The sequence below is a fragment of the Conger conger genome, chromosome 6 (genome assembly GCF_963514075.1).
Source record: "Conger conger chromosome 6, fConCon1.1, whole genome shotgun sequence".
Taxonomy (NCBI): Eukaryota; Metazoa; Chordata; class Actinopteri; order Anguilliformes; family Congridae; genus Conger; species Conger conger.
This window is the reverse complement of record NC_083765.1, coordinates 35893185-35965029: the sequence shown is the minus strand read 5'-3', so window position 1 is coordinate 35965029 and position 71845 is coordinate 35893185. Positions and strand designations below refer to the sequence as shown.

Genomic DNA, 71845 nt, shown 5'->3' with positions numbered 1-71845 from the left:
GCAGAGACAAGGCACAGAGTCACGCATATGCAACAAAGATAAAACGGAGCTTTTGAAGGACAAAGGAGCAAGACTGAGATGCAAGGACATAGACATGGAGTACAAAGCACTGTACAAATGTGGAGCACAGTCACAGGGCATAGGGATCTGGCACAGATGCAAGGCAAAACAAACAGAAAGGGACACAGCACAGCTCCTGGGGACAGACTGCAATCACGTGCAACAGCTGCAGTACAGCCTCGCAGAGCACAGACGGATCTGTCAGCAAACAAATGTAAAACAGCCAAAACAAGTGCATGAGGAGAGTAAGGTGTCAGCTTCTGTCGGTGGGAAACTCCGACAGACGGTCCACGTTTTCTGGCTGATTGACAGACGGATAGAAGGCTGAAACTAGCCCATCCCCTGTTCATTTATTTGCCCTTGTGAGTGCAGGAGGGAGTGTGGTAAACTTTGGCATGCTGTCCCCCCGCCCACACAGAAATGCCACCCCCACTTCCCCTCCCGGAGCTCGGGAAAAACAGCGGAGGCAGCTGTGGCTTCAAGTACACCTGTGTTTGTAATGACAGTCGGGCTTTTAACAATGTGGTCTATGATGGCAGATGGGGACATATGAAATGTTTTGGATGGGTCCACTGTCCCACATCGTGACCCTGGCCTGTCATGCCTTGACCGGTCCACCCTGTTACCCCACACCCTGCTGTATAAATCCTTGTCCACACTGTTACTCTGTCCTGTTTCCACACTGTACCACCCCTAAAACCATGGGCCCACTGCCTTCTCAACAGTATGAAATACTTCTGTTGCCATCTACATTTTGTAGGCAAAATAATTGGAAAATCAGTGCTCCAAAATATAACCCCACTCAGCTGGACAGCACATAGGCAGAATTTTTGGCAGACTATTTTTGGTACAATAAGAGGTGTGAAATGAGGTTGCTAGCTATCTGAGCCTGTTCATATGGGGGTGCCATATTTTTCCTGTTCCTTTCACCTTCAAGAAGCAGGGGGATCTTAATAGTCCCCTTCAGTGTTTCAGGCCCTATACCTCAAGCACAATCTGTGTAAAGCACACCCAGTCTGCCTTCAATTGAATTTAATTAAAAAACGTTATTCATCCCAGGTGGCAGTTAAGACGTAGGCATAGTACAGTATGCACACAACATGGACACAACATAGTCTAAGTGGAAATGCTGCATCATCAGTCAACAATTATTATTATTATTATTATTAGTCAACAACTATTCCTCTGTGCTGGCATCAATTCAGTGTTAAATGTTCTCTGATGAAGTAGCATACGTTTTACTCATATAGAGTTTTCGATCTCTGTTGGATTCAGACCTGTTAGATTTGAATTTGTCACATCCATGCCCCTTGTTTCCCCCATTGTCTATGTCAGTGGTCACCAACCCTGTTCCTGGAGATCTACCGTCCTATAATTAAAACCTTCAGGATCTCCGGGAACATGGTTGGTGACCCCTGTTCGGTGTGCTTTCTGTGCTCTTGCTCCGGTTCTTGTTTTCCCTTTCTCCCATTACCTGTCTCTTCCACGTCATATTTGTATATTTTTCATCACTGTTGCTTATTTGCCTGCCTGTGTCTGTCTACCTTTGCTAGTTTGTTTTGTTACCGTGTTACCATACTGTTGTATGTTCCATCCTCATTGTTCTAGCCTCTGCTTCCTGGTCCTGGTTATCTGTCTGTTCTTTGCCCTGCTTGTTTTGTGGCCAGCCTCCAGCCTGCTCCTCTGGACCTCATTCTCCGCCGACAACCATTCTCCGACCCCCTTCTTCGCCTTACTCCTGCTCCAGTGTTTCTGTTTGCCTGGCCCAGTTAGGCGCCTGCTCAATTAGCAATCATAACAATCTCCCACTCAGGGCCAAACTTCCTGAAAGTTTGGTTTTGAAAACAAAAACCGAAAGTGAACTGTCATCGTGCTCAAAAACACGCCATCCATACTTACCTCGCATGTGATTAGTATGGTAGTTAATGGGTTGCGATGGATGCCGGGACTGCTGGATTTTTAGACTTAATGTATTTGTATTTTCAGGAGTTTCAATGTGAGGCTACAAAAATTGGTAGGAAAGCTGAATGCATAATGCATTCATGAAGCACATAATACAATTTTGTCAAGGTGGGCTGCAATTTCAAGAAAGATAATTGTATGTGTTTTTTTTTTTTACCGCCAGGGGAGAGGGCACATCTCAACTTTGAATCAGGTACATTACATTACATATGACATCACTTAGCAGATACTCTCACCCAGGGCAAAGCATAAGTGCATTCTCCTGATTAATATCAGCCAAAGTGCCAGACTTAGCTAGCAACAATTCCAGACCAGCAAGTATAGATTCAATATCACACAAGTACTAGTGCAAGTTAACTTTGTAAACCGAGAAGAAAATACTCATTCTGAATACAGATTATATCCACCTTGTGCTGTAGGCTACCGCTCAAAGGCACTATTTGTATCACACTTTTCCAGCAGTGCAGCACAAGGTGCTTCACACAATACACAAAGAAGATAAGACAACTAAAACAAACCAACAGCCATCATCTGCCTCAGAAAATATAGGCTAAATTCACTGAGTATAATGTTGTCTCCTCGAAAATCCCTCATTGAGATCCGAAAAGAACACAAAAATCATCATCAAAATTGAAGCACTTTGGAGGCCGATGTTACAATCACTAGGAGTAGGGGAGACATATAAAATTAACTGGAACCACACAATGACAACCACAATTCTTACAGCTCAGAAGTCTTTCTCCAGATTAAGCCTACGGTTGCAGTGTGAGTGCACTGTTCTGAAATTAATAAGCTTTCCCGTTGCTTGTTGATATGCCCATCATTTGACGTAAACACCACGTGCAGAAATGAACTTGCATTAGGATTAGCATTATTATTAAAGGGCCACATACATATTGTTTGTGTTTTTAAGCTGTTTGTAAAATGATTTCCCACATGCCATAATGTATGTTTTTGCAGAAGTATTGGATGGCGTTGCTAACTGTTAACACAGAGAGCTGACCACAGGTGGGGGAGGGCTCTGGCTGCAGGGTTAGGACCTTTTTTTCTTTTTTTTGACATTTTGACATTAAAACTTTTTGTGGTTGTTGAAAGGAATTTAAGCGTGCTCACGTAGGCCACTTTCAGTAAATAATTGCGATACCCTATAAAATGAAAAGCATATGCACGTTAACAATTTCACGACACGGGGGGAGGGGGGTTGGGGGTAATTTGCTGCAGTTTCTGTAAAATCAGTAAAATTACCCCACAGTGCTCAATATTCTGCAGAAGCCACGACCTAAATCAGATGCTAATGTATACGTGAGAAACAACAGTGTTTAGCCTACTCCCTGCTCCTCTATTAAAGTGCAAACAGAGCAGAGTGAGAACGAGAAGGAGCACGCTGTGCTCCACACCTGACCTTTCCGGAGGAATGTCGACTATCAGCACAAGCGTCTGCCTTATGAGCCTGTTTCAGACAGCTTTTCATATCTGGAGAAATTGGAAAAATGCTGCCAGACGATTTCCGTCAATTGGGCGGACAACCACGCTTGTCATATCCGCAAATGGCCCACACCTCTCCAGGAGAATCAGCCCCGAGAATGCGCCGCACATACACGCTGATCTTTGCGTCGAGTGATCGGGCCGATATTACATTCTGATGACTGATGACTGATGCATCCATGGTTCATATAGATAATTGGATTTGTACAGAGGATCTGACCTGCTGTAAATGGACGCAAGTCAACAAGTGACACCTCAGATGGGCTGGCAGCTGCTGCAGTGAGTGGATGCAGCTTCTTGCCGCAGATTGGAGGTGTTTTTAGTGATCTGTATATAGGTGGGCCATTCCATGCTAACTCCAGCAGGTTGCACCACTGCACCTCTTGGTTTTTTCTCTTATTCTATGTGCTGGTAGAAAACTTCTGCTTTCTACCAAAAACTTCATGCTCCATTTCATTTCCAGGTAGAGCCATTTAAAGTTTGTCGGGTGTTACAATGAAAAACACGTCGTGGTGCAAAATGTGATATTTAGAGGTCCATAACTTTGTAAAGAAAAACGTTTTATGTCTGTAAATCTTGAATTCATATCTCACCTCAGAAACCATATTTGGCTGTAAATATGCACTTCTTTTCACCAGGGACCAAGTTTTGCCGGTCATTTCTCCAAAAGTAAACATACTTTTTGTGTCATCTTATTTGTGAATTTGTAAATGATTGATCAATTGAGAGCACTTTCCCGTAGTGTGAAGATAAACACGTTACTGATTACATTAACTGAGATATGATCCATGGAATATTCCATTTGGCTATTTCTGGCATATGTATACCCACCTGGAAACCAGTGATAGAAATTTCACACTACCCTCTTCTTCACATTTCCATTTCAAGGTTTTTCATTGTGACACCCGGTCTATCCATGATGTTTGTGTGCGTGTCATGCATCTGTGTTTGGAATGTCGTGTGTCTGCATGTATGATGTGTGTGCTGGGAGCATGAACATGTATGTGTGTGTGCTGGGAGTGTGAACATGTATCTGTGTGTACGGGAGTGTGAACATGTATGTGTGTGTCTGGGAGTGTGAACATGTATGTGTGTGTGTCTGGGAGTGTGAACATGTGTGTATGGGAGTGTGAACATGTATGTGTGCGTACGCAGGTGTGGATCAGTGCAGGTTTTTGATGGATGGACCCGGTGGGGGGAGCGAGCGGGCTTCACTGGTGTAATTTTGGGCTCAGTGTCCCTGGCGATTTCTTCCACTCCAGGGCAGATCTGGCTGGAGAGCGGTGGTGTAATTATCCTCAGTGTGTGTGTCAGACAGCTGGGGACTCCTTCAGACACCCAGGCTAATTCCTATCTGCTCTGCACATTTCACTGTGTCAGACCTGCCTATGCTCTCTTAAGCAGCCTGTTCTTCCAGCTCTGAAACCCCCGCCGCATTAACACTGCCACACAGGTTCAGTTAACACTGAAACCCCAGCCCCCTTAACAGTGCTCTCTTAACACTGAGAAACAACGGCGCGTTAACTTCTGTATTAACACTGTTCAACTTGCACAGAGCCACGGCCTTTTACCACTGAAATTCATGCTCTATTAGCACTGAGACATGTGGTCTTAACAGTGAAATACCTGCTCCATTATCACTGCTCAAGCTACACTGAGATATGCTCCATTAGCACTGAGACTCCAGCTCCATTAACATTGTTCTATTAACACCGAGACACATGCCACATTAACTGCTGCATTAACAATGTTCAATTTACAATGAGACCTGGTCTTTTGCCACTTAAATTCCTGCTCCATTTACACTGTTCCATTAACAGTGAGATGTGTGGTGTTAACGCTGAAACACTGCTACGTTCAGCGGCGTCGTGCCCATTCGAAATAAAGGGGCAAGTGTCCCCTCTGGTTTTTTAGTATTTGTCATTTGTAATAATGATTTCAAATTAGTCAAAAGCATTCTTCTAAATGTGGCTCAGGAGGTGGACCCCCAAACCCCCAATCCCAGTTCATCCATGTTGTTCGGTCTTTCCATGAGTCAGTTGGCATCAGATAATAAAACGGTGACAGTATTACCTCAGTTGGAGAGGGTTGTTGACACACAATGCATATTAGCGCCAGATAGAAATGAGAGGTGTATCTTTGTTGGTTCTGAACTTGTGGTGCACTTTGATGGAGTGCAGCCAGTCATTTGGCAAGCTAAAGTGAAGAGTATGACCAGTCACCATCTGCAAATGTGCGAACAAAAAAAAACTTAAGCTGAATGAAAAAGGGAATGAATGGAAAAATGAAAAAAAAAAAAAAAGATTTTGGCAAATGACTTTGGAAAATGTCATGACATGATGATAGCCACCAATCATAACAATGTGAAATTCATGTGAAATTTAACCTGATAAACCAAACTTTCTCATGGAAATGATCATTAAAATGATTTATGCAGGTTGACACCAGTAGATTGTTGACTGACTGCAATTTTTTTTTTCCTTGGGGCTGATTTTCTTTCTTAAAAAAAAAGTTTTCACATTAGCCTAAGCGTTTCTTTTCTTGTGCTTTGTTGTGGTTCTGTTAAGGGCCAATTTGGAAGACACATGGTATCTTATTTTTTTTTAAGTGATTTAACCGTGCCTTACATCGTTCCCTGTCTCTTCAGTTCCCTGCTGTCTGTCAATTTGTGATTCCTTTAACTTTCACTTCCTGAGTGTCAGCCATCACATCATTTCCTTTCCCCCAGGGGCTCCCGTGCTCACCCTGCCCCCACCGTGCTGTCAGCCCCTCTCCCCCTCTCCCCCTGCTCCTTCTCACTGCTAAATTGGTTGCCTTCAGAAGTTTTATGCAGTGGCCGGAAATATCACACCCAATAATAGCTTGACCTCCCGTAACCCTCTACAGGGAGACAGTGGTTAGAGCAGCCTTTTTTCTCTGTTCTTTTCTCTTTAAAACTGACATTATATTTTAAAAACACGGAGAGAGAGAGAGAGAGAGAGAGAGAGAGAGAGAGAGAGAGAGAGAGAGAGACGTTCTTTATATAATAAGGCCATTCTTATTCTTCTAATCTCCCATTAAAACCACTCACAATGTTGTGGTTAATTAGTTTGTCCACTACAAGTCATTAATGATCAGATAATTAAGCAATGTCATAATGGCATGGTGCCGGTACATAATCTTTTGCGCTTTGGAATTCTCTTCCGCCTTAATGACCCATCTGTCTTGAGCCTTGTTTTGTTTGTTTTGCATTATTTCATTTTTTGACAGGAGCCAGACTGTGATGACCTCTGACCTGGAAGCAGTAATAAGCTAGCTGGTGCTTGCCAGCAAGGCCCCGTATCCTCCCCGCTTGTTGTTATTAATCTGCTGTCGACTCCACCTTCTTCCTGCCATTACTCATCTGGAGTTTATTTATCTCCGCTTTAACGATGGTGCTAATTACAGCGCACTCGTATGCATGGGAAAGGTCAGTTTCCCCTGCTGCACTGGTGGCGTATCTAGCCTCGTCAGAACAACCTGGCCTCCATCACACTGGGGTCACCACCCTGTCTAAAGGCCGCTTTTCATTAAACGACATGGTGAAGGATGGAGGTATTCCTGCCATGCTGAAATGCAGTCTGGGCGGCCTGTAGCGTAGTGGTTAAGGTACAGGACTGGGACCCGCAAGGTCGGTGGTTCCATCCCTGATGTAGCCACAATAAGATCTGCACAGCCATTGGGCCCTTGAGCAAGGCCCTTAACCCTGCATTGCTGCAGGGGAGGATTGTCTCCTGCTTAGTCTAATCAACTGTAAGTCGCTCTGGATAAGAACGTCTGCCAAATGCCATTAATGTAATGTAATGTAGTGTCATTATAAAATAACCATGCATACATGTGTATATACAGTCCATGCATGGAACAGCTTGCCAGGTCCTGAAGCAGAGGTAGAGGCCCTCAGGGTTTTTTTTGTCCAAGTTCATCCTGAAGGTAATTATGGCAACCTGCTAAAAATTGCAGCTTAAATGTAGCTTGGCATCACTTTATGTCATTAATATAAGATATTAATGAAACTATAAGTACATTATTGTTCACACTTATTACTCCCATTATTGTTTGTTTCCAGTGCTATAGCAAACAGGTATTAATTATATGAATGCAACTGTAGAGAATTCTTGTCTTGATGAGTCAGCTGTAAATGGATGAATGACATCTGCATTAGGACAAGCTCTCAAATACATCATGTATTCATCATTTTAAAGAACATCTATTTAATAATTCTCCTATTATATAATAGTACAGCAAGAAGCGTATTATGTGTTTAATGTTTATATATATAAATAATATTTAGGTAGTGCTTGGGTAACGTATGCATGTACATTACTTAGTAGTTAACAAATACATTAACTAATGAAAAGTTAATTCCATGTATTTGTACATCAATTAATGCATGTTAACAAATACATTGGGCATTGGTTAATGCTAATTCATAGACCCTTATTGTAAAGTGTGACCAATATTTATTTAAAATAGTATAATATCTCTAGTATTTAAACTAAAATAAATATTTTTGTGTTTCTTATGCTCTGTCTCTCTCGCTCTCTCTCTCTCTCTCTCTCTCTCTTTCCCTCTACCCCCCTCTGTCACTCAGATGACTCACAGCTTTATAAAGACACTGTGCGTGTGGCATGGACACCAGTCTATGTTGTACAAGTCTTGCCTTTAACCATGGACAGTCAATAGCAGTCAGCGTGACCGGGAGAGCGCTTAACCGCCCCAGTTTTCAGAAAAACAGCTTTCTCTCCTCTCCGCTATCGATCCCGCTCCGGGGTAATCTGGGCCGATCGGTTTGTATGTGCCACCGAGACGAGGGAGAACATTCTTTTAATTGCTCTCCATCCATCCAGAGGAAAAAAACACACTTAAAGTGAGCTTAAAGAATCATCCCTTATGGATGCTCCCAGTACCCCCTGTCTGTGCAGTGAGCAGAAAATAAATGTTAAAAACAACTGGGGGGGAGTGGTGGGGGTGGCTGTAGGTGACCAACATGACAACTTCCTTAATGGGTGGTCAGAATAAAAGGAGCTTGCAGTCAATATTTTATTTGTATTTATGTTGTTCTCATGTCAGCGCAGGTGCCAACTCAAATGGTGTGCAGCTCCCAGGTTGCCAAATAACAAGCACCCTAGCACCTGGGGTCAGTTGCATTGATACAGTCTGAAGAATATGCTTAAGTCTGACAGTAGCTCATACATAAGTGCCAGCCATCTTACGTTGGGCTAACTTGAGCATACTTGTTTAGCCACATTTGTTTTATGAATTATAGCCAAAATGAGACATGGACTAAAAAACTGATTCACTTGTCCATCCATCCATCCATTATCTTAACCCGCTTATCCTGAACAGGGTCGCTGGAGCCTATCCCAGCATACATTGGGCAAAAGGCAGGAATACACCCTGGACAGGTCGCCAGTCCATCACAGGGCACACACACCATTCACTCACACCTATGGGCAATTTGGACTCTCCAATCAGCCTAACCTGCATGTCTTTGGACTGTGGGAGGAAACCGGAGTACCCAGAGGAAACCCACGCAGACACGGGGAGAACATGCAAACTCCGCACAGAGAGGTCCCGGCCGATGGGGATTCGAACCCAGGACCTCCTTGCTGTGAGGCAGCAGTGCTACCCACTGCACCATCCGTGCCGCCACTGATTCACTTGTCTTCCAAGGGAAATAAGACTGTTCTCTGATCTTGTGATATGGACCGGTCATATGATATTAAATGGTTAAAAACAGGCCCTGGGGACACTCAGATGGATTTGCAGGACTTGACGGAGTTGGCATGAGGTAAGGCGAGTAGGGCAGAGACACGCAGGTGTTTGGGTGGGAGGCTACCTGATGCTGTTCAATCACCCAGACACATGAGCGCCACATCACCCATAACCCCACCACCTCCTTCTCAATTCACACCGGCAACTTTCCACCACAGATAACTGTGGTACTGAGAGGGAAATGGCATTACAAACAGACAGAAATGTTTATTTTAGTTGAAATCCTAGAGATAGTGCAGAATACTACTTTAAATAAATAAATAAATATTATTTCTAGAATTTGAGAGCGAGAGAGAGACAGAGGAAGGAAATAAAAAACTGGAAAAGAGATTTAATAAGGGCGGAGGGAGAGGAAATATTTAAAAAGACACACTTCATCTTGCATAAACAAACAAAACTGGGGGGGATTACATATTTCCAAATGCTTGAAAACCAATATTTCCAAATGTAACTTCCTCTCCATCTGTTTCACAGTGGGCTCGCAGGCAGCAGAGGAAGTCCCAGGTATGCACCAGACTGGGGCCCTGATCAGGCGCAGTGACAGTGCGTGTGGAGTGAGAGAGGGGTAAAGTCGTTTTTGTGCTACGTTATAAAAAAAGAGAAGTTCAGCGACTAAGAAATCATGATGAATGGGAATAATAAATTCTATAATGTACTGTTATGCTGTTCACCACATCGAATTTGTACTGTTTTGCGACGCCTTGGCGAAGCGGTTTTATTGGCATGCCGAGACGGCCCTTTTGAAGGTGCATGTTGAATATGAGAGAGGGGCTGGGGAGAAACGCCGCTCGATCATACTCGTGTTGCTCGTGTTTGTATGCACGGTGCACGCCTGCAAAATTATTTGCCGGTGTCGATCTTCTGTCTGCCACACTCTTTGACTTTGAAATTTGAATTTGAGAGAGAGTGAGTGAGTGGGTGAAGGAGGGAGAGAAAGTGAGGATGGAGGGGGGGGAAGAGGGGGGGATGGGAAGGAGAAGGGGAAAAAACATCTATAAAACAATAATAGAAACAAACAGGGAGAGTAATAACAGACAGAGAGAAGGGGTGGGTATGAAGGAACAGGAGAGAGAGATTGAGAGAGAGCACATCAAAGGGAGTGAGGGATGAAAACTGAAATGAGATGAAACGAGACGCTTTGAGGGGGTAACAAAGCGAGTGGTGGGGAAGAGAGGATTGGGAATACTCCCTCTACCCTCCGCCTACCCCCCCACCCCCTCCAAGGGGTCAAAGGTCACGCCAGCCATCACATCAGAAGCCTGCATGGCACCGTGCTTTGCCATTTTGGGAGATTAATACGAAATGCCGCTTAGCTGCCTGTTTCTCTTTTTTATGTTCTTTGCAGCTTTGGTAGCACATTTCTCCCCTCATTACCTCACTGTCCCAGATGCCCTTTGTGAAGGTCAAGTACCACAAATTTCGTCTCGCGCATATTCTGCAGCCCGTGCATGCGATGGGGAACTGCTTATCTGAAGTACTTCCGCCTCATGGGGTCTATGGGCACTCAAAGGCTCCACACCGTTTTCCCCTTTCACGCTCCCCCTAGTGGTGAATACGGGCCGCTGTTGTCGTCCTTCAGAGTGTGCGAAGCCCCTTTCCTTTTCTGGTTGGCTCTGCTGTGAAAAGCAGCCAGGATGCGGATGACAGGAATGAACAGAGAGCAAGCGTGGCTGTATTTCTAAAAGCTGCACTCTGTTTGAATGCTAGCGGTAAAAATAGGCTGTTCTAAAACTGCTCTGGTTTTTTTCATGCTGTGACTGAAAGTGCGGTAAGTCTTCATTCCCGAGAGGGGGGTGAAGGAGGGGGGGGGTGCCCCGCAGAGGCAGCAGACATGTAAAGATTGCCCAGCTGTGCATGAGACGGGAGGAACCTTCCGGAAACCAACCCTCCCTCCACCCCCCAATCCGCTGGCAGCCGCCTAAGATGGGTTAGCAATTAGCAGAGTGAGCGATTGTCCTTCCCACAATGCACCTCTTTCTTTCGCTCCTCGTGTTCCTAATGACCTGCCTTAATGTCTCTCTCGATCGGCAGTTCTCGCGTTCTTTAACACCTTTCCCTCAATCTCTTTATCCACCCTCTTTCTCTCACCCTCCCTCCCTCCATCGGAGCTCGGCTGACGTCTGTGGGTTTGATGTATTCCCGTGTTCAGGTAAGCCCCAGCAGGGGGCTGCCACCTTAGATGTGCAATTACTGCGTAAAACCTTTACCACTGGAGGTGCGGGGGTCTCAGGGGAGTGGAGAAGGGTGGAAGGTGGGGGCTTGGGGGGGGTGGGGTTTGCTTTGCCTGATTTTAGGATGACATCACCACAAAGAGCTGGATACAGTTGGTAAGTGCTGACCCCAAGGGGAGTATGTCTCACACCACGGACATTATTTTGGTATGAGGAGCTGTGCAGTGACCGTGGTAACAGCATTCCTTCCCTACCTCACCCTGCCCTCATACAGTATGGTGTAAGTGTTGGGTGGGGAAGATATCTGCACAGGTAAACAGGCTGGTACATACCTGTGTAGCTCGCTCAACACTACAACACAAGTGGCGAGTGATGGGGGCGGGCCAGATGAGCGGGAATGGGTCGGGCCAAATGTGTGGAAAGCATGGATATGCTCTTATGACATTCATAACTGTATATTCTATCCTATCCAAGCATTTTGGTGGTATTCTTTTATGATACTCCTCATTTATTCATATTATATTTACTTGTCTTCATGTGTATTCATGTGCTCTAACATCACGCTGTGACTGAGGGTGAAAGTAAATGCTTGCTGTCAGATACACGCCACACAATTTAAAAAAACATCCCTGTTGGGCCGGAGCAGCGCATCCCTCTTGATACATTGCAGTGGCTGCTGTATTTATTTAACAGTCGCCAAGACTCAGCCCTACAAAAATCAAATGGCAAATATCATCCATTATTTATAGCCACTAACCTAATGCTCTGTCACTTTTGCTTGCAACAGTTTTTTGAAATCATGGGTTTGCACTTGATATAGAATTGTCACGATAGCTCAAGTGTGCTAAAAGGTGGGATGACATCACAAATGAGATTTAGGGGCTACCAGGTGTTAAGGCGCAGTTCTAATGCATGGATTGGCCCCACAGTCTGGTATCAGTGCTAAGTGTAGCCTACAGCCCCACAGCCTGGTATCAGTGCTAACTGTAGCCTACAGCCCCACAGTCTGGTATCAGTGCTAACTATAGCCTACAGCCCCACAGTCTGGTATCAGTGCTAACTGTAGCCTACAGCCCCACAGTCTGGTATCAGTGCTAACTGTAGCCTACAGCCCCACAGTCTGGTATCAGTGCTAAGTGTAGCCTACAGCCCCACAGCCTGGTATCAGTGTTAAGTGTAGCCTACAGCCCCACAGTCTGGTATCAGTGCTAACTATAGCCTACAGCCCCACAGTCTGGTATCAGTGCTAACTGTAGCCTACAGCCCCACAGTCTGGTATCAGTACTAACTATAGCCTACAGCCCCACAGTCTGGTATCAGTGCTAACTGTAGCCTACAGCCCCACAGTCTGATATCAGTGCTAACTATAGCCTACAGCCCCACAGTCTGGTATCAGTGCTAACTGTAGCCTACAGCCCCACATTCTGGTATCAGTGCTAACTATAGCCTACAGCTCCACAGTCTGGTATCTGTGCTAACTATAGCCTACAGCCCCACAGTCTGGTATCAGTGCTAACTATAGCCTACAGCCCCACAGTCTGGTATCAGTGCTAACTATAGCCTACAGCCCCACAGTCTGGTATCAGTGCTAACTGTAGCCTACAGCCCCACAGAGTCACACACAAGCATCATCCAGGGATTACTGGGTCGACATTAGAAGGCCACTCAAAAAAGGATGGAAGTCCCACCCAGCATTAAAACATCCTGAAGATGTAAATTGGCTCGTTTGGAGGATTTGACCAAATGTAATATATTATGAATATATATACGGCTGTCAGCAGGACATGACGGGACTTTCGTTCTTTCTAGGGTGTCCATCTAGTGACTCTCAGTTTTCATAATTTCATCACTCACTAGCAACCACTACTGGTGAGACAGCACCCAGGCTCCCAAGGTCGCCATCAGGGGGAGACAACCCCTGGAAGAGCATGGGGGGGGGAAGGGGGGGAGGGTGATGGTCTGTGAGCTTGTGGTAAATATTATTGTCCCAGGCCCAGAAATAATGTAATAATATAATTTTGTTCCAGGCCAAGAATTTATATTGTCAACCCTGCGGGCGCTCACAAGTTCAGCTGCACGTGAAGATTTTTGCCTGTGCGATCCCAACTTGTGAACTCCAGCGCGAAGAAGCGGTGCTTTCACAAGCACTTTTCTTGTCTGCACTCACCCACCCTCCAAGAGCGAGAGAGTTTGCAACAACAACGAGCACTGACATACAGTGAGGTCCGTAAGTATTTGGGCAGTAACACAATTTTAAAGGGCTGTAATTCCTACATGGTTCAGTCCATACGGATGTACTGGAAATAGCTTCAATTAAAGTGCCGACTTGCACAATTAAAGTGCAGACTTTAACTTGAAGGTATTTAGATCTGTACGAAGTTAACCGTGTGGGAATTAGAGCCCTTTAAAATTGTGTCACTGTCCAAATACTTACGGACTTCGCTGTATATAAGTCTGGGCGTTCCAAATTTAGGATGAAAAGTAGAAAAAGCTGTTTTTTAATTAAAGAATTAAGTGAGATTGACAATGGCACAGCTGCTTTGGAAGTCTATGTAAATACGATCACGTTTAGTGCCATTATAAATAGCACAGTGTCAATGCTGTCAAGTCTATGTGCCGTACATGTGTTTTGCGAAAGTGAACAAAATGTGCAATGTCTGTCATTTTTTCTGTAATTTCAGTTGTAGCACTGCGTAATTACATTAGCAGTTCTTTGTTTACTGTTAAGTGATTCTTATTGGTGCTGTTGTAAGCTGTTGTAACCCTGAGGTTATGCTTGACTGGCAGTATAACAGAATTTCAGCTGTATGTGGGGTGTGTGGCTCAGTGCAGTAAGAATTTATATCTGTGCCCCACTGGCTTTATGTCATATAAAATTATGTACAAAACTGAGTTGAAGATTATCATTGTTATCATTGTCTTCAACATTGTTAGGGCCATATTTACCTGGAGATAAACCCAAAGGCAGAGGGAAATACTGTCTTGGAACACACACTTGTGCAGGCATATATGCACACGCACACACACCCTTAAAGACATACACACACAGAAAGTTGACTAGATTCTTGTCAAACTGAACAAACCACACCTGCCCCCTCAGGTAAATGTACAATACTACATCTGTCCCCTCAGGTAAATGTATAATACTACATCTGTCCCCTCAGGTAAATGTACTACTACACCTGTCCCCACAGGTAAATGTACTACTACACCTGTCCCCACAGGTAAATGTGCTACACTACCCCTGTCCCCACAAGTCAATGTACAATACTACATCTGTCCCCTAGGTAAATGTACTACACTTGGTAAATGGTTGGCATTTATATAGCGCCTTTATCCAAAGCGCTGTACAATTGATGGTTCTCATTCACCCATTCATACACACACTCACCAACAGCGATTGGCTGCCATGCAAGGTGCCAACCAGCTCGTCAGGAGCATTTGGGGGTTAGGTGTCTTGCTCAAGAACACTTTGACGCACCCAGGGTAGGATTCGAACTGGCAACCCACCGACTGCTAGACGACTGCTCTTACTGCCTGAGCCATGTCGCCCCACTTCACCTGTCCCCTCAGGTATACGTAACACTCCTGTCCTCTTGTGTAAATGCTCGTCATCCCAAACCTTGCTTCTCAGATTATAGAATTATAAAAAATACTCCCCTCTACACATTTCTGTGTTTGTTCAGAGTTGTTCTGAACTCTTTCAGGGCTAAATAAGGCTGCTTTTTGTGGAAGGAAGACACCCCCCTTCCTGTTTGCTGTGTGGGGAAGTTAAATGTCATGAATTCTTAATGCTTGCAGCTCTTAAGTAAGTGCTCTGTAACATTTCGGCTAATTGGCTTCAGTGGTCGTGCGTTCGTCTTGTAGTGGATTAAGCGCAGGACAAACTGAGGCTGTGCATGGGCAAAAGGGCTCTGGTCTGGTTGCCAAAAATATTTGTAGTATAAAATGTACCTGCCAGGCATTTTTGAGCTTCGGTCCATGACTGCTGGTGGACTGTGTGTCGAATGAGACAGGACATAATGAGCAGGAGACAGATTTGCATACCCACTAGCTGCAGATGAAGGAGAGGAGAGGTAGAAAAAGTGAGAAGGGGGCAAAGAGAGGTGAAGAGATGACCTCTTCAGGAGAGAGGGAGCAGCAAGGGAAAGAGGGAGAGCACAAAAAAAATGACAAAAAGGAAAAGCAGAATGAGAAAGATGAAGAGGGAAGGTAAAGGAAAGTGATAGAGGAAAGGAGGGATGGGATAGGGAAAGAAGTCAGAAGAAAAAGAGTGAGAGAAAGGCTGTGAGGAACGAGGGAGTGTCGGAGAGAGAGAAAGGCAGGGAGGAAAGGGAGCTTTGGAGAGAGAGAAAGGCAGAGAGAAATGAGGGAGCGTCGGAGAGAGAGAGTGGGTAGCATGGGCAGCAGTAGCAGCAGTGTGTCATTGGTCACAGGTTGGGTCCTTCCACCGCTTCCTGTCCCAGACTCCACCCACCTCCACCCTGGCATGCGATGGGCTCGGCCGAATCGGCTGAATTGTCAGGAGAGACGAGCAGTCACGCACCGCCGCCCCCCGGCTCTTCCACCGGCCTCTGCCTCCCGGCTCTTCTGTGTGCCTGTCCCGCCACCACCGCCAATTACCGGAGCGGGACAGAAGCCGGGCCTTAATCCGCCACGGTGTCGGACAGGCATGTCTGCAGCCCGCCCCCCGCCGAGCGCATCTCGCTCGCCCCGCCAGGACGGGGGGACGCACAGCTGGGCCGCAGCCGCCTCCCCGCGGGACCGTTCAGGCCTCCGTCCATTGCCCCCCCCCCCCCCCCGGGTCCCTGGGACCCCCGCACCCGGCCACGTGACTCGCCCATGTCGATTCTGCCCTCCGATCTCCACGGATACCCCCCCCGCCGGGGGGAGGGGAGCCTCCGCAGGGTTTCCGGCCGGCCCCCCTCATCTCTCCCTCTCCCTTGTCCTTTTTCTCTCTTCCCTCTTCTTTAATTCTCCTTGCCCTCCTGCCACTTCTGAAAAGGGTACGAAATGGTCCTCCCAGAGTTCGTGAGCCGGAGTCTGGCTAGCAGATGGCTAATGGAGAACGAGCCTGGAAAAGGGCACTCTGCTCCTCTGTGTCTCTCATGCTTCGGGAATGCAGGTGTGCTTTTCTTCCTCTCCTTTCTGGAGAAATCATGGCAGGGTTAATGATGTCATGCACTGGGGTGGAATGGGGAGTGTTGTAAGTGTGTTTCTGGACAGCTATTGTCTGGCGACCGAGATATGGGGGGGGGGGGGGGGGGGGTTGCTGGGGTAGGCGTGGGGACTGATGGTTTTAACTGTGGGTGGGGGGGGTGGGTAGGGTCTCTGCCTGTGACATAAGGACTGCTGGATACTTTGTGCAAGATATAACATTGCAGGTCATGGAACATCTACCTTCAATTGGCAGGCAGCACTCTTTCAGAACGGAGAGAAGAAAGAGAGGTAGATAGAGTGATAGAGGAAGAGGAAAGATAGAAGAATTGAGGTTAGGATACAGATTAGGAGTGAGAGCAGACAGGATCAAAAATAGAGGAAGATCAGTAGAAAGGAGGATCAGATAAGGAAGGATGTGAAAGAGAAGGTATTTAAGAAGCGGTGATAAAGAGAAGGAGAGAGACATTATTGGTTTCAGGAACATTTCACTTTGATATTGAATGTCATATTAAATAGAGGAGCTCCTCTTACCCCTCACCTCCTCTCCCCACCCCCACATCCTCAAAGTTAAATATACAGGCAGTAGTTTCTGCAGTAGCCATACCTGGATCACAAGGAGCGCTCCAAAGTTATGGTGAGACTGCCTGGTGGATGCGAATGCCTAACAACTGCAACTAGAGAGTGTTCTAGTTTTCAAATGTCGCGAGAGACCTGACATAGTTTCATTTAAGGTAAATTGGATTTTTATTTTTTATTTTAGCTGTTGTTTTTGTTGTTGCATTTAGCCCCTACTTCAATGCTGTTGGCTTCATGTTTCTTTGCTGGGAGTAGTTGTGGTTTCTTAAGTTAATTCCCTGATTGTTGGGCTTCTTTGTGCTCTTTTTGTTCTTTAGCACAACAATAAAAACTAGAGCGAAATAACCACCTTCTGGTTGTATGCCTCCACCAATCAGTGAAGTTGTAGTTTATAGCCCTATCTGTCCAGCAATAGCTAACTTCTAAACTTGATGAATCCACAACAAGTAGAGCTTAACGTATTTTTATCATTTTTATACATTTCATTTCATGTGCCGTTTCTTTGTCATTTGTATTACCTATAATTTAAACAACATTAAATGTTGAATAAAATATTTTTCTCATTACAACCTGAATATTTAGTTAAAGTGGAAGTGTAGTGGAATGATACATGAAAATAAGAAAAACATTTTATTTTTTACATTTAGTTTAAACAACATTGTATGAATTTGAATTTGATAATTTTCTGTCAAACCAACAACAATTGAATAATATTCAAACAAAAAGTGTTTTCTCGGCTACAGCAAAACATTATGTTATAGTGAAGTTGACCTTTGACCTTTTGGATGTAAACTGTCATCACTTCATATTTTTATCCTATTAGACATTTGTGTGAACTTTTGTCATAATTAGCGTAGGAATTCTTGAGTTATGCCAAAAACATCTTTTGACCACCAAATTCTAATTAGTTCATCATTGAGTCCAAGTGGACGTTGATGCCAAATTTAAAGAAATTCCCTCAAAGTGTTCCTGAGATATTATATTGCGTTCAGAAGAATGGGATGGACGGATGGACAACAAACAGACAACGGATGGATGAACAAAAACATAATGCCTCCGGCCACTGCTGTCTCCAGCCTGGAGGCTTAAAAAGAAAAGGCGAGCACCTTCAGAAGAAAGCACATTCCTTCCAGTTGTGAACTTCATAAAGAGTGCTACATACAGTATACCCTGATAACAAGGATTAGAAATATTTTATTCCAATTCTTTATATGTGAAAAAAACTTTTGTTCCTTAGTGTATGGTGAATCATGAGGTGGAGCAACTCATACTTATCCAGCTGGAAAAAAAGATATTTTGACATGTTCTACTTTTGGAACTGAAACATTTTTACAGCAGAAGACCATGATGAATGGCATCTCAATTTAACAAGTATCTCTGAGTTAGGGCCTGAGCTGTAAAGTGCAATAAGTAAAATGCTAAGCTAGCGCTACTGAATGACATTACACCGTCATCCATTGTATCTGGTACTGTTGGCATATCTCCTGATTTTAGAAATGTATCCCTGTGTATGGCCAGTTTTGGAATGTGCTGTCTTTATTAAATATACATGCCCAGGCAATTTTCACTCCCCCTATAGGGAGAGAGGTATAACTCCAGTAACACTACCATAATATTAATATTAAGAGTAATCACTCTTAAGCTCTGGGCTATCCCAGCTAACAATTTTTGTTTCTCAGAACATTCCAGAAACATTTGTATTTAAGGTCAGTGTTCCGACTGCACAGAGTACAGTTGTTTTGTTTCCCCTGAATGTTATCTTTAAGTCTCTATTGCAAGAATGACCTTAAGAACATTATTTCAATGTATAAAAATTCACTGTGGGCATTGACTCATTTTAATTTGATCAAGAATGATAACAATGTTCAACAGATGTGCTATTTCAATACTTTTATGCGGAACATTCTGTTACTTTGAGAGTACGGTTTTGGAGTGGATCTGTCAAGGTTTCTACCGGTTTAGCATAGATCAGTGAAAGTACAGTTATGGTGTACACCTGCCTGTGAAAGTACAATCGTACATAGTTTGGATCTATGTGTGAGACTTGTTTGGTGTGGAAAATGTGTAAAAATAAATAAATAAATAAAAAAGAAACACATTTGGAGTATACAGAAACTATAAAATACATATGTATTATAGACCTGGCTTATATATTTCTTATAGTATCTCACCAGTTAATATAAGCCACTTCACAATTGCATTTTATATTGAGATCATACAAATTGTATGCTGCATACTGTATGTCTGATATGTCACAATATATAAAAGAGACCATAATCATATGTGTAACCCGCTGAGAAAATAGATTATAAATTGTGCATGCTGCAAGGGGTTCATTTCTTTTCTTGTCTTTTTCTTTTCCAAATGGTTGCTGGTTAACCCATCTGGAATGCCTGTTTTTTGGGGGGGGCTTTTGTGATTGGTTGGACATTTACTTTGTTTTGAATTAATATCTGTCTAGAGTTTCAGTTTGTTTTTGTTCTTGGCCAAGAAGAGAATTGGAGAGGGGACTGGTGGCAGTGCAGACACCGCAGATACAGAACCAGTGGGTGAGTTTGCAGTTGAAGTTGTTTCTAATGTTTCTCAGAATGGGAAAAGTTTGAGAGACTGTACAGTGTGTGAATGCACATGTGATGGAAATTGTTTTAACCAATTGAAGAAATTGTTTTAACTTCACTCTCCATCTGAAAATTCTCTGCAAAATTCATGAGTGCACTGATCACTGGGCTCGAACGATAAGCACGCCAATAGGTTCTTTTTTTATTTAATTTTGTACATTATGTTTTAGGTACTAAAGGAAAGACTTGATTTGACCAACTGTGATGTGTGATTGTGTTGTGTTAATTCATGTGTATGGGAGCTCATGTATTGTTTTGGTGTCACCAGGTTCGCTAACAGCTTATTTCACCATCTACATGGCTGGCCCAGGTCCCTAGATTTGAGTCATAAACAGAGTTTGGATTTTGCTGTCTCGGTTTGCTATCCGGGCAAGAGTTTAAGAATTGTATTATTAGTTCAAATGTATTATTCATCTCATCTAGTCCCATCGAGATGTATTACATATAAAAATAAATATGTTTTCTATGTTTCATTTAGTAAAAACATACTAATCAATATCTATCAACCCTTATGGGTAAACGTGTATTTGTGGTGTGGATCTGTCTGAGAGTGCAGTTTGGTGTGATTCTGTCTCTTTGAAGGACAGATGATGCAGGGTTTTTGTATGAAGGCAGGATTTGCGAGGTTTGTATCTGCATGGCAACGAAGTGAGAATAAAAGACAGAGACCTTGATATCCTCAATAGAATATCCTAAAAGACTACAGCTCCTTTCAGCTGCCCACACACTGCTCTCTCTCTCTCTCTCTCTCTCTCTCTCACACACTCTCTCCATCTATCTCTCACACGCACACAGGTGCACAAACACAGCCACACAGCCTCACACACAAGCATACAAACCTCCCAAAGACCTACACACACATTAAACACACACTCATACACACAAACACATAAGCATACAAACATCACAGACAGTACATATAACATACATTTGTACAACTAAATGCCCACAAATACATGTCCACGTGGAAATGCAAAATTACAGGTATTTAGACAAACACACACTCTAACTCACAAATACCTCATTGTTATTCACAAACAGTTCGTTACAGAGAATGAAACGACACGCTGAGTGATGTCACACATACAGGATCTGTCCCCTGGCCTAGTGCCCTCGTCAGCTGCAGCAGGCCACGGCTGAGCTGCAGAGGGGCACTTGCTGGCAGGCCTCTTAATGTGTCTCAGATTTATTTATATGTCTATTTGTTTAATTGATGCCTCCCCCTGCCCTGCTCCCTTGCCTCCCCCCATGGTCAGCTCAGAAAATTCCAGCTACCTTCCTAATGAGCAGGTGAGCCGGGATTTGGCCTAATTACCTTTCCATGACTTGCATCGTAATCAAGGAAAACATTAACAAAGAACAAATTAAAAAAGAAATACTCCGACCAAACATTATGGCGTGAGTAATATTATTTTCAGGATATAAAGGTGTCTATAAATACAGAATGTCTGTCAGGAGTGGAGGGGGAGGCAGCAGCTGGGGATTGTGTACATGTGCATTCAGTAGTAATGAAGAGCAGTGGATCACGAAGTAGCAATGGTATTATCACAAATAACACATATAGCAGCAGCAGCAACCGTATTGCCAGTCACAGAAATCGTAGCAATAGTACCAGTAATTACATCAGAATAGTAATTATAACAGCAACAGCAATTGAGTTTGTTGCAGTAGCATGGATAACACTATAATAATTAGTCAATGTAATAGTATTGGTAGCAATAATACAACTATAGCATTCATAGCAGTAATGATCGCAATAGTACTCGGTTGCCTCAGGAATGTACGCTGCTCTTGGTAATCGAGATAGTAACAACAATAACTTTACAATAGCAGTATTACTACCACGAGTACTGTGGTAATAATAATAGTAGCAGTGACAAAGTTAGTAATACCTACAACAATAGCAGGCATGTTATTACTTGTAATAACAATAGTAACAGCAATAATGGTAGTAATAGCTGTAGTAATAGCAACTGCAGGATTAGTGGTAATAATCATAGCAACAGTCGTAATATGAACAGGAGTAGTAGTTGCAGTATGGGCAGCAGTATATCGGCCAGTTTATAGTCCAACGACTATAAGTGTTGCTCGACTGAAATCACAACGTCCCTGACAGGTCTATTGTGCCCAACGTAGACTGTGGTCAAATATATAAACACCCAGAGTATAAATTGAATGTTGCTGCAAACAGTGACATCCATTGCACATTGGCGGTTGCAGAAACGCTGTCTTAAGCGGTAATAACAATCATAAGAACAGTCGCAGCATTCGTGGCAATAGCAATAGTAGTGCTAATGAGACTAGTATAGCATTAGCATCACTCATGGTAACGAGAATAGTGGCAGTAATAACAGAAGCAGAATTCACAGTAATAATGATAGTAATAGTAGCAGTATTAGTGGTGAAATTGTAGTGCGGGGATGGTGTTGAGCAGACCTCACATTGAGTTGTGAGTTGGACACTTTTCTCCCCTAACCAGCGCTAATAAAATAAGCGTTTGGTTCTGTGGGACTGGCAGTGTCTGACTGCCGGAAAGGCTCATTTGTCTCCCTAATCTTACACAAAATAACATTTGCATTCAACCAGCTGCCTATAATAACGCTTGACAGTTATGAGCCAGCCTGGCCACATTACCATTAATCTCGATTAAATAAAGCTTAGCGCTTGTCGCATGAATATTTACAGTGTGGCCAGGCCCATCAGCCACTGTAAATTCATAAATCATTGCCCCAGATTATGGGATTTATGGCTGTTTTATTATTCATGATCTGCCTTTTATGTGTTTATATATTTATTTTCCACTCCACATGCAACCAATAGTGATGGTGTTGAGAGGTAGGTGGGGGGTTTGGAGGGGGTTTACCCCACCCTCACTGTCCTCTTTCGGTCTCAGTCTGCTCCCCCTTCTCACCACAGCAGGATGAAGTCCACCAACATCACAGCATCCCCTCTCCTGTTATTTTGTTCCTTTCTAGATGTTCAGTGTTTCCATTGACCCTTGCTGCCCTGCTAACCCCTCCCCTTCACTCCTTTGTTCTGTTAGCTAATTCACCGCAGGTGACAGGTATAGCAGGCCCATGGCACGTGGTTGCAGTGGGTAACACCATCTCCTGGGTTTGAATCCCAACTGGGGCCTTTCTATGTGGGGTTTGCTTTATGGGGCAGCCTGTAGCCTAGTGACTGGGACCATGACTGGAAGGTTGGTGGTTCAAGCCCTGGTGTAGCCATGATTAAATCCACATAGCTGTTGGTCCCTTGAGCAAGGCACTTACATTGCTCCAGGAGGGATTGTCCCCTGCTTAGTGTAATCAACTGTTGCTTTGGATAAAAGCATCAGCTAAATTAGATTATTATTATTATTTGGATACACAAGTTTTCTCATCAGAAGTTAACAAGGGGACTGTGTGGATGGGCCCCACAGTCTGGTATTGAATCTAGACCGTGCCAGTGTCGACTCTGGCCAGTAGCCCAGCAGGACTGTGCAGAATTGGCAGCAGTATTGCCCAGGGAGGGAGAGATTTTATCAGTTGGGGTGACCATGTGCAACAGCTCACCAGTGACCCCCGCTGGTCAGTCGAGCAACTGCATCCTGCTTTCTTAAAGCGGCAGATGAAGTGTCCTCCTCTGACTCACGTGTTGTAAGATCAGCTTGTGGACTTGTATGGGTACGAAAAGAAGCGATGACTTTCTGTACACTCCAAAACACGCAATGTTTTGCCCAGTTTTATAGCAGAGGTGGCAGCAATCAGCGTGGCCAGTGACCTAGCATTGAAATTCGAGAGAAAATTTGAAAGGGGTATAAAGCTTAAAAGAGACGTTTGTAAGGATACCCAAGAGTGCTACTGCTCCATGCCTTTAGATCATCTAAGGGGCTGAGATTGATAGATGATTGGCAGGGGGCAGAAGGGGATCAGAGTATACTGAGGCATACAGCAGTGGTGCCAAGCTAGGCAGGGGAGCAGCTCATTACCCACAATACCTCACTCCCTCTCTCCCGTTACCCCGTTCTGATCTGTCCTCCATCACTGTCCATCCAAACAGACAGCCAAGTCCCTTTTCATCTGGGTGTCAATTCCTGTTTTCAATGGGCCTCCATGTGTCCTCTTCCTCATTCTGCAGAGAGAATCCAATCTGTCCTTTGCCGGAGCTGCAGTCGTTTCATGTTTTCGCGTGGCCCCCTGCTGGGGACGAGTTGTTTGGGTGGGCCGATTGGGGTTGGGCTCAGGAGGCTGCAGGGAGGTAATCGATAGAAGGAGATCTGAAAGATGCCGCGTACGCTGTGGCTCTCTTATCCCTTTTTACATTACACAGAGTAACAGGCAGGTGTGTGCGTGCGTGTGTGTGTGTTTGTCAGCTAACTCACTGTTTGCACCAAGATCATGATCAAGTTACTTAATCCCTTTCACTTATTCTAAATGGCTGCTATGCATACAAAGAGTTGCACGTAGCAAGTTAGTGAAGGACCATGTACCAATATATCCACCTTCTCTGAGAATATACAAGCATTCTCAAGCCATTTGTACCATATTCAACCATTGCAATAATGATACTGATTAAATATTATTATGATGTGTTTCCTAATTCTCCGGATGTTGTTGTTTTGATGAAGAGAGCAGTTCTGGAGGTAGACCTTTCTTTAGACTCCAGTCTAGGAAAGGCCTTCCTCACTAAGGTATGGTAAAAATATTTTGGTAGACTTGTCAACATCCGCATACTAGTGTTAAGAGGTCTGCACCAGGCTGGAATGTTCAAATTGTGGGCAAAGCAACAGCCAAGATATTGTTCTATGTCAGCAATAATAAGTACCCACAAAGGTTGTGCTTCTACATACGCCCATAATGAGTCTGCAAGTGTCCATACCATCATTCTGTCTCCATTCTTTATGTCCTTTGATGTTGCTTCCTGTATGTGGACATAAAAGTATTAAGTGTGTGTGTGTGTGTGTGTGTGTGTGTAATGATGCTGTAGACTGTCTCAGTGTCCTATGACGCAGTGATATTCTGCGGTGCTAGCGTTTTGTCCTCCCTTCACTTTGGCCCGCTCTCGTTTTCAGGTGACTGATATGAAGGTTAACTGGCACTTAATATCCGTTGTTTAATGACCGGCGGGAACTCTTGCCAATCGCCGCCGTCCGGTCCGCGCAGCTGCGGCCGGGAGTGACCGGCGAAGCGGAACTAAGATGGAGCATGTGTCTCAGGTCGGCGTGCCTCTCCACCCCGCAGATGTGCAGCCGTCAGCTGCGGCCGCTCATCCGCGCGTTCTTTCCGTTCAGAACCGGCTCGCGCTGCTGCGGTCTCTGGAGACGCGTTTTCTTCGCGCAAAGTCCTCCAATTCACTGTACGATTTCTTTTTACAGGATAGTCATTGGGGAAAAAAAACCTATATAGGCCTATAAGCGGGGGAGCTGTTTCACTTCTTGAATGCGTTTTCTCAGTGCTATAGGCAAGCAAGCGGGTTGCGTTTGTTTCACAAAGAAAAGGCAGGGTGAGCTGAAGCCAGGGAATCAGACGCAGTGAAAGACTGAGGGCAGGAAACTGCTGAAAGAAAAAAAAACATCTCAATCGACCTGCGCAGGCAGGATCACGAGCCATGAATTAAGGTTTGAACACAGACATACAGGCAGGTCAAATGAGAGATTTCCCGGAAAATTGACTGAAATGGAAGTCTGTATGTTGGTGGGTAGCTATATCAAAGATGTAGAGGAGGTAGAAAAGAAACTCGGAGAGAGAGAGACTGGTACGTTGCTAGGGAGATGGACTGCAGAGATTGATTTGTTGGCAGACAGGTAGATGGGTAGATTTATAGAAGGATGGGTAAGCATGATTCTCAATGGATTGATAGAAAGAGTGAGGAAGTACAGGAGAGAGAGAGGGGGGAGTGAGACAGGATGATAGGCAGGTAGCAAGCTCTCTTGGGCAGATTGACAGTTGGCATTAAACGTGACATGAACAGAATGTGACTTGACTGATGTGGAGGCTTCTGTGTTTGTTAATACACTGCTGTTCTATCTTTGCTCTCCAGGGGGCACCAGAGGGTCCTCCCTATTCATCACCTTCCCAGCTACGATGGGGTGTGGGGGGTGGTCACGGCGGGTGATGGGGAGGGGGGAGGCGGAGGAAGGACGCACTCATGGACAGATATTACAGTCATCTCCCCACAGGATCCCCGCTGCCTCCTCTTGTTCAACAGTACTTCTCCTCAATGAACTTTAATAAAGGAAATGTGCCCCATTTCTGTGGGTCTGGGGTCCAAATAATGAAACATATTGATTTGAGCATTACATTCTAGTCGATACTCTCCCAAGGTGGGAGGGTAGGCTTGCAGGATGCTTCATGGATGGTTACGAGGATGACAGTGCCACCTAGAGCCGGCCACTAAAACAGCACAGAAAGCCAAGAGGAAATGGACATAGAGAAACAGAGTAAAACAGCAGCTCTTAACCATCATAAAAATGTCAGGTTTTTAAATATGTGCTTAGTCACGCCAAGGTTTCTTCATCAGCGTTCGCTGTGCAGTTGTTGATTTCTTTTCTTTGTGTGTGTTTGTTTATGTGTGCATATCGCATTTGTGTTTGTAAATGCAAACATGGACAAGGTGTGTAGGAGTATGTATAGGTTATTGTGGGTGCATGCATGTGGCTTGGTGGAGAGAGAAAGTGTTTGTGTGGGTGAGAGAGAATGTGCGTGTGTGTGAGAGTGAGAAAGAGAGAGAGAATGTGTGTGTGTGTGCTGAACACCCTTGCTTTCTTGTTTCTGAGACTGAGTGGCAGCTGTGCCACTGCTTTTAGTGTAGCTCTGAATGAGCTGTTTGTCTGTACTGCTCTGTCTCCTCCATCTCAAGGTCCTGAAGCCTGACAATAGGCCTGTCGCTGTTCCCTCTCCTCTCCTTGCAACACATGTTCATCCAGCATTCCTCACCCACACAAGGACACATCCAGATTCTCTTTAACCACGGGCACACACACACACACACACACACACACACACACTCCTCCCACAGCCCCGCCTCTTCCCTCTCTTTACTCGAGTTTTTCAACTTCTCTCTCATCACACAACATCACATCACATCACATTCCTATCACACAACTTGTATTTTCTATCCCTTTCTCTACTCTCTGTGAAGTTTTTCAAAATCAGGTAAAGCGATCCCCCCCCCCAACCCCCTTAATGACTAGCAGCTCCAGGCTGTATCCTGGGCACAATTGAAAATGCACATACAAAATGAAATAAATAATAACTCATACGACTGTTTATACAGATTGGGTGGTGGACACATGATTATCTCTTTAACCAAATAATAACTGAGTAATACCTGTTGGCTACATTATACAGAATTTTTGTAGCGTATTATATCGGGCATTAAAATTGGGTGGTTAAGGTAAATGACTGGGACATGCAAGGTCGGTGGTTCTAATCCTGCTGTAGCCACAATAAGATCCGCACAGCCCTTGACCAAGGCCCTTAACCCTGCATTGCCCCAGGGGAGGATTGTCTCCTGCTTAGTCTAATCAACTGTATGTCACTCTGGATAAGAGCGTCTGCCAAAATGCCAATAATGTAATGTTAAATTGCATCCGGTTCTTGGCTGGAGGAAAAACAAGAAAGTGTCATTCCTGAAAAGGACATAAGAGGGCACTGTCTTCAAAGGTGAAACTGGACTAAAAAAGAAAAATGTAATGGGGGAGTGGCAGACTTTTGTTGCCGCTATGGGGCGCAATTGTTTGAATACATCCCTTATCAGATATTGATTTCTCAATGTGAATTGCTATATTTGAACTGTTTTCTCATCGGCTGCTCAAGAAACCTGTTATGGGTTGTTCTTAATCATGTGATAATTTATCTGACGATGACGTGTTGGGAGAACAAGCGGCCAGAGCAACGCATTCATTTTTGCTGTTAAACACGGTGGTTGAAATTAGTTTTCATATAAAGGGATTTCATATGAAGTACAACTGGGTTGAGCCAGTTGTACTTCAGTTCACACATTGCTTAGTTAGCTATAACTTTAAATCCTACAAATACTCTTGATTTATTAATTACTAACATAAAAGCAACGGAAATAAGCTAACAACGTAACTAGCTAACTGTCCTATAGCCTATACCTACACTCTGCAGGTGTAATCACACAGTCACTAACGGTAAAACATATTTTCTGCACACAGCTTCACTTTTCGGTAACACCGTGGCATTTTGCAAGTCGGTAATCAAGCAGATGTTTCATTTATTGGGCGGCATGGATGGAGCAGTGGGTAGCACTGGAGGTCCTGGGCTCCTGGTCGGACGGGGCCTCTCTGTGTGGAGCATGTTCATCTCGTGCTCGCGTGGGTTTCCTTCGGGTACTCCACTTTACTCCCACACAGTCCAAAAACATGCAGGTTAGGCTGATTGGAGAGTCTAAACTGCCCGTGGGGATGAGTGTGTGAGTGAATGCTGTGTGTGCCCTGAGATGGACTGGCGACCTATCCAGGGTGTAGTCCTGCCTTTCGTCCAATGTATGCTGGGATAGGCTCCAGTGTGTGTGTGTGTGTGTGTGTGTGTGTGTGTGTGTGTGTGTGTGTGTGTGTGTGTGTGTGTGTGTGTGTGTGTGTGTGTTCAGGATAAGCGGGTTAAGACAATGGATCGATGGATCTTTCATTTATGGATACGATATTTCGATAGCAATCTAGCTAGCAAACTAGCTAGTATGCCAATTGGAAGTTTCCGTCGTTGATTATCTACTTGTCTTCGTAAGGACAGTACGTCCAAAAGAGTTACGATACAACCAGTTAGCTAGGATATAAGTGCTAATCGTGGTGCCAAAACATTTCTTAGCTGATTTTGTTGTAAAGTACTACCTCGTTGCACGCTAGTTTAGGACTTTACACTTGCGAAAACTGGTCCTTGGGATTTTTCAGCTCATTGGTTACCTATCACTGAGTTATATGATAGAACGCATTAAAAGTAAGCTTACCAATGACAAAGTGATCCGAACTTGTATATATTCCATTTATATTCCAAGATCTTGCCTACTTAAATTGCACATCCACCGTGATTTTCTTTCTGTTGACGAACTTCAATTTTCTTATCTCTGGTGGGTAATATTCATCTTTGACCAACGAAAGAATGATCTCTCTCCCGATCGATTTTGGCAACAATAAACTGTTCAGAAATTAACCATATTAAATCTGTTTTATAGTTGTATTAATATGCTTTTGAGTTCACCTTCGATTTAAAAAACATTGAGTTGTATGGGCAGGTTGTCACAGATGAGTCAAGGTCACATGCTTTGTGACGTGTATTAAAAACGATCCACCCGAAAAGAAAATCGTTTATTTTCTAGCATAGGTTGATACGTTGCATCGGTTCAATCATTATCACTCTAGAAGAGTATTAAGCTCACAGGAAACGGTTCGCAAAAAGTAGTCTTCACCTTCACAACTTGTCATGCTCTCTGGGGAAAGTTATGAGATACTCTGTGCATCAGATTATTACATTTTACTGCTGCTTCATCACACTGCTGTTATGCTATATCCGGATTGTTTTTTATATGTTACCGTAATTTAGGGGACTGCACACCAACTTTATCAGTGTACTGTAGCATTCGAGCAGTTCTTAAAAATACTTGTGTGTATATATATATATAGCACTGCTACATCTAGCCCATTTAAGTTCGAAGTTTGAATATGAGTAGGCCTAGTGATGTAATATTCCTATAAATCAGTATTCTATTAGGACATTAGAAGAGGTTGCGTTTTCGTGGTTGAAATAGTAGTGGTATTCTTACATCGAAAGTGCTGGTGGTAGGCCTAATTTTATTATTTTATAAACATAAATAAATCAGAATCTAGTACATGACATCAGGATTAGGATATTATTTTATTTTTGGAAAGTACATTATTGCAATAATTTTCGTTAACTTGCACAATAATATTGAGCAAGACCGAAAAGATGTACTGCTGATAGTCAGACCTTACTGAGATATGTGAGATAAACACTTCACCGCGGTCGTATTTTGATGACGTCATTGGGACTTTCCTGGTAGCTACGAGAGAGAGCTAGCTAGCAAACTTGGTAACGAAAGGGGCTACGAAGGAGACAGGAACGAGGAAGAAATTCTTGTGAAAATAATGAAGGGAGAAAGCGACTCGTTCATTATTGAGTGCTTCGAAGAGTAAAAACTCCACTAACAAGCAATATAAACACTGAAATAACCACCGAGTACCGAATGTCAACAACGCGGCCCCTTCTCGGGATGAAGCGAATCACCGAGTTAACCTGCTCGGAGCCTCCGGGAACCAGACTGTCTGCGCCGGTCAAAAAACAGCAACAAGAAGTGTTGACAGTGGATGAGTTCACAGTTCCTGAGGCGAAACAGGACGAGTTGAAATGCGTCAAGCCCCGGGTTGAGCAGGTTTTTGAAGTGGCGTTCACCATTATCGGCCTGTTAGACCCAACCGGAGCCCACGGCACCAAAGCTTCCAGGCAAATTTGGCTTCAGCTTAAGGGAAAAAGAGAAGATGTTTCAAAGGCTAAGGTAACGTTAACGTTTTACGTGTTCATGCTTCTCTTACATAACAATATTGGGTGTATGTAAAGTTACACGCAGTTTGAAATAATACACCAAATAGCAGTTACACAACGAATGGTTCATTGCGCCTTTCAATTGTTTAAATGTCAGGCTGTCTAACCTAAACATTTCATCCGTCGGTATCGCAGTGCAGTGTGACATTATGGGACATGGTTGGACTTGAATTAGGGTTCTGCGGATCGACTCTCCTGTTAGTACCCTTTGTATGCTGTTTAATGTACGTAATTGTTCTTTTTGTTTGCATTATCTAAACTGTTAATTCGCACAAGATGACTAATACTAGTAAGTATTGCAGGGTTGCTATTAAAATACCAACCCAAGAGCAAACAGTATTTCCTCCTTAGCTATCTCGGTTTGCTTTGCTATGTGGAATGTCCCAGTGTGAATGCCGCGTTGGGTAATCATTCTCCATCTCCTTCTGATTTAACTGGTTAATACCCATATAGCACAAGGCATTGTGGTTCTAATAGATAGGTAGTGGTTACATTATGACTCACTGCTACACAGCGCAAGCTGATAATGCTGGCTGGCAACATTTTTTTCCTCACTCTGAAAGTATGTGCAACAGACTTGTATGCTGCATGTAATTTGTGATCTCTCATAAAATTTGGTAGTCATACAAGCACCATAGTACACTGAGTCCGTCTAGAACGGAACGTTGCCTGGTAATTTATGTTATTTCCCTCTGCCTTGACTCTAGTACAGTTTTGACAACTTCGGACTGCCCTGGCTCTTTCCCTCTACGCAAAACGTAGCTCCGCCCCCGCCTTCACGGTCTGCAGGTTTGGTCGAGTTCACCTTCTCCCCGAACTGGCACCGACTGCTTTTGTTGAACTCAACGCGGAAAACGCTGTTACTGGTGCCAGTAAACGCGTTGCCCCCGCTAGACCTGTTCACAATACACAAAAACGGAAACCCCACCAACCACCCTTCTGACACAATCTCTATGTCTCTTTATTTCCTACTTTTGGTATCTGTGCGCAATCGCCAAACCATGCGTAACGCATAGAGGGACGAATTTAGATTGTGTCATTACTGCTGTAGAAGTCTTTCCTGCAGGAAGTCCCAGCCTGTTGGCTGATTCATCTCTGCTTGAGCTAAAATCCCCTTGTCGCTCATAGCTACAGTTCTCATACATAGAAAGTTTATATCGACCATGCTGTTACCACTTGTCAAAAAACTTTAGTTACTGTCAGCACTGTTCATAATACTGCTAACTTTCTAATTACACATGGATATCAAGTTATACCTGCTATCATGTCTGGTCTGTGTCATTAGGGTATGTACTGCCACCAGTTTGTTGGCAGGTATGTTTCTGATACTAAAGTCACTGGAGGCCTTGGCTTTAGCTAAGTGCGCTGCTCGGTGTTGAAGGCGGGGGAAAACCCCATGCACCCCACAAGCAGTCCCAATTTGTGAGCACGAACGACACACCTGTGTCTGTGAGTGCGCACACAAGCGGGTGGGAGTGTTAATCGGTTACTATAATGCGGTCTGATTTAAGAATGATTCAGAACGGTGGTGGTATGTAAATCGCTCCAGTGCAGGTGAGTCACCGCTCCCAGTCGTCTCTGAAGTCGCCCGCAGTCACCTGTCGGTAAACGCTCTCCACTAGAATTATCGTAAGTGACGTGAAGGCACGCGGCAGCGCAGGAAACACGCCTCGACCCCAGCCTGTCATAGAGCGCGGAGCGTGGACCGTTCTCCATGGCCGCAGTCACCCTTCACCCAGCACAGTCCCATAGATAGAAACTCTCCCCCCTCCGTCCCACTCGCTGTTGAAATCAGTCTTACTTCCCACGTTATTGTTATTAGATTCTGTCGGAATCCTTGCCATCGGTGGGAAGCTGGGCTGTGAGTCAGTGTTAGTGTCATTAGTAAGAACCTGTAAACAACACAACCGCTGGGAGTGTACTCTGACGCAAACCAGTTATTTGCGGTTGAAGTTCTGAAGTAGTAGTCTGTCTAAGGTCATTATTGACCCCCCAGGAGCAAGAAAGCAGTTCACAAACACAAAAGCTGTACAGTTTGGCTGTGCATGTATTCACCCTTTACATAGCTTGTGGCTCTTGCCTGTAGTATCAAAAATGTGAATCTTTCAGGCATGAGTTCTGAAGTACTCACTATTGTACTTAAAATGAGCCTATTTGCCACGGTGGCACAGCGGTTAAGGGATTAGACTTTGGTTTTAAGCAGCTGCCCACAGAGGACCGGGGTTCAGACACCAGTCTTGCCGGTCCTGGCTGAGTATGGTTGGTGCATGAGGGAGGATCGCCACAAAGAAACGTCCCCGATTGCCTCGGAATCTGGGGCTAGAGACGGCACAGCTGGAAGAAGGCATGTCATTCTCTTTCCGGCTGCTGGGGGGTAGGGTTGTTGCAGTGTTTCCTCAGCAGTGCAGGGGAATTGATAATGAAGACATTGGCCACCAAATTGGGAGAAAAGTTGGGAAAAAACAGTCACAAATAAAAATAGCCTACTTGATAATGCATCACCAGTGAATTAAGAAATCAGAAAAGGTTTGGACAGTATGTTAAATGAAAAGAAAAACCGAAAACAGCGATTTGTAAATGATCTTTGACCTGTATTACGGCACATTATTTGACGTTTTACCTACAATTTTATTGTATTTTCAAAAGAAACTTCAATTTTGAACGTATTTCCAAAAAGCATTTACCACTTTGTCATGTGTGCAGAATGTGGTTTCACATTGTGTTGTTGAAATATGCATGGGTGTCCCTGGAAAAGATGTACCAAGTGTAAGTCACCTTTGCCAAGGGCACTGACACAACCCCATACCATGACACTTGGACTTGTTGCTGGTCTGGATGGTCCTTTTCGTCTTTGGTCTGGAGCATACGGCGTCCATTTCCTCCAAAAAAGACCTGAAATACTGATTTGTCTGACCGCAATGCACGTTTCCACTGTGTGATGCTCCATCCCAGATGCCTCTCAGCCTCTGGACACGGTTAACATAAGGCTTGCTTTTGGCGCAGTTTAGTTTTAACTGGCATTTGCGGATATAACTGCGTATTGTAGTGCTTGACAAAGGTTTGCCAAAGTAATCCTGAGCTCATGTGGTCGTATGGCTTGTCGATGAATGGCGGTTCTTCATGCAGTGCTGTCTGAGGGATGGGAGAGCACGGTTATTCAACTTATACTTGCACCCTTGCCCTTTTCTCACTGAAATTTCTCCAGATTCCTTAGATCTTTTAAGTCTGTTATGCACTGTAGAGGGTGAAATATCCATCCCTTCCTATCTTGCTTTGAGGAACATTGTTTTGAAATATTTCAATAATTTTCTTGCACATTTGTAGGCAAACTGGTGAACCCCTTTGCTCCTGAAGGACTAGGCCTTGCCTGGATGCTGCTTTTTTACCAGGTCATGATTACAATCGCCTATCAAAATCACTTTTCGACTATCAATCAACTTTTTTGTGTTGCAGGCCTGAATGGCAGGAATGGATGAATATTTACAAATGAAATGAAGTTGACCAGACAAAACATGAAATATCTTGAGTTCATGCTGTCTGCTTTGAAATACAAGTCAAAGTAAATTTAGAAGTCACTGCTTTCTTTTTAAATTGCATTTTCAATAGCTTTAACCTTTTCTGATTTGGGGTTGTAGTTTTGCCGTTTAATTTATAGTTTATAACAGCATAAGGTGCAGTCCACATTTCAGCAGCAGTTGTAGTTCTAAAGCTGTGGAGTTTTAAACATGTTCAGGATACAAGCAATGACTGAAGTCACACTTGATTCTGTGAATAAGTCACTGAAATAGCATTAAAATGCTATCATTCAATGTAGTATTCTTAATTTAAAAATCCCCAAAATATGATCGTAAGAAGTGAAACACTTATTACATATGAGCCAAAACTCATAATGTAACAATGCAACGTCAACAACGTCAAGCAGCACAACAAAACTTGAATCCGGAATGTCTGCTCTTGTGTGTGACATAAATCCGTCTCTGCACTTTTCCTCCTTTCCCCTTGTTTTTCTTGTTGAAGTTGACCAGTAATGGTCGTAGATTGTTCCGAAAATGAGACTTGTAGGGAACTGTGAGCAGCAAACAGGAATGAATGTTAATTTGTTGCCCGCAACAATGCAGGCATTTTAATGCATTTCTTGGCACCATCACCAATGCAGTTTTTAAAATAACAATGCGTGAGGAACAGATAGACTACACTTCCACCCACTCACCTCCGGATACAGATCGTTTTTTCTCTGCAGTCTGCACTACTAGTAATGTTGCAAATGCAAAGGAGTACTCGAATACTCTGCAGAAATTCCCTTCGGTACTCAAGCACTGAAAGCAATCAAAATGTCCAACCCTATTATCCAGCCAACATATGACTTCCTATGTATCGTACAGGATTGTACAGGTATTGTCATATTCTAAGATTCAGCTGTAAATGGTTTTTGTTCCTGTTTAAAAAATTGGGCCCCGGCCATACCATATTACCATATTACCATAATTGGCCAATTATCTGCAAACTTGGAATTTCTGAGTCATTCCTTTGGGTGTGAAGTAGAGGGTCATTTAGTAGCCAGCAGGGTCTGAAATTAACACGCAACAAGTGTAAAATGCGGGCAGTAATTTTTTCTGAAAGCGTAACTTAGTTATATGCTTTCGGTGATGAGATCTGGGAATGGTAATATGGCACTCACTGTCCACAGTACCCATTAATGGACCTAACAGGCCTATGATTTGCTGTGTGGCTATAAGCGTACTAAACGTTTTTAAATTAAACTATGCTTGTGAATATTGTAAAAAAAAAAAAAAAAAATCAAAAAAAAATTGCTTGTGAATTTTACATGTTTACTTGCCCTTGCCTAGACAAAAACGTAAATTCGGACACCTGCAGTATTTTTCAGCTTGGCTTAACTAATTTGAGATTTGGGTTTGGAATGTCCAGGTAGGAGGATTAGGAATATTAGATCAGTTTGTATTTTTAACTTCTCTAATGGAAATTACGTGCCTGCCATTTTAAAACTGGATGGTATTCTTAGTAATCCTTATTCTGTTCAACTGTACTGTGCTCCCATTTAACCCTTATCGGAGCAAACACATTATCAGGCACTGGTGTGTATTTTTCCCTGAGTCATACTGAAGATGGTGACCCGCACTAGTACAGTGTGGGACGGGCAACGTTGAGCTCAGTACAGTCGTTACTTCCTGCGTAACTTTTCCCCGACTTAGAGTACAGCCCAGTCAAACGGTGTCCGTGGGATTGTGTTTCTTTTTTGACTCCGGGGTGAGGCGGTTGACTGGGGTTGACTGCACTTTTGGGGTCGATTCCATTTCAATGCAGCCGGTTTAATGAGAAAAAGACAGGTCCTGAGAGCAACCCAGGACGTTATGAACACCTCATACCCTCCTGTGGGACGGGCACTGCTGAAACATGGGGGGCTGCCCTGGGGCGTTAAAACGAAAAACCTAAATGGGCTCAATTCATGCACCATGCTCTCAGAATGGGTCCGGATGAGATCCGGCACCCGATTGGCTTCTTGTCAAAGGATATCTGGGTGGCATGAAGTTCTGGGCAAAGTAGTGTTCATTATTTGTGCGCTCCATGTTGGCCATGAGGGGGCTCGTGACTTGCTCTCTGCATATGTGTATGATTGGGTCTCCTCCGCCTCCACTCTGGCTGACCCCAGGAGTGTTTCTCTGCAGAACGCTGAGTTGTGTTCACTCCCCTGAGCTGGTAGCAAAGGGCTTATATAGGAATGATTGGTCTTTCCTATTTCTGGAAGCTTTGATAGATGTGGTAGATATGGCTGTTCCCTGTTCTTTCTGACACTGTGCTGTTGTTGCAGGAGTACGTGAAGGGGCTGTGCGACCCAGAGCACCAGCAGTTGGAGGTGTACCCAGTGGACATGCACTGCATTTTCGTGGGCGCCCGGGGCCTGTTCCTGGATCAGCTCCTCCGGGACACCAGTGCTGAGGTGGCGGTCCTGGAGCCGGGCCGGCTCCGCCTCCTGGGCGGGGCGGAGGCCGTCGTCATGGCGCAGAGCCGCGTGCAGCAGTTCGTGGCGCTCTTCCAGGAGAACAAGAGCCTGCCCGGAGACACGGAGCCCGCCGTCAAGCGGGCCTTCAAGACCTTCGTGGAGGAACGCGCCGACAAGTACGCCATGGAGCTCCTGCTGCTCCCCAGCGCCCTGAAGGAGGAGCTGCTGAGCCTGGCCTGCGGAGCCTCGCCCCCGCCCCGCCCGCCGAACCCGCCCCCCGACCCTCCGCCCCCCGACCCGCTGGACCGCTCCCGCACCAGCACGCCCGTCACCGAGCTGTCCAACCGCATCCTGGACGCGTCCTTCGAGGACAAGGTGGGCGCCGGGGCGGAGGTGGTGGTGAACGGCCGGCCCTGCCACAAGCGGCGGTCCTCCGAGAGCGAGGCGCGCGACACCAAGCGGCAGTTCTCCCAGGAGCGGCGCGACGAGGAGCTGGAGACCGACTGGTGCTGCATCGGCGGCGAGGGCCGGGGCAAGCAGCACAACAACGCCGCCCCCAAAGCGGACGAGGAGGTGGTGGTGCTGGACTCCAGCGAGCTCTCGGACGACGGCGCCGACGGCGTCAGCCCCGAGACTAACTTCAAGTGCCTGGTGAACTTCTTCAGGACCATGGGCTACCAGCAGGAGGTGGTGGAGAGGGTAGTGAAGGAGGCGGGGCAGAGGGAGGAGGACACCTTCCTGCTCTTGGAGCGCATCGTGGAGGAGAGTCAGCGGGCGGGAGCGGGGGCGGGGGTGCGCACAAGAGAGCCCAGGACGCCCAGCCCCTCCTGCCAGCCTGCCGCCATCCCCTCTTCCTCCTCCTCCGCCTCCTCGTCCTCATCCTCCTCTCGGGGCAGGGAGAAGGACAGGGCCCACAGCAGGGCGCACGTGGAGGTGAAGTCCAAAGAGAACATCCACCCCGACAGTAACGGCCTGTACCTCCAGCCGCACGGCGGAGTCGTGCACGCCCACCCGGCCGGGCCCCCGAGGAGGCCCCGCGAGATCATCACCATCCCGGACGACGACGACAGCGAGAGGGTGCTGGTGGCCACCCGGGTCCGGCCGGCGTCCAGGCCGGCGACGAGGCCCAACTTCGCCGTGGCCAAGATGGACTACCTGTCCCGGGGCAGCACGAGGACCCTGGGGCCCGAACGGGTGGAGAGCGTCACGCCCCTCCGCAGCACCACCCAGCGGCCCCCCCAGACTCTGGAGCGCCCCGGCTGCTCTTACCAGACCGTGGGGCCGCCCCGGCTCCCCCCTTCCTCCACCCCCACCCCCGGCCCGGCCCCCAGCCCCGTTCCCCAGCCCCCAAAGGCTGCGCCCCTCACAGGGGTGTCCCGCTTCCAGCAGTCGCTGCGCACGCCCTACCGGCTCACCCTGCAGAACGAGACCGGAAACCCGGGCCTCCGCCACATCATCATCGACGGCAGCAACGTGGCCATGACGTGAGTCTGCCGTCCCTTCTCACCCCGCCCGGCAACAGCCACTCACTCACTTTTACACCAATTGGAATCCTTTTCCGTGCTTTCTGACCAATAGCAATCCTTTTTTTGGATGGGCTTTAAATTAGAACATAGCAAACATTGTCAAATTCAGTCCTTGTTTGTTGGGTTTTGCGCCGATGGCATCAAAATAACAGGATTAATTGATGGTGTTGATGCTCCTGGCTGAGAATGAGTGTGTGCAGATCTCTGCAGTGAGTCAGTAGTTGCGCTGGAAGAATTGGACGTTAACATGGTCCCTGCAGATTTATTGTTGGAGTATTAAACATCGGGAGGGCCGTAGAACATCCACATATCAAATGAATCCCACTTTTCCTCCCCAGTGAAAATTAGCATGCATTTCACTACAGGCCAAAATGTGGGGGGGGGGGGCGGAATCAAAACTTTTCTGAAAAGGAACCGACCCCAGCCCTGGGTCATACTGTACTTTTACTGTTTCAGTTTCATAATCATCGAAACCAAAAGGGCTGCGCTGGGGTTTTCTCTCAATCCTCATCCACCCGGGGCGGGGGGCAGGGGCACTGGGAGAGAGAAGCGTTATGATCCCATGTGTCACCAGCTACTTGTGAATTTAAGGTGTCTGCGTGTCGTGGTGATAATCTGGCAAAGCCTGTGCGTATGTTCTCGGGACGGGTATAGCACACCTCCGTACGCGATGTCACCCCGACATCAGGTACAGAGAGGATGGGTGTAGGTGTCACTGCGGGGGCGGCAAACACTTTCCAGTAAATGTGATGGTGCACTTTGCAACCTGTATCTCCTGCACGCACGCACTGCTTGGTAATGACTGTGATCTGCAGTGTTTCAAGGCTTGCCAGGGCTTCACAAGAAAGGTTCAAAGGCGTTAGTGTCAGCAAAATCTGAGAAAAGTCAGAAAAAGATTTTTGTATGTAGCCTAGTGGCTACGGTGCGTGACTGGGACCTGAAAGGTTGGTGGTTCAGTCCCCAGTTAACCAATCATCAATATCTGTGCAGCTGTTTGGCCCTTGAGCAAGGCCCTTAACGGGATTGGCCCATTTAGTCCAATCAGTTGCTTTGGATAAAAGAGTCTGCTAAATACCTGTAATGTAACTAATGATTTGAAGCAAAATTTTTGCCCATTGCAAGCAACCTCATTGGGCATCATTGGTTTGCCGGCTGGAAACGTGTATTCGCCTGGATGGCAGACGGCCCTTGTGGAAAATATGGTGCTCATTCCCTGAGACTAGAATGGCTTAGCGTTGACTTAGTTGTGCTGATTGAATTGTGTCGCTCACTTGTAACGGTCGGTCGGAAATTCTGCGTACCCAGTGCAGAATGTGAAGCAGTCACTGTGCTTTCCCGCCAAGAAAATTCATCATTCCAGCTTGGCCGTTGTTTGGGTGTTCTGGTGGCGCTTGTGGTAGCGGGTACTTTACCCGTCTGGCCAGGCCCGTAGCCTGCGTTTCTGCCTTCCAGAAAATTCACACTGTGATCTTGACCAGCAGGATGCAGCGCAATCAACCAACAAAATCCGCCGGAACGCAGAGCTTGAAGTTCTGTGGCTCTAGCACAACATTGCAGTTGCACCGCATGCGGTCTCACCTGTGGGTGTCATCACAAAATGGCATTTCATAACCATAATTAAATTTGAGAGATGGCCAGGTGGGCAGTTTGAAAACTTTTTTTTTGACAGCAGAGTGAAGCCCATTTGCCTGAAAGCTTATTTGTGTGTGTCTGTTTGTGTGTGTCTCTCTGTGTGTGTGAGTGTGAGTGTGAGTGTGAGTGTGAGTGTGAGTGTGAGTGTGAGTGTGAGTGTGAGTGTGAGTGTGTCTGTGTATCTGTGTGTCTGTGTCTGTGTCTGTGTCTGTGTCTGTGTCTGTCTGTCTGTCTGTCTGTCTGTGTCTGTCTGTGTCTGTGTCTGTGTGTCTGTGTCTGTGTCTGTGTCTGTGTCTGTGTCTGTCTGTGTGTGTGAGCGGGCGCACATGAGAGGGCGAGAGAGAATTACAGTAGGGTTGAGAATGAGGGAGTTTGAGTGTGTGACTGTACACATTTAGGTGAGCGTACAGGATGTGATTGTCTGATGGAGGTGTATTCGTGACCTCGGGCAGCTCCGACTCGGCCCCAGTGCGCTCGGCACACGCTTCCCGTAACCCGCACGGGTGTGGAGGCATGTGCAGATGTGGGGGCGAACCCAAATAGCAGGTGCAGTGAGTGTGTGGGGCTGCAGCCTCGCTGCAGGGGGCGGGGCCTGGCCCCTGACTCACTCGCTCTGATTAGCCGCTTCCTCTGGTTCACAGGGCCTCAATCTCACTTCCATTCACACTCTTCAGCTTTTCTCATGTCCTCTTTCTTCTTCCAGGAATTGGCACATGTGGACATTTTGTGTGTGTGTGTGTGTGTGTGTCTGTCTGTCTGTCTGTCTGTCTGTCTGTCTGTCTGTCTGTCTGTCTGTCTGTCTGTCTGTGTCTATGCATATATCTGTCTGTGTGTGTGTGTGTGTGTGTGTGTGTGAGAGAGAGAGGGGGGGAGAAAGAGCGAAAGAGAGGGAGGGAGGGAGGGAGGGAGAGTGTGTACACTTGTCCATTTGTGTCAGTGAGGTGTCATGCTCTCATGCTCTTCTCTTGGTGAGCAGTCCTATGATGTCATCCCAGAATTCCCATTCCTCTGAATCACTAGCCAGTTTGTTCCCTGTTGGCTAATATCCCTGTTCTGTATTCATTCTGCAGATATCCTCTTTCCATTACAGGGGAACTCCACTACAAGATGCGATTGATGGGCTGATTCTTGCTTTGAGCACCCAGAGTGCACACACTGTGAAAGTGTGGTTCTTATTCTCAGAATGTGTGCTTTCCAGTCCTCGCTGCTTTAAACAGAATGCATGGCCCTGTCAGCTCAGCTCATTTCTTACTGAACCATTAACACTGTTTTAGCACATTTCATGTAATACATTTCCGCCCGTTTAATGTGAGTGTTCTGGTGTAAAATAGCTGCCTTGCGTCACCCTGGGGATAGGCATGGGGGGGGTGAGTGAGTTTATTCCATTCACTGAGAAATTAGTGCTTTCAGATCTTGGAAATTGCAAGGTAAAGGCCACCTGTTATCATTTTTATGAAATGAAAAACAGATTAACAAGATTAATCAGTGATTAAATAAGACATAAAATGAATTATGTTAAGTGTTTGTACACCAAAGCATGTACTGCAGTGGTTTTCGGCTCTGCATCTAGATCCTGTAGAGTAGCAAAGTGGTGAAGATTTGATCACGGCGGGTCTGATAAGCATCCGCACAATCGGCCTATCAGCGGCAGGAAAAAGCCCCTCGGCCGCAGCGGCCAATCGGACTGCAGGCCGAGGCGCCGGTCAGAGATGACCGTGTCTTCATTCAGGCTGGGACTTTAGCAGCGCTTTGAGGTTCAGGTGCTCTTTCTCCGCCCAGCCCAGGGTCTCGGGAAGATTTTTGCGCTGGCGCGGTGTGGTACTGTTTTGGCTCATTTCCTGCCTGACGTCACGCTCTCCCCCCAGACGGGAAGTTCCGTGCGATCTTGCGTCGGCTTCTGACGCCGAAACTGAACCGTGTCTCTCCGTCCCTCAGTCAATCCGTCTATCACTTCTTGTTTTACACGTTTTTTTTGTTTTGTTTGACAAGTGGAGAGGGTTCTCGAGATTTGAATCCTGGTGCTCTCAGCAAATATATTCTTGGTAAAGCTTCTCCACTCGAGTATCTTGCTTTTCGCTGTTGGTTTGATCCGAACTGTGTTGCGTAAGCAGGCAAGCGTGTTGCCTACACGCTGGTTCGTGACACACACACACAAATGTACATGCGCATGCACATAGGGGAAACAATTAGCTCAGGAGCTAAGAGCTGTCATCTGGCAGTCCATCCCGCCCCGGGTGTGTCAGTGCCCCTGAGCAAGACACCTAACCCCCAATTTCTCCTGACGAGCTGGTTGGTGTGTGTGTGTGAATGGGTGAATGAGAAGCATCAATTGTACAACGCTGTGGATAAAGGCGCTATATAAATGCCAACCAATGCCAATCTACCATTTACATGTACACGCACATGCGGACACTTGCACCCAGAGGGACATTCTGACACCTGTCAGCGTCATCGTTTATTGACCCCTGTTGCTCGCAGTAGTTCTATGGAAACTGGCCTCGTGCGTGACCCTTGAACCCTGACCCTCGCAGGCATGGACTTCACCGGTTCTTCTCCTGCCGTGGGATCGCCATCGCCGTGGAGACCTTCTGGAAGCGAGGCCACCGCGAGATCACCGTCTTCGTGCCGCAGTGGAGACAGAAGAGAGACCCCAGCGTCACAGGTGGGCTGAAGTGTGTGTGTGTGTGTGTGTGTGTGTGTGAGAGCGTGTGTGTGCGCAAGAGTGTGTGTGTGTGTGTGTGTGTGTGTGTGTGCGCACGAGTGTGAGTGCATTAGGCACATGAACAGAAGCCGGAATCCTGGAATTTCCCAAAAATGTCCGCTCCCATTTCCTGCAGTAAAATGGAGCGGGGCGACCAGTTCTTCTCACCGCCTGAAATGCTCATTTGTTTTCTGAGAACGTTCTGTTAAATTAGCAAATGCCTGTTCTGCGAGTCTTGACCTTTCATGAGTTTATCACAAGAAGGGAATTAATCTTAAACATCCTTCTGTAGCGCACAGCTTGTTAAATACATGGTTGTAATGTTCTCGGCAGTTTATAAAGGTGTGTGTGTTCTCTGCAGTGTGTAAAGGTGTGTGTGTGTGTTCTCTGCAGTGTGTAAAGGTGTGTGTGTGTGTGTGTGTGTGTGTGTGTGTTCTCTGCAGTGTGTAAAGGTGTGTGTGTGTGTGTGTTCTCTGCAGTGTGTGTGTGTATGTGTGTGTGTTCTCTGCAGTGTGTGTGTGTGTGTATGTGTGTGTGTTCTCTCCAGTGTGTAAAGGTGTGTGTGTGTTCTCTGCAGTGTGTGTGTGTGTGTGTGTGTGTGTTCTCTGCAGTATGTAAAGGTGTGTGTGTGTTCTCTGCAGTGTGTGTGTGTGTGTGTGTGTGTGTTCTCTGCAGTGTGTAAAGGTGTGTGTGTGTTTCCTGTCTCCACAGAGCAGCACTTCCTCGGCCAGCTGGAGGACCTGCGGCTGTTGTCCTTCACCCCGTCCCGGGAGGTGTGTGGGCAGCGGATCTGCTCCCATGACGACAGGTACCCCTCCCGCACACACCACGTCAAACTACACCCCTCTGTCCCTCATGCTCTCCATGCTACACCCCACTCGCACACCCCAAACTCAACCCAACTCCCCCTCTCACACCCCAAACTCAACCCAACTCCCCCTCTCACACCCCAAACTCAACCCAACTCCCCCTCTCACACCCCAAACTCAACCCAACTCACCCTCTCACACCCCAAACTCAACTCAACTCACCCTCCCACACCCCAAACTCAACCCAACTCACCCTCTCACACCCCAAACTCAACCCAACTCACCCTCTCACACCCCAAACTCAACCCAACTCACCCTCTCACACCCCAAACTCAACCCAACTCACCCTCTCACACCCCAAACTCAACCCAACCCACCCTCTCACACCCCAAACTCAACCCACAGCAACCTGTCACACCCTAAACTCAACCCAACTCACCCTCTCACACCCCAAACTCAACCCAACTCACCCTCTCACACCCCAAACTCAACCCAACTCACCCTCTCACACCCCAAACTCAACCCACAGCAACCTGTCACACCCTAAACTCAACCCAACTCACCCTCTCACACCCCAAACTCAACCCAACTCACCCTCTCACACCCCAAACTCAACCCAACTCACCCTCTCACACCCCAAACTCAACCCAACTCACCCTCTCGCACCCCAAACTCAACCCAACTCACCCTCTCACACCCCAAACTCAACCCAACTCACCCTGTCATACTTTGCCAAATACCTGTTACCTTCTTACATCCCAAACTCCACTCCCCGTGTTGATAATCTCCCTCTGGCCTCTGAGCTTACCTGACCCCCTCGCACTGCCAGGTTCCTTCTCCACCTAGCAGAGAAGACGGGTGGGGTCATCGTAACCAATGACAACCTGCGGGACTTTGTGGACACGTCGGAGGCCTGGAGACAAATCATCAAAGAGAGGTGAGGGGCATAACCACAAGCCCGTGCTGTGCTCCTGCCCTGGACTGGAAATACATGGGCCAAGACTTCCCATGGGCTGGGGAAAAGCTTTCTGAAAGCGCAGGAGAGCCCTTTCAGGCCTGTGTGTCACTCACTGGAGCCAGAGAGAGAAGGGTGTGTGTGCGTGATGGTTGTGAAGTCCAGCCGAGTCCTGGTTTCACACTAAGCGTCAGAGATAGAGATACAGACTCCTCAGAATATAAAAATATTGTCCAAATAACACCATTTTTACAAATCGGCAGATGGGGGGATACTGGACTAAGAAAGGAAATGCCTATTGCGACTATTTTCTTGTGGGGGAAAAAACAGAATTTACCATTGATTGCATTGGAAGTGCATCTGATTGCATTGGCTGAAATGCCTCCACTGGACCCAACAGCACTGGTGTTAGTGAGCAACGTTTTGCAACTAGAGCAGGAAATGAGGAAAGTGACCACACGCACTCAGGCTCAGCGCTGTGTTTCTGCAGGCTGCTGCAGTTCACCTTTGTGGAGGACCATTTCCTCATCCCGGACGATCCCCTCGGCAAGCACGGCCCCCAGCTGGAGGATTTCTTACACAAGGACTTCAGGTGTGTGTCTGTGTGTGTGTCTCTGTCTGCGTCTGCGTCTGCGTCCACTGTGTGTGTGTGTTTGGGTGTCTGTGTGTGTGTGTGTGTGTGTGTGTGTGTGTGCGCAAGTCATATGAAAGAGGAATTTAGTTTCTGAACATGGGTGAGAATTGTCAGTAATGTACGGGAGGCTTTTAAACAGGAGGCCCTGTCTCTCTCTCTCTCTTGCTTGACTGTGAGGTCTCTCTCCCCCAGGCTCAGCCCAGTCACCGCCCCCTCCAGACCGGAGCTCCGCGTCACTCCTCCGGTCTACGTCCAAGCCCTGCAGTCGGCCCCGCGCCCCTCTCTGGCCCCCCAAACCAGGCCCCCGACCCGCTGGCCCCACACCGGGCCCCCCGACTGGTACCCGCCCCGGCCCTCTAACCCCTCCCCCCCGGCCCAGCGCACGCCCGGCGAGACCGCTGACCTGAAGAGGAAGCTGTACGACATCTTCCCCGACCACAAGCCCCGCATCGACCGCATCCTCAGCGAGAACCCCTACATGAGGGACCTCAACGCCCTGTCGGGCCTGCTGCTGGGCTGAGCCCACCACGGGGGGCTGGGCCGTGCAGCTCTCCCATTTTAGGAGAAATTGTTCCTGAAAATAGTTTTTGTGCTAACTTGAAAAAATAATGTAGAAGCACATCTACTAATTGGGTTGCATTGGTGTGCTCCCTGGAAAAAATATATATGGTAGAGCATTGGGGTGGGTGTGTGGAGGGGGTGTGCCCTCTGAGAGCAGGGTTCGACAGACTGGCCCCTGGGCTTTTAGTGTAATAATAAAAGGGGACTTTTAAACCCGCTGCACTATGGGGAAAAATAGAGTCTGCCTGCCAGACGTCAACTTTACACTGCAGTCCCGTTGACCGGAGGTCCTGGGGAACCTGCCCCCGCCCCTCGCTTCCCGGCTCCTCCGGCACACTCACTTCCTGCCGTCTGTTTTCGGGTTCCCGCCTGATAATGTCAATCAAAGTGATTGTCCAACGGAATTAGAGGATCGGGTGGAGGAACGGGTTTGGCGGAAGTGGGCGTGCACACAGATGTATATATGAATTATAAATGTTTCCTCGTAATTTATTTCTGCAGATTTCAGTTTGTGTCAGCGGGAGAGACTTCTTGCTTCAGCTTGCGAGGCCCGTGGCGGTGTTCCCCCGACTGCTGCGGGAGAGGGGGGGGGGGGGGGGGGGAAAGGGAGCCTTTCTGTTTTGGAGCTCTTATAATAGAATCACTAAGACTTGATTTGCATTTGTACATATGACTTTAAATCCTTCACTGCACAGAGAGAGGTATCCTTACTACCAAGACGCGGAACTTTTGGAACGAGGGAAGAGACTGAAGGAGGGAAGGAGAGGGGGCTGCACAGAATCTGAAAACGGGAGTTTTTACAGAGACTTTTTTCCCTTGCTCACTGGACAGCATTCCCTCTCTCTGTGTGTCCGTTTACTGTTTACACATGGGAACTTCAGTGTCCATTACAACAATCCCACATTTCCCTCAATGCAACACTCAAATGCTAAGTTTTTGGTAGCAGGACATTGTGAGCACACAAGCTCCCTCAGTGTACGTTTAGCGGGGGGGGGGGGGGGGGGGGGAATGCGCTTCCTTACCTTAACTAAGTCCATTGATATTTAAGCACAGACTTGACACCTGTAATGGCGTAGAACTTTTTTTTCCCCAAGAAGCTTTGCCCCAATTCCGTGTTCCCCTTGGCCCCGCTAAATCGGGACACGTAGCAACGGGGACAGATGGGGATGTAGATGCAAATAAATACCTATTTAAAAAGCAACTCATTCACTCTTGCGACACAATGTACAGTTTCAACTACAGATGAGCACAAAGGTAATGAACACACTTACCAGTGGTAGTCCATTGTCAGTTCTACCACACAACCACCAGAGGTCGCTGTTTACCACGTAAAGAGGTCCCTGCGGTCCTACCTGTCCATGTCTGTAAATTCCCTTTCCTCTTCGCAGACCAGCGGCCCGGCCTTGTACAGACATTAAAACACGCGTCATTGTCATGTGCAGTGCTATTGTGGCTGATCCATCGCATCAGGGTCAGGGGGTGCACAGGTGTTTCGTTGTAATACATCGCGTTCGCGAACATCCTCCAGGTATTGCCAGTGCCACAGCCATCTGGCCCATGGAGCTGTGACCAGGGTCTGAACTGTCTGTGTTTCTAAGTCTCTTTCTGCTGTATCCCAATAGATGCAAAAGAAATGGACTAGCATCCTTTTCTCTTGGTGGTTGCTGTTCTGTTTATTTTTTTATATTTAAGAAGAAGCAGAAGGGGGGGGAGATATTATTCCAGTTGTTTCCACAGACCCCAGACCAGTCTGTGACCGTTTGATTTCGCGGGGGAAACTTTGGTTTTCCCAAAGGTGGTAAAATCATTAAAGGACATGTTTTCTTTATTTATTACTATTCATTGCTGCTTTTTGTTGGTTTATTTGTTTTGGAGTTTTTTTGGGGGGTCGGGAGTTTACACAACACATGAAAAATGACAAATTGATTGCATTTTAATGATTCAATTTAAACTCAACTTAATTAAAGGTTGGGGTGGAAGTCCAAGGAGAGCAAGTTGAAGAGGTGACGTCATAAAGGAGTACTCTTTGAGGAGCCAAGGGTGAGGAAGGCCCAAAGGCTTTCCATTTTTAATTCCACTACAGCATATTTCATTCATCATAAATGATGTAGTGGGTGGCAGAGTTTGCCCTGAAAGAACAGAAGATGGAGTACGTGGCAGAGCGGAGCCTTTGGGGACCCCTGAGAAGACGATACCGTCATCCGGCATGGGAACAGCCAATGGGAGAGCCACTAGACATACCCAGCTCTGAAGCACAGACTAGCAGACGCAGCAGAGACAAACGCATCCTATATGGCTGTGCCATTATCCACAGGGCTCAAAGTGCTCTCATTTTAGGACTGTTTGCTGCTGAAAATTAATGTATGCTAACTGGAAATTTAATTTAGAGGCACATGTACTAACTGGGATGTGCTGGTGTGAACATAAATAGTTAAATTTGGAAGCATGTTTGCTCTTTGGAAGACATGTTAGCGTAGGACCCTGAGGCAGCTACAACTGGTCCAGAATGCTGCTGTATTCCCAGTCTTCAGCCAACCGTAGTTCACACGTGCTGCACCACATTTCCAAGCCAGTCTCACCATTTGCATCTTCCTGCTTCCTGCTATCTTTTCAGCTGCTCCTTGTGCTCCCAGCTCTTTCAGTGGACGGACTGTGTGGCTCAAACTCTGAATCTGAAAATCTGAATCTAAATATAGAAATTGCCTTCTAATTGGACATCATCACCCTTGGTCCAGTGAGGATCTTGTAGTGGTTTGAGCCTGGCAGCCCAGTCTCCACTTCTCACTGATACCTGTAGGAGCTGTAGTCTTCTCTCCACTGGCCAGGGGTAGCCCTGACGCATATCAGGTGTTGACTGGTTGTTGTAAGAAACTCTGTGGCACCTTGTTGTGTAACAAGGTGGGGGTTTGTGTTACAGGTGACCTTTTCAAAGTTTACGGACACATAAACCGGCAGCACGTGAATGTGTGTGGGAGTGCCTTTATCACTGGTTATAGGCAGTCACATGACACTTTGACAGGGTAACATTAGATGACTTTAAGCCAAGAAAGATGAGCTAACAATTCAGAACTGAACTGTTTTCTGAACCAAAGGGAACTAAGCTCATTCGCAGCCAAAAGATATATTTTTTACCTCTAGGTTTTTTGCTAATTTACTTTCTGATATTACTAGAGACATCTATTTGTCTTCTGTAATTTATGTTTTTCTCTGACTACATAGGTATAGTATTGACAAATAAATATTTGGATGCTGCAAATATAAATCATAAATTATTGCTTATAAACTACTAGAGAATAATGTTGTTAAATTATTAACATGATAATGTACAAAGCACATTCATATTTATAAATAGCTGAGAAAAACTATAATGAGTTTATGAAAGTATACAAAGCAATGACCCCCAAATTCCATAACTGATTAAAGTGAATTTACATATGTGCATAATATTGTGTTGTTCAAGTTCCACATAACTAGGTTCGAGTTTCCAAACTACAGTACAAAGTGACACCGGACCGGTTTCATTTGCGCCATCTGGGATCGGTGGTGCCGGAAGAAGTGTTATTGGCGAGGACTTGCACCATCGGAAAAACATTCCCTATTCAGGTTGACACCTGGAAATCGGCCGCTGTCATGCAGTGGGAACTTCAGCTAGGCAGCTGGGGCCTGCCATCTTGCGAAAAATCTCTCGTTGTATTTATGATGACCGAACTTTAACAATGACCGTCTCTAGATCCCGCAGATCGTCTAAAGGTCTGTTCAGTCAACTCGATCTGTAGATATTAAGGCATATGCTAAATAGTATTTTAGAGGTATTTCCACACCTACATCTTTCCTCTCTCACAGCAAACTTCATAAATGATTCAGAAATGTGAAAGTGGTAAAAAGATCCTACTCTTTCCTCGAGGAAAGCTTCTGTTTCTCGGGAAATGCTGAGTGGGGGTAATGCTCCGACATTCTTCCACTCACACGCTGAATCATCAACAAATAACTAAAACAAGTATTGTCTGCAAGAACAATATAGCTCATTTATTTGTATTTACTCTTTATTCTTATGGACAGAAATATGATAGGATGAAAATGGCCCGAGTCAATCATCTGTATTGGCTCTGTAAAATTAATTTGCAGATCAATTACAATCATTAACTCCACAGCCGCAATACATTTTCTCCTCCCACGCTGTCCCGTCACTCATTCATTAACTCTTTCCCTCACTGTTCACTTTGCTCGTTTTCTCCCTCACTCTGTCCCCTTCACCCATTCGCTTCCCCTCACAATCACTCACTGTTGCCCCTATCCTCTTACAGTCCATAGGCTGCAGTCCAGTTCAGTGTCACTGGCAATGTGTGGACACTCAGACATGGTTAGTGGAGTTTAGCCCTTTGAATAGTATATTGTTGTTGTTCTAGGTCGGTGTTCTCACACTACATTGCTTTTAATTACCATAGTGATTCTTACGTCAGCTTTAGAGTGTTCAGTTAAGTTTATTCTAATAACATACAGTGTGTGATTTCACCTTAAAGGGTTACAAAGTGTAAGGCTAGAGAGAATGGGCTAAGGGGAGGGGAGGCTTCTGTCGGTGTGCTTTCCAGAAGTTGCTCTCTTGGCCGCCTGGCTCATTTGCATGTGTGTTTCACCACTTTACTGGTGCTGAGCGAAAATTAGCGTGTTTACATTTGAGTCAGCTTGAGGGAGGAGGAGGTGGGGCGTGTGCTAGTGGTGTGTGATAGGCTCTAATTAGTCAGCGAGAGTTCTCCCTGCATGCATTCAGTCTGCTGTCGGGTGGAGAGCAAGCCGGGGAGGAATGAAGACACAACAGGCTGTCAGTCTGCTCACTCTCTCCCTTTCTTTCCCTCCTCCCCCTTTGGCCTCTTTCTGTCCCCCTCCCCCCATTTCTACAAGACTATAAAAAGAAGAAAAAACGTAAGTCAAGTCTAGGGCAGAATGTCTTAGGATCATCAACATTCCAGAACAGCTCAACATTCTTCAGAGCTGCTCTCTCCCCCCACTCTCTCAGTTCTTTACCCACTACTCCCCCCCTCCCTCTCCCTCTCTCTGTCTTTACATCCCTCCGTCTTTCCCTTCTCTCGCCCTCCCCCAGGGAGCTTGTACAATGTGCTTACATAACCAGGTCTGTAATCCCCCGGCTGCTCACCCTCTTTCCCCCTCGCCCACTGAGGAAATCCAGTGTAAAATAATGCTACTTTTAATCTGCAATTCAAACCCCTTATCTTTATTGCTTGCTTGGTGAATAAATATGAATATATTTTTTTATTTCTGCAGAGACATGTGCACACACCCATCAAAGATGGCCTCATTCTGATTGCTTTGGTGGATTGATCTGAATCAAATCAAGTGTCTATTTAGGATTGTGAGAAGAAAGAAACTAGACAAATGAAATTAGACTGAGAGGAGACAGCCCGAGTTCCTGCTGATCTGCTCTCTCCACCCAGAGAGGCTCATGGGTGTGTGAGGCTCTGGCGCTGATCTGCATCACAACCGTAGGGCCTGCCTGCACCACAACCCAGACCACATACACACACCATTTTCTATGGTGCAAATCCACATGACTGAAAAACATATTCTTGTACCAGAGGCCTCTGCTGGTGGTGTCAACCAAGTACAACTAAAAAAGTAATAAATCAACAAAAAGCTTAATGAACAGCTCTGGGAGACATAACTGAGCAGAGTGTTTAATGAGTTGCACTTCAGGGTGTTTGGAAATGTTGATCTGCCTGGAAGGAGGATGTGAAGAACCCAGGAGATGGCAGCTATCCCACAGAGAGCTCTGCAGTAAGAAGCTCACCAACACCCACAGCCTCAGTCAGTGACACTGAAGAAATACAACTGTCCTTTCTGGATGCGGGGACCACGTCCGCATGCTCTCAGAAACGAGCTGCTCAGAACGGCTTCAGAGCCACAATTTAAAGATCTTCGTGTCCTCTGGATGTCCCCTAACCTCTTACAGTCCAAGCATGTAGCAGTGAAAATGTACTGAGTGGGCCTGGCTTCTGCTGGTCAAAGTATGAACTATCAGCAATTAGATTAAATTAGGCTGTGGCCAACACAGACAGGGAGAAACATAACAAAGTGATTGAAGATTAGGATAGTTGCTATTTGTAATGTTTCTATTTGTTTTAGAGAACAGCCAATTCACCCTCCTTAGGCATTTTAACTGCATTCAGACAGAGGGAGAGCAACAACAGTCACAGGGGGGTTCGGGTGGAAGGTCAGCGGCCCAGTAGAATGGACCTCACTATCTCCCCTGCTATTTGTAATGTCGATCAATTGTAATGACGGATGCTTTCCAGATTCCTGAGAATACAAACGGCTCTTTAACAGCAGAACAGCACTCTTTATCCTTCCAGAATGAAGCCTTGCGGTAGATTGAGAATTCTGCAAACACTCTCCCAAATTAATGAACAAACAATCCAACCAAACTTAAATATTTTTAGTTGGTGAAATAAAATCAAGCAGGCACAGCAAGAAATGTTTGTTTAAAAAAAAAAACAAGAAGTAACTACTTACACTGCAAAACAGAATGTCTCACCTTTCATTTATTTGGCAGTCTTTTTCTTTTTAACAAAAAAGTAATATAAAATAGAAAAAATATTATTTGATTAGTTTTTGTGCTTGTTATGAGTGTCTTCTTTTTTGGTTTTTGCAGTGTAAGCTCTGGACTCTGTAAGTGCGCAGAAATTAATTAGCCATGACATTATCGTTCAATTGGCTGTAGCTTCTATCTCTTGTTTTTTTTTTTTCAATGTACCTTCCAAAGGGACACAGATAAATGCAGACAGAGTGATGAGCAATTAGCAGTTGACAACAAGGATAAATGTGAATATTCAATGAACAAATGCAACTTGGGCAGAAATGGCGTTGGTGCCACGCAAAGGTGCCGTGTAGACATGGTGCAGGGTCCGAGTTCTCCTGGAGAGGACAGGACACGGCAGTGCTGATCCAGCACGTGTCCAATCTCTCACACCCTCTCTCTTTTCTTTCTCTCCGTTCAGCGCTCGGGTAACCATGGCGAAGGCGTTGACTCAGAGTGGAGTCAAATGCCCCAAGGGCTCACACAGGAGCAGCTCCTACTGTGTCAGTGTTTATTAAATTAACATTGTGAGCATTTAGCAGATGCTCTCATCCATAGTGACTTGCTCAGCTAAAATGTTACATACAGTCCATTTATAGATGTGAATATGTACTGAAGCAATTGAAGTGAAGTGCCGTGCTCGAGGATACAAGTGCCTCACCTGGGAACTGAATCTGCAACCTCTGCAACCAGTTCCCAGCTGCAATGACATCCCTTCCTGCTGGAGGAGCCAAGCTGGCAAAATAAATATTGTTTCCCAGGGAACTGTAAACAGCCTCGGGAAGAGAAGACTGCTCCAGATTGAGAGAGCAGGAGGAACCGTGCCCTGTGATCCTCCCACCCAGGTAAGCTCACTGTCCTCACCGAACGTTACTCCCCGCGCTGAGCTCTAATAATACCTCGCCTGGTCTGGAGTCGGGAAGGCGAGTCAGGACCTGTCTGCCAGAGGGGTTCCCCTCATGTCTTAATGACGTCACCAGACAGGAGCAGTGTGTCAGGGGGAGGGAGCCCGGGATAAGAGATGATAAGAAGTCTTTATGTGTGTTTCTGGCCTGGGTGGGAGAGTGCTACCTAGTGCACTCAATTTGCAGTGAACTGGAAGGCAAGAGGGGGTGGAGTCTGTCAGCCTCACTCTGCACCTGGTCAGGTGATCTCTGTGATAGACAGGGCCTGTCTGAGGCTTTTCCATCACAGCACAGGGTTGCCAGATTGTAGGAAACCACACCAGCATGGACCGTATGAGCATATAGCAACTGAACAGTCAGCAACTGAACAGTCAGATCTGGGTTGAGATCAGATGCCATCTTTAATTATTAATAATATTATTTTTTTTAAATGTAATGTAGAATTAGGTATCAATTCAATTTTAATTTGCTTTAAGTTAAGAGTTGCGTCTCTATGGAAGATGCTATTTTAGAAGCAAGTCATGACCAATGCCTGGAGAGGATGAGGTAACAGGCACAAACTGAGGCATGTTACTTCTTGAGTGTTCAGAAAAATCACCAATTCACAAATTCACATGGATTTAGGCCTATTTCTGGAGAAATGTGTGTGTTGATATGAATGCATTGTTGTGTGTGAATATACAGTGGTGTGATTGCCCCCCTGTTAAAACATAACTTAACTGTGGTTTATCAAACCTGAGTTCAATTTCTCTAGCCACACCCAGGCCTGATTACTGCCATACCTGTTCTCAATCAAGAAATCACTTAAATAGGACCTGCCTGACAAAGTGAAGTAGACCAAATGATCCTAAAAAGCTAGACATCATGCCGAGATCTAAAGAAATTCAGGAACAAATGAGAAAGAAAGTAATTGAGATCTATCAGTCTGGAAAAGGTTATAAAGCCATTTCTAAAGCTTTGGGACTCCAGCGAACCGCAGTGAGAGCCATTATCCACAAATGGCGAAAACATGGAACAGTGGTGAACCTTCCCAGGAGTGGCTGGCCGACCGAAATTACCCCAAGAGCGCAGCGACGACTCATCCAAGAGGTCACAAAAGACCCCACAACAACATCCAAAGAACTGCAGGCCTCACTTACCTCAGTTAAGGTCAGTGGTCATGACTCCACCATAAGAAAGAGACTGGGCAAAAATGGCCTGCATGGCCGAGTTCCAAGACGAAAACCACTGCTGAGCAAAAAGAACATTAAGGCTCGTCTCAATTTTGCCAGAAAACATCTTGATGATCCCCAAAATACTCTGTGGTCTGACGAGACAAAAGTTGAACTTTTTGGAAGGTGTGTGTCCCATTACATCTGGTGTAAAAGTAACACCACATTTCAGAAAAAGAACATCATACCAACAGTAAAATATGGTGGTGGTAGTGTGATGCTCTGGGGCTGTTTTGCTGCTTCAGGACATGGAAGACTTGCTGTGATAAATGGAACCATGAATTCTGCTCTCTACCAAAAAATCCTGAAGGAGAATGTCCGGCCATCTGTTTGTGACCTCAAGCTGAAACGAACTTGGGTTCTGCAGCAGGACAATGATCCAAAACACACCAGCAAGTCCACCTCTGAATGGCTGAAGAAAAACAAAACGAAGACTTTGGAGTGGCCTAGTCAAAGTCCTGACCTGAATCCTATTGAGATGCTGTGGCATGACCTTAAAAAGGCGGTTCATGCTCAAAAACCCTCCAATGTGGCTGAATTACAACAATTCTGCAAAGATGAGTGGGCCAAAATTCCTCCACAGCGCTGTAAGAGACTCATTGCAAGTTATCGCAAAAGCTTGATTGCAGTTGTTGCTGCTAAGGGTGGCCCAACCAGTTATTAGGTTTAGGGGGCAATCACTTTTTCACACAGGGCCATGTAGGTTTGGATTTGTTTTCTCCCTTAATAATAAAAACCTTCATTTAAAAACTGCATTTTGTGTTTACTTGTGTTGTCTTTGACTAATATTTAAATTTGTTTGATAATCTGAAACATTTAAGTGTGACAAAACATGCAAAAAAATAAGAAATCAGGAAGGGGGAAAACACTTTTTCACACCACTGTATGTATATGTAATGTGCATGCGTGTAGCATTGTGTGCATGTGTTTGTCTGACTGTGTATATGTGTGCATGTATGTGTGTGTGTGTGTGTGCACATACTGCATGTGCGCATGGGTGTGTGTGGGTGTATTTGCTTCTTAAGTAACTTGCTACCACAGAGAGCCTAGCTGCTGAGTCTGTGTAACTGTATCTATTCAGACAAAGAGCACATTGCAGTTAAAGGTATCACTGTTGCTAAGTCTGGATGGGCTCCAGTGCCTAAAGTCCTGGGCTGGTTAATAATTCAGTAACTCTTAAGTAGTCAGATGGAGGTAGATTGGTAAAGGTAGGTACAGGCGCAGTGGAAAAGCTATATATTCAATTACACTGCATGTCAAATGATTGACTGCCATGGAGAAGAAAAACTTCCCGAAGGCCTTACACAATCACTGAGACGAACTGCATCACCTGCAGCCATGACATTTATGTAATTATTCCAAAAGGCTGAAGCATTAGTCTTTGGAGACTCGGTAGACACAGTCCACTTTCCAACATCAAGGCATCATCAATTTCCCGGCAAGAAAATAGGACGAATGGTGTCAGTTGTGTTTGGAAACCTGAGCAATTTAAAAATAGAAGGTTGGTTTCAAGAAAAAAAGGAAAAGAAGAAGAACACTGCATAGAAAAAGTACCGCATATAAAATGTGCAGCATTGATCCAGAAACAAAACTCTGCTGCATGGACTTGGCAGATAGTACCAAACAGAAGATATGAGCCAATTCATATAGATGTCTCTCAGTGCATTGCACATTCTACACTGATCCGGTAGGCTATCTGTAATTTGCTTGTACATGTGAACAACTAGATGCTACTATCATGGCAAAGTACCTTTTACATTTACATTTTTGTATTATCTATTATCTATTTTATTGTAAATAACCATTGCTTAATCCTACCTAAATGCAACTGTAGATATTCATATTCATAACGAATATGCTCATAACAAGGCAAAAAAGGCTAATATTCTAAAAATGCCCGAGCAGAGTCGCCTGGTAAATTTAAAAAAAGGCAGCGCGTTCATGCCTGCGAAATCGCGCGTACCCGTCAGCTGAGAGAGCAGTTCCCGTGGAAAAGTATTTAAACAACAGTCAGTGCGCAGGACCGAGACCGACAGCAGCCTCAATGTGGGTACAGAAACGTAGCTAGCTAGATACGAGTAAAGGATAAAAATACGGGTGGAATCCCTGGCGGATTATTTCACGCAAATTACAAAATTTAAGGAGGACATTTCTTCTGAGGTAAGCGTCCGACCCCGGGTTTTATCCGAGCGGGGGTTTCCTGCAGGAATACATTCGACAACAACAGAGGTTTGCTTTGTGTTTCCACGGAGAACAAGTAGCAAGCTAACCGAAGCTGCCTGCCGTGTAGCATAGCGAAACCGACCAATTCATTTCGCTGAGAGACTAACCCTAGCCTATGTGACTTTCTGGCATTTGTTAACGCAAAACGAATAATTGTAGTAGATGTATATATTTTAAAACATACCCGTATTGTGAATAACAACCTTCAAACCCATGGTCCGCGAGTGAAGATGTTGGTGATGCTAACCTTAGCAAGCTAATGTTGTTAGATTGGCACCTCAGTTTGACATGAGAACATAATGTCCGCTTCCCATGCCGTTTGCTGGGGGTCGTGATATGTGTGTGTAATGTCAAGGGTTAAGTCGTGTTATGGTTTTCTGGGTGTAGTGTTTGACTTGGCTTTTCTGTGTGCACGGCTGCGCCGAATGTCCGTGTGAAAACTGACCCAAGAGGAGGCGGTACCAGAGCGCCGCGGCCTAGCCCAGTGTGTCTCGGAACGCCTGGGTGGAACGGCTTTCTAGTCTCGTAACGTTATTCTTTGCAGTAAGGTGCATTTGTTTCTCACGTAGCATTGGTTGTTTATGATAGCGACAGTAATATTTTAAAGCTATGTAATAAACACAATTCCTACTGTGATATTAAAATAGACGCTAGCTATGTGGCCGATCTCGGCGTGCTACTGTGGAGAGATGGGTGGCTAGTTTGCTTGTTGCGCTAGATAGTTAACGTATCTATGAGTTGGAATTTTACCTTAACGTTAGCTAGCAGGTAAGGTAGAAACGCCAGTGCTCGTCGGTATTTTATTTTATTTTTATTAGCAGCTAGGTTAGTTACGTCTGTTTTATTTCACTTTGGTTTCCTATGTGTGCATTTTAGGAAGACATATCGTCATCAATCGGTATTACGGTTAATGCAGTAACCTTAGCTTTGTGTACTGCAACAATACTGTATAGCTGGCTACGTTAAACCGTTTGTTAATTTCAACTCTGCGTTGATCACTGACTTGGCACACCAGCAAGTAAATTGAGACAAAAGACCAGGTTGTCCCCCCACGACGTCGATTTTTGTTGACAGATGTCTCTAGTGTTTCGGCAGGCGGCGATTCATATGGAAATTGAGCTCATCTGCGTGTTCCATAAATGTTAGCCAACCCAGTAAACAAAACGCATATTGGTGTACGTATGAGTAACTTTACATGCTTGTTAAAAGAGAAATGAGAGCGACATCTGTGTGTACTCATCACCAAGACGACAGTGTTGAGCCCAAGCAAGCAAGTCGACCCTGCTGGTAAAGCTTTTTCTGTCGTTTGTACCGTACCGAGCTCGAGGAGGAGCATATGATAAAGGGGCACGATGTCCCCGTTTAACCCAACGATGTCATCTTGGCGACAAACGTGGCCTTTAAAATCCATAGTGCGATAAGCTTTGGCGCGATAATGACGTAATGCAACATAGTGCTGAAATTCTGCTGGCACATTAGATTTTTCTGCAGTGGTAAAAGCTCTCGTTTCAGTGCCTGGATCTAAACGCAGTCTCTGCGGCCCAAAGCCTGCCCAGCTATTGTGGAGATGACATAATGTCCGCTAACCGAAAATAACATCCAGTTCATGTAACTAAGTGTCGTTTCCCATTGGGTCCGTTTCGGGTTTGCGGCTCCGAGCTGGACCAGCGGTTTCCCAGCTGCTTCCCTGTGGTCTGCCATGTCCTCGCGCTGGGTCAGTGAGATTTTTCCAGCGATTGTCCAGGGGCTGTTTGCATTCAGGATAGCATTAATCCACCACCAGCTTGCTTGTTATGAAAACAAACTGCCAATGGCGAAGCTCTGTATTTGCACAACATACCCATTGAAGTTGCTTATAATGTGATGTCACACAAACTATGACAAGAGGAATAGACGTGCCGTTACATGCGGCACCTTTAAGTTAGGGTTCCAGGTTGTGGCCAACTGGCCCTCCTTGTTCTGACCTAGCTTGATCCATGAATTGATGAGGAGGAAACATCGAACACGCTCCTCCTAACTTTATGCACTTCAGGTATTGATTGTGGCTATGAGCCAGGGTATATTGAGCATTGCAATCCCATTAAACTCAGATTGTGGTTTATTCGTTTCCCGGAAACTGCACAAATGCGGGCTGAATTTAACACTAGGGTGTGTAGCCCAAGGTAGCCATGACTGATGGCCCGTGGCTGTGTCGCTGTGGCATTGGCTGTGGCACTCCCAGCTGCATGCAGTTACACTGGTGAACTTGGTAACCCCTAGAAAATGACAAATGACAGCTGTTCCACAAAACAACATGAGCTGGGGAGTCAGTGAGTGTTCCTGCTGCTGGTAGATACACAGCTGAAACTGGAACACAGTTCTGGGTAGAGTGCTCTCTGCACTTTACAGCTTAAACTTTCATCTAATTCCTCCCTCTCTCTCTCTCTCTCTTCCCCCTCCCTTGCACCTTTTCTGTCTTTTTCTCTTTCTCTCATTTGCCCTTTTGGTTCCAGCCAGCCTCTTAGGTAATTGTATTGAACTCAGTGGTAGCTGGCCATCTGTCCCTTGTGAAAAGCAGGACGTGTATGTGTGTATGTGTGTATGTGTGTATGTGTGTGTGTGTGTGTGTGTGTGTGTGTGTGTGTGTGTGTGTGTGTGTGTGTGTGTGTTCTCCTCACTTTAACAGTCTTTCTCCACGGCAGTGCGGGCACCCAATGGCATCCTGTTACATGGCTCCCGGCAGGTCCTCAGTAAGCGCTCCTGCGCTGTGTGCTGGCTTTCTGAGGCATGCCAGTCACCTGCTCCTTGGGAGGCGTCCAGCAGCCGGGGATAAGCAGGGTTAAAGTGTGGAGACGGGGCGTAAGTGCAGGATTAGCCCTGCCCTCGGCGCTCAGCGCTCTGACAGGAGTTCTGTAACAGCATTCTGCTGCCTCGTCAGCACTCAAACACAGAACACAGAAAGAAACTGTTCTCCCCGGCGCAGGACGGCCAGGTCTGCCATGGAAAATCTCCCCCCCCGCCCTGCTTACCCGGTTCAAGTTCAACCGCAAGGAGTGGTTTTGACCGCGCCCGTGTTTTGATCCTTCGCTACCCGCGGCTCAAACGGCCACGCTTTGTTTCTGGAGCGGCGACTCGTGATGCATCTTTTCAGCCCGTGACAAAGACCTCGGCGCTTTCTCGGATGTGACGGCACGTGCCCTGCCTCTCCCCGCCCCTAACCCCCTCTAGTCTGCCGTGCGTTACCTCGCCATCTCCACCACAGGAGAGAAGTGGTTTCAGCGGTGTTGTGGCTTTGCGCCAGCCCTTCTCCAGCCCTTCTCCAGCCCTTCTCCAGCCCTTCTCCAGCCCTTCTCCAGCCCTTCTCCAGCCCTTCTCCAGCCCTTCTCCAGCCCTTCTCCAGCCCTTCTCCAGCTGTAATGCTTTCTGGGGTTCTTATTTGCGCCTGGTACATCGGTCCCGCTCATTTCAGCTCTGTGGACCTGTGCAGCTCCACAGGCATTGTCACCTGGCCTATCTTTAATGACAACGCTGCCGGTAGAGCTCTTCAGCTGCAGGTAGAGCTCTTCAGCTGCAGGTAGAGCTCTTCAGCTGCAGGTAGAGCTCTTCAGCTGTCCTGGGCATTGAGCCACTCCCCTCTTTAGCCAGATCTACTCTCGTATCCCTCTTCTTCAGCCTTTCAACCTTTCCCTCTTATTTAGGGGCGGCCTGTAGCGTAGTGGTTAAGGTAAATGACTGGGACACGCAAGGTCAGTGGTTCTAATCCCGGTAGCCACAATAAGGTCCGCACAGCCGTTGGGCCCTTGTCTCCTGCTTAGTCTAATCAACTGTACGTTGCTCTGGATAAGTGCTTCTGCCAAATGCCATTAATGTAATATTAATGTAATTTGATACAAAGGACAAAGTGAAGACCGTAATGCGCAAGTCACTTAAGGAGTTGGTTTCCTTTCTGAAGGGAACTGGATTGATCCAGTTCCAGAATGTTCTGCCCATCGTAGGCACCAAAATGTCCACAACAGCACTATGCAGCCAAATAGGCTAAGTCGGTACAAAAACACCTGCAAGAGCCAATATCCAGCAGGGTCTTCATTAGCACATTGGAGACTCCCAAGAACATGTTATTCTGCGTTGCATTTTGGGAAATGTAAATGTACACAGCTAATGAGCTAATTGGACTAATTAGGTCAGGGTAATTGACTGGAAAGGCGAGTGGGAAACCCAGCGTACACAGTGGTCCTCCAGGAGTTGGGTTTCACACTCCTGTTGTGCAAATGGGGAACAGGCTCCCGCGCCTTCGGGACTGTACCTGCCTGTCACCATGCCCCCTGTCTGTGGGTTCATTAGCTCTTTGTGTCCACCAGTCCATTTGCAGTTGAGCATCTTTAGAGCCAAAATGTCAGCCGTGCACTTCTTCCATTGGGTTATTTGCAGTGTTCGTGAGGTGTGGCGTTTCAACTTTAGGTTTGGGGGGTGGATTGCAGTCTCTTTGGGGAGTGGGGTTGGGGGCGCACCACTGAGTTATTTTATCATATATAATATACATATATAATCATTAATCGCTTGGCTGATCCCAGGCACACTGTGGCATTACAGCTGAGGGCATTATGTAATATCTCAAGGTTCAGTAGTTCACACTCGCATATGTTGGCACATAGCAGCATAGAGCACCATAGCAATTCCCAGCACGCTAGCATGTGACCGTGGCCTATTGCACCGTGAGTCGCCTTTAGAAAATGAGCCCCCACACAATCGTGGCAGGCGGTTTAACGCAGCCAGTTCCACAGTCCGCTCTCCTCACCTGCTTGCTTCGGGCCAGAGCGGCTTATTCATTCTAAGGTGAAAACAAAAAAAGCAGACGGGGGTTCCCACAATGTTATTTAGCCAGCCAGGACCAGAAATAGCCGGCAACAGGGAGACAAATTGTTCTGATGACATCATCTGGCTTGGGGAAAACCCGAGCACCTGAACGTATTGCGCAGATTAACGCGTTTGTCACGTTGTTGAGCCGGTAGCATCGCTACACATTTTCCCCCCTCAGTCTTGAGGAATGAGTGATGGCTCTGTCTAAAAAGAAGCCGGCCAGGCTGTGTGTGGTCACCCATGTAGCCGGTAGCCGGTGCTTGGGGTACCCGTTTGAGTTCGGTGATGTGCAACGATGATGATTATCTAATGCAATAATGATTGCCTGGTTCTTTTTTCCTGACGGTCATAAACATCCAAACTTCAGAGGCTGAAAAAGCAACACCGATATCTACTGGGTATTGATAAGGCAGCCAGTCGGCAGTGAGGTCGTACGGCTTCCATGTGATCATGTGATGTGTTTTTGCCAATCACACGGGAGGTGCTGGGCCTTGCTGCCTCTGAAGTGCGGACGTCTACTACCGCATGGGGTGTAATCAAAGAATAAAGACGGAGAGGCAATGCGCAGCGTGATGGCGATAATAGTTACTGCATTTGGTAATTATGGTTGTAGTGCATCAGCCAGCAGTACTGCAGCGTACAGGCCCTGCAGCTGGGACCTGGGCAGGGAGCTCATAACGGTGCAAATGACGCTACGGTGCTCATAACAGGAAATTGCAGTACAGCACCTTGGAGTTAATTATATTACACAGCGACTGGTTACCCCGGGGAGAGCCGCAGAGCCAGGGCACTCTGACACCCAGCACTGTTTACAGGAAGTGCAGCCTCCTGAGGACCATGCGGATGATTTCAGCTTTGCGTTAATGGGAGTGTGCGTGTGTGTGCACAGTGTGAGTGTGTACGTACGTGCGTGCCACTGTCTGGAGGTATGTGTGCATGCTTTCTCTGTGCGTGTGTGTGCGTGTGTATACAGTGTGTGTGTGTGTGTGTACTTGCGTGTCTGTGTCTGGAGGTCTGTGTCCGTGTGTGCATGCTTTGTGTGTGTGTGTGTGTGTATACAATGTGAGTGTGTCCGTACGTGCGTGCATGTCTGTGTGCTTTACGTGAGCTTGTGTACAGTGTTTGAGTGCGTGTTTGTTTCTTGTTTGCTGTGGGTGGGAGGCAGGTTTTGCATCCTGGTGGTGTTGGCTCGGGCGCTCTGCCTCTGGCTGCGTGTGAGTGGAAGTGTGCGATTTGCATGGCAGCCCTGTGCACAGGTGTGGCGCTCTCCTTGCCCCGAAGCGCCTCGAGTCAGCGCTGACTGCACAACGCACCGAACAGATGCTCCGGTTCAGCCTGGATGACACTGCTAATGTCTGGGCGAAAAGTAAACCGCATTCTTCATCCTTAACCGACAGATATTTACTGAAGCCATTTGCTCTAAGTGCCTTTCTCTGCTATAAAGCAGCTGTGCCCCAGATGGGAGTGCACCCTGAAACTGTCCCGTTTCCTGCCCAGCCTTCTAACCTCTCTCCCAATCCCCCCCCCCCTCCCGACCTGTCCAGCGCCCGTGTGTTACTGTGTGTTGATATGGTGTCGTTTCTAAGCATTGCGCTTGTGACAGGATGGTCATAAGGTTTATTTTTAATTTGATGTCCAGCAAAGTAAAATGTTGGGAAATTAGAAATGTTGAGCTTGGATTGTTTTGCTGTGTGGCCGTTTGGTTAAGCTGACCTTTGCCTATCAGCCCCACTGATACTGGGTTGCATAGTCACCGCTGGGCAGGGCCACAAATGCTGAAGTGTACTTCTCTTCCTGGTTCTGGCCTGTCAGTGGGCACTTGGCCCTTGGCTATTGGCTGCTGCTTCTGACAGTTGTGAACAGGAGTATTAATATGGAATCGGACTATCGTTACATCAACTGATTGGCAGAAAACAGACCCTCACCAATCACAGATTACCTTGGTAACCATCAACCATCAACCTTGGTAACTATCACCAAACACTGGCCATGATTGCACAAGCCAGAAAGTATCCACCAAAGTAGTATTTGCTGATCTCCTTTGATGGAGCACGGAGTGGATTAGTGACTAATGTGACGTAATGTCTTATTTCCATTCTGCTGTGCACTGGGGTGAACAGGGAGTGGAGACTCTCCGCTGATCAGGGATCGCTGACTAATGCGCCTGGAAACAAACGTCTCCAATGCTATCCGCTGGGTGTTGATAAGAAGGCCAATCGGCAGCAAGGTCGCCCGGCTACCTTGTCACGTGATTTGTCAGTCCTGTGGGGATGTCACATCCACACGCAATAGGGAGTGGGGTTGCTGTTTATTTTATTTTATTATTATTATTTTTTTATAAGCCAAAAAAGACGAAGGGAATCCACGATGGCTAGGACTGTTATTGTGCCCAAAAGAACATTTGGATAAGGATTGATATGGTGCGTGCGTGAGCGTGTGTGTGAGCGTTATTTAAAAGGACACAAAGGGAGACCTGTGTTTTTAGTAATCGCAGGCGGTGCGTCGTGCCTTCTGTTGGCCTGGCTCTGTGCACCGCGGCTCTATGAATAGGCTTTATTGCCCTTTTATTGGTCATTGTAGGAGGATTCCAGGCAGGGCTGGATTGAAAAGCAGTAAGTCTCCAGCCTCCCTCTCCCTGTAAGGTCACTGAAGGATATACGCTCCGTTAATGTCTGCCTGGAGGGGAGGGCTGGGTGACGGCCATGATTACGGCGCTGCGTCTGGAATAATGTGGGCCTAATGCCGCGGATTAATGACTCCCGTCGCCAATCTGTGCAGCCCGCCATGAGGCCGCGACGGTCGCCGCGTGTCCAGTTCTCCCGACGCCGCGGGAACGGGCAGGACGGGATTCACCCCCCCCCCCCCCCCCTCCTGGTTCATCGGGAAATGCTAGTTTATTTCCCGCCCTCGCGCCTCCACGATTTCCCTTTTTATTCCGGAACATTCTCTCCTCTACTCAGCTGTCAGAGTGCTAAAAATCCGTCTGCTCTCGAGACCCTGCGCCTCTGTGACTGAGTGAGGTATGTAGGGGTGTAAAATCTGCATTTCCTGGTTTTATCAGGAGGAATCACACCCCTTGTTGTTGTGGGGAGAGAGGGAGGGGGAGAGGCGAGGGGCGTGTTTTCGGGAGGACGCGGGCAGGCCCAGACGCCTCTCCTGGCCCTCTTTTGTCTGGACGCAGGGAGGAGGGCGGGGTCAGGCTGGCTGGAGGTGGAGCTTCAGGCCGAGTAACTCGAGCTGGGCCAGGCCCTGCAGAGAGCGAGAGAGAAGGAGAGAGGGAGAGGGAGGGAGCTAGAGAGGAGTGAGAGAGAGACAGTGGGAGAGCTGCCTGCTCGTTGGTTCACTCTCTAGCTCCACAGATCAGAGAGGGAGAGCAGCGCTAACGAGAGGGAGAGAGAGAGAGAGAGAGAGAGAGAGGCAGACGGACAGGGGAACGGGACGGCACGGTCTCGCTTACCTGAACCGCGCGGACACCGGACCGGACCGCCACTCCACCGTGACCGGACCGTGACCCTGTTGGGCGGGAGGAAGGTTGGCCGCAGTGCGCTTCTGGAGAGGCCAGGCGGGGGCTCCAGCGGTCCCCCCCCCCCCTCCCTCCCTGGACTGCCTCCTGCCAGGCTGTGGGAACCGGAGACTGAACAGAACATTCCTGGATTACTGCGCCGCGTGTTTTGGTAGCTGTTGCTCTCCTCCCTCCCTCCCCCCTTCCTTTCGGCCCTTTGCGCTGGCCGGCTTGTTTTCTTTTTGCTCCCTCTGTACTTTTTAAAGAGGACTGCGCTTCCACGGGCAGTCCTGCCGGGAGGAGAGGGGTGCCGTAACAGGAGCAGGTCACTTTTTTTTCCCCGCGAAGTCCGAAGGTTACCTTTTACGCCGACCGTTACCCGGGGCTCACGCGTTACCACCGGGGCGCTGGCTCTGGGACCCCGGGGCCCGCTGTAGGGCCGGTGGGACCCTTGGTCGCGGGCGCGTTTGGTTTCCATGGAGAAGCGCGAGGATGAGCGCGGCCTCTCCTCATGACGCCCCGCGCTCGGCTGCTGCCCGTGTGCTCGTGGAAACGGCTGCTGCAGGCCGTCGCCTGCGTCGCCCGAACCGCCGACAAGAGTAAAGGTACAGGAGCGCTCCTGCCCCTCTGCTCTCCCCTCTCCCTCCTCGTGTGTGTGTGTGTGTGTGTGTGTGTGTGTGTGTGTGTGTGTGTGTGTGTGTGTGTGTGTGTGTGTGTGTGTGTGTGTGTGTGTGTGTGTGTGTGTGTGTGTGTGTGTGTGTGTGTGTGTGTGTTAAAGGGGTCCCCACCATGTCTGTGCTGTGTCAGGGCTTAGGGGACTGTAGCCCTTCTGCTGAAACACCCGTCTTTTTCTGTACTGCTGCCAAGGACACTGCAGCTCGTGTGTGTCTGGAGAGAAGATACTTGAAGGTTGTTTTGTAATGAGTGCATGGACACACACACACCAGTCTCTCCTCTCTCTCTCTCTCAGTACTGTTTAAGGGGTTTTGTTGTTCTGGCATGTTCCAGTGTATCTGGCACGCACGTGTCACAGCACTTGGCAGTAAACGGAGGCTTGTTGCTGGCCGGGGTTCTGTGGCAAGAAGCTTGCTGCATTTTGCTGCAAAGGCAGGCCAGAAGCTTGCTGCATTTGGGAAAGTATGTGCGTGTGTCTAAACTCTGTAGGCTTACACTCTTCGGTCGATCAGCGACCTGTCGAATGGCGGGGTGTGTGTGAGTTGTTTGACTTCTCACATTTGGAGGGCAGGCTGTTCCCAGAGCCACTCTCTCTGACTGGTCTGTGAGGCTCTGTAAGGGCTGTCATCCATTATCACTGGATCAGCTTGCTCACGCGTTGGCCGCTCCCGCTGTAGGGAGTGGCAGTACCCTTTTTCTCCACAAGGGGGAGTAAATTGAGCTCAAAGCTGTTAAATGGGGGCAGTTTGTTTTCCCTCCTGGATGCCTGGATTAAACTCGCGTCTCTTGGTCTACAGTTGTGATTTTATGTCTTTCTGCTGCTGAAGTTGAAGCTGAGGCTGGAGTTGGGGGTACATGTTAAGGCATGGGTCCAAGAACTTGCCCGGCTGTCAAACAATCTATGATTAAAATGGTAGAGAGGTTGCTAAATCTGTTATCCATATACTGATAATAGGTACCGTCTACACCCCGCAGTGGGTGTGGGTCTTCGTAAAAATGCACTTTAAAATGTTTATGGAAAGAATGATGGGTAGTGCAGTTTAGCCCTTTGCCTCCTTCATGTCCGGTAAACTGCTTTCCATAAACGGTAAGTGCCTGGGTGTTTTAGCATGGCTGTGGTCCGTTGATCTCTGACTGCGCTGACCCCTGTGTCTTTCTCTCTCTCCAGAGAGCCCTGTGTTTCCAGAGAAGAAGAAAGCCTTCAGTGGAAATCATATGGACGAAGGTAAGGCCTCCTGCGCTGCCGTGCTGTGTGCGCCCTTCACCCCACCTGGCTCTCCCGTCACCCTCCTCCTTCCTCGTCTCGTCTGGGTGTGTCTGGGGCAGGGAGATGAGTGTTTTGGAGGGCACTAGTGCAAGGGTGGGAGTGAGTGTGGGAGTGTATGAGAGTGAGTGGAAGAGTCTTTTGGAGGGTACTAGTGTGCGAGAGTGATTGAGAGCATGTCGTTAGGGTGCTAGTGTGTAATAAGAAAGGTAAGAATGTGACTGTCAAGAGTGTGAGAGTTTAGAGTGATCGGCAGTGTTTGCAAGGGTGCTAGTGTGCAAGAGAGCAAGGGGGAGAGAGTGTGCAAATTTGTGAGGGGTTGAGTGTGAGGGAGGGTTAGTTTTGTGAATGGGTGCGCGTGACCGTGCTCATGGGGGTGTGTGTGTGTACGTCAGCTTTAGAGCCGCCCTGTGTTGGCTCTGCTCACTAAACAGCAGAGGAGAGAGTGAACATGCACAGGAGGCTCCACCACAGGGCCGTCGGCCTGGGAGAGTCCACTGCTTATTCCCATTTCCTCTACTCCAGTCAGATCTGGGACGGGTGTGTGGAGAGGGCACCCCCTTCCGAGCCAGGGGCTGTAAATCAGGGCTATGGGGGGGAACCCCTCAGTTCTGCCTCCAGTTGGGGGGGGACAGTGGTTTGCGGCGCACCTTGCTGGACTTTAGACGGGGCTGGGTTGATGGTCGTGTGATCTCTGTGCCCCTCTCTCTCTCTCTGCCCCTCTCTCTCTCTGTTTGTGGAAAACCCACTCCACAGTTTGACCTCTCGGGTCATGGCATTTCCTCTCTGGAATATGGGAATCCGCCTATTTTTTTCCCTAAAATTCTTTCCCCCCCCCTCTGGAGATAAGCTGGGCCCCAGGTTTGGCCCACACTGTGGCACACAAACAACTTTAAGCACACACAAACGTACACACACACACGCACGCTCTCTCTCTCTCTCTCTCTCACATACACACACAGTATGCAAACAGCTTTAACCACACGTGTACACACACAGCACACAGTATCTAATGCACTTATGCACGCACATTATTTGGCATTTGGCACTCTTATCCCGAGTGTCGTACAACTCACACGCACACGCACACGCACACACACTTCAGGGTGGAATTTTCCACACAGCGAATCACAAGTGGGGCAGTGTCCCTGCTTGGGCTCAGTAGTCCCCCCCCCCCCCCCCCCCCCGCACCAGTCACACCTTCCCCACTGTCAGGGCTTCACAGCTGGGTGCTCAGTAACTGCACACGCATGCACATATGCACAGACCCACACAGACTGGCACTCTGGGACGGAAGGATGCTATATGCTATATTTATTTCATCCTGATCTGTTCTAGGACGGTGCAGCCAGCGACCCAACCTTCATAACTAATTAATGTGCCTTGACTTTAACTGCAGAGGTGCTTAAGAACAAGTGCTCTCATCCAAGCCCTCTCTCACTCACACACATACATACACACACACAGAAGGTCTCTCTCCCTACTGCCTCTCTCTTGCTTGCTCTCTCTCCTTTCCCTCACCCGTGCTCTCCTTCCCTCCCCCCTCTCTCCTCTCCCTCTCTCTCTCTCCCTCTCTCTCCCAGTGCACAGTGTGAAACCATTTCCAGTTGTTGCATCAGTCTGTTCTCCCAGCTGTTGCTGTGGAAGGGGGAGCCTCTCTCTGTGGGGTTTCTTCTGTCGGGGCCTTGCCTGTATCCAGGGGCCCCTTCCCCAGGGGCCACACTGTATAATCACCTTTAGGCTCACAGGAACACCACCAGCTGTGCATGCGAACACTCCCTATAATATCACGCACAAAGAATACTAATATAACGTGGAGAGTTGGATGCTGTGCCGTTAAGTCTCATAGAATGCCATGTTGAGGCCTTACTTGTTCTGACCGAGTTTGATTCGTGCTGTCGGATTGTAATGCAGTTTTAAACTTGCATCCTGTTTTATTGATGTGAACGCTAAAACGCACCGAACACGCTCCTCCTAACTTTATGCACTTCAGGTATTGATTGTGGCTATGAACCAGGGTATATTGAGCATTGTAATCCCATTAAACTCAGATTGTGGTTTATTCGTTTCCCGGAAACTGCACAAATGGGGGCTGCATTTAACACTAGGGTGTGTAGCCCAAGGTGCCTGTAGCCATGACTGATGGCCCGTGGCTGTGTCGCTGTGGCATTGGCTGTGGCACTCCCAGCTGCATGCAGTTACACTGGTGAACTTGGTAACCCCTAGAAAATGACAAATGACAGCTGTTCCACAAAACAACATGAGCTGGGGAGTCAGTGAGTGTTCCTGCTGCTGGTAGATACACAGCTGAAACTGGAACACACTTTGGAGTAGTGCTCTGGCATGTGAAAAATGGTATGTGAAAATATACTATTTCATACTTAAGAATACTTTAAGTATAATTACAGTTAATATCAAGTATGCTTGGTTTGCTATTTTTCACTTATTTACTCTACAGCTCACGCCTTTCTTCTCTCGGTCTCACTCACACACACTTTCTCTCACTCACACTCACTCAGTGTGTAAGAGAGTGTAAGAGTATATCTCTCTCGCGCACATGCGCACGCACACACACGCAAAGTGGTCAGTGTTGCTGCAGATGCCCTTGTCTCTGTCCTGCTCTGTTCTAATTTAGTGCTCTTACACAGGCACTCAAACAGCTATCTGACTTGTGTAAAAATAAACTGGCCGTTATCAGGGAGATGTTTTTACAGGCAGCACACACACACACACACACACACACACACACACACACACACACACACACACACACACACACACACACACACACACACACACACACACCCACACCCACACCCACACCCACACCCACACCCACACCCACACACACACACACACAGTCCCCTTATGAACCCATCCTCTAGCATGCCCCTAACCCCATGTTCACACGCAGCTGGGTTGACGGGTCACTCAAGTGTACCAGACTGTGAGGCAAGAGCTTCCATTTGTGTCCTCTTGGTGCCATTAATATTACACAATAATGTATATTCAGATCAGATGTATATTTCCCATATAACCTATCCTTTTCTACAGTTATGACATGCTACCTACTGAGAGATGAATCACTAGCTATACCTGCCTATCCTTTACGTTTTTAGCTGCTCTTCCATTGCAATGACCATTGCATTGCAGTTATCTTCCAAATGGAATGATATCAGGAGAAATGGCTTTGATTGGTCACCACAGGCAACCTTTGTCACTCTGTTGCCCAGACTTCCCGTCTCTGTGTGAACGGGGCGTAGCTCACTTGCATATGAAAATGGTCATCTGGACTCAACCGAGATGCAAAAATGACTCGTCATAAACAAACTGATGCAGCCAAATTGGTTTGGGAGCATTTGACTCCCACACAGAGGTGTCTGTGTGTCTGTTATGCAGGCATAGGCACAGAGCCAGATTGACCAACCGTAACCCTCCTCTCCCTTCTCTGACCCCTGCCCGTTTCCCAACTGCTCTTGTAAGTTCTGTCCACACTTACAGCTTGGCTTGGTGGGTCTGATTTGAAGCTTTATCCATTGTTGCCACTTGGAGGCTCAGGGACTTTCCCTCACACTGTGTGGCTGTGAGTGTCTGCTGGTCGACTTTCATAAGGTTGTTTATATGTTATGAAAACCAAATGGTGGGAAAACCAAGCCGTGAAAAACAGTGACAATGCAGGGAAGATCCCTCAGTGTTCTGAACAGCTCCACTTTACTTTACAAGATATGGAGGATATTGAAGCTGCATAAGCTTTTGACTTGATGTCAGATCCAATATGGATGTGCCTGCTCTGTTTCTTTCTGTACACTGGGCACAGCCTGACTGTCTCCCTGTTCATGTGTACAGCTTCATTAAGCTTTATGCTCATCACGCTATACATTTCCTCTTCTCTTGACTGTATATAGCCAACTGAGTTATGTGTTGATTAAGCACAATTTAAGTGTCATTGCAGTTTCTCCTATTGCTCTAAGTTGTTTCTTTCTACAAGTTGGTTACTTCATTTATCTGCAGTCTTATAAACTTTAAGCATGCGTCAAACTATATTTTCATATTTTATATCCGTTTTATAGCTTCTTTTTTTTTTTTAAGAGCCAATTATCTGTGTTAAATGCCAAGTCAAATGTTGTGTATGTGTTTTAAAAGCTGTTTTGGCAGAATTCTTAAGCACTGTCTTGAGTCTAACCTCCAAGAGTCAAGTTTGAGTATTTATGAGCAAAGTTATGCATGTCTCTTTATCAAGTTAAAATAAGAGGTAATGTCAGTGTTTTAAGAGCTCATTTATGTCTGTTTTTCAGATCCCAGTTAAGCCTGTGCTTTGAGCATACGAGGCATGTGTGCATTTCTGTTGAGAGCCAAGTAAGAAGCAGTGTTGGTGTTCTTGTTGAGCTAAGCGACGTGTGTTTTCACTGAGGGCCTGGCTACGGCAGTGTTTTTCTGAATTTTGGACTCCCTGTGTCGTCTCTGAAGTGCTGCAGATTAGGCTCTTTAGCGTGTTCTCCAGATTGGCCAATCGCAGAGCACCTGGAACACATTTCAGTCGCACGGTCCAAGCGGAGCGGAACGAATCAAATCCACTCCAGTGAGCTTTATCTCTCCCGCTCCCCATCTGGGCTGGGGTTTCCACAGCAAATCAAATCACACTTAAGGCTGTCGAGTGCCAGATACGGAGAGCGAGTCGATCCCAGAGAGGGCCAGCTAGGGGGCCGAGGCGAAGCCTCGACTGGCATGTGACCTTAGTGTGCGGGGCCTTGTTCAGGAGGAGGAGGAGGACGGTCTGGCAGTGTTCTAACCCCCATACCTGGCATGCTATTCGTACATTTCGATGAAAAACACTCCGGCATTCTACTCTTACTAAATTTCAGTTTCATTGCGGTTTCGAACACAGCCGCAGTTCAGTGGCGCATGCATGTGGGGGAGACGCAGGCCCCAGAGAGAGGTACACTACGGGGTGCTGGGGGACTCCCAATAAGCTTGGCAGGACACCCCCCACCTCACCCAGTCGCTATGGGAACGACTGGCTCTGCAGGAAGTGGGAGTGCATTCGCAGCCATCTGGGTCCATTTTCCACTTCTCTGGGGCTTTTTTCAGCGCTGTTAAAAGCTGCGGATTTCTCTGGAGGTTAAAAATAACCCCCGCGCTGCCCTCCCCTGCGGCTCCAGCCCGCCTGAGTCTGGGCGCTGACGGTACACCCTGTTCCCTCTGCCCGCGGAGCCGCTGCCCCGCTGCATTCTGGGACTTATCTTCTCCCCCCCCCCCCCCCCCCCCCCCACACCGCTGGGTTTGTGTGATCGACCATCAGTGCAGTCGCTGACTGCGGCTATGCAACAATAGCCGTTGTTGCTGGTTACCAAGTACCTCTGCGATTGGCCCCTGACTTGGCTGTTGTGTAACCACCACGCAGAAAATAGACATAGGGGGAACTCCCAGAGAGGCATCATTTTGAGTTATCGCCTTGATAGGGTGGTTACTTTTGGGTCTT

At 46.8% G+C, this 71845-nt stretch overlaps 2 protein-coding genes across 3 annotated transcripts in view; both read left to right on the top strand.

Annotated features, from left to right (window-relative positions):
• Window positions 1-29813: 29813 nt before the first annotated feature.
• n4bp1 (nedd4 binding protein 1) lies at window positions 29814-45750 on the top strand. The gene is made up of 7 exons (XM_061247134.1): window positions 29814-30337; window positions 36212-37827; window positions 42033-42163; window positions 42914-43010; window positions 43841-43948; window positions 44457-44558; window positions 44793-45750. Exons 1-7 carry the CDS (start codon window positions 30029-30031, stop codon window positions 45118-45120), a joined length of 2691 nt encoding a protein of 896 aa, XP_061103118.1. The 5' UTR covers window positions 29814-30028; the 3' UTR covers window positions 45121-45750.
• Window positions 45751-55889: 10139 nt separating this feature from the next.
• The window catches only part of siah1 (siah E3 ubiquitin protein ligase 1), a 19235-nt gene continuing 3279 nt past the window's right edge, over window positions 55890-71845 (top strand). Inside the window, exons 1-2 of one of the 2 annotated variants that reach the window (XM_061245722.1) lie at window positions 55890-56026; window positions 66271-66327. In XM_061245722.1, coding sequence (XP_061101706.1) covers window positions 66318-66327 — 10 coding nt within the window. In that variant the 5' untranslated portion in view covers window positions 55890-56026; window positions 66271-66317. Of the gene's footprint in view, window positions 56027-64006; window positions 65033-66270; window positions 66328-71845 lie in introns of those variants that run through there. The other variant, XM_061245721.1, reaches the window with a different exon arrangement.

What these genes read in the sequence shown, in the direction of transcription:
- n4bp1 (XM_061247134.1), top strand. Translation starts at nt 30,029, where the DNA reads ATGTCAACAACGCGGCCCCTTCTCGGGATGAAGCGAATCACCGAGTTA. An exon ending in GAGAGACCCCAGCGTCACAG is followed by an intron (nt 42,164 to 42,913) that starts GTGGGCTGAAGT and finishes CTGTCTCCACAG; the next exon opens with AGCAGCACTTCCTCGGCCAG. An exon ending in TTCTTACACAAGGACTTCAG is followed by an intron (nt 44,559 to 44,792) that starts GTGTGTGTCTGT and finishes TCTCTCCCCCAG; the next exon opens with GCTCAGCCCAGTCACCGCCC.